A 72,089-nucleotide genomic window follows, 5' to 3' on the forward strand; every position below is an offset into this window, starting at 1 on the left:
TACTTGTACTAAAAAAGATTGTGAGGTGCTCAGATACTATGGTGATAGGGGTCATATAAGTACCAAAGATCGACTTTAGACCTAGGCAAATCCCCATTATCTCTGTGCCATCTATAAAATGGGAACACTCCCATCATTACTGGAATTATTTACATTGCAGTAGCACCCATAATAGGCCCTGATCAGAATCAGGGTCCCACTGGGCTAAGCCCTATACCAGGGGTAGGCAACCTATGGCACGTGTGCCAAAGGCGGCACGCGAGCTGATTTTCAGTGGCACTCACACTGCCTGGGTCCTGGCCACCGGTCCGGGGGGCTCTGCATTTTAATTTTAAATTAAGCTTCTTAAACATTTTAAAAACCTTATTTATTTTACATACAATAGTTTAGTTATATATTATAGACTTATAGAAAGAGACCTTCTAAAAACGTTAAAATGTATGACTGGCACGCGAAACTTTAAATTAGAGTGAATCAATGAAGACTCGGCACCCCACATCTGAAAGGCTCCCGACCCCTGCGCTATACAAAAGACAGCCCATGCCCCAATTACCTTATATTCTAAAAAGACAAAAAGTAAATAGAAGGTGGGGAAAACTGATACACTATCAAAACAAAGCTATGAGGGTGAAACCAAGTGTGTTTCTGATTCCACTTCTCTCTCTCTCTCTCTCTCACACTCTCACACACGCACACACACACACACACACTTTTTAATGTAATACAAAAACACTTTAAAGATTTTATGGGAAGGGATTGATGGAAAGAAGGAACAATCAGGCCTAACACACACTCCAAAACACTAATATCTTCAGCTGGGAGATGCTATATTAAAGCATTATATTTTTAGTTAAATATATCAGTGTAACAGAGCACCATCTACTGGTGCTTATCACACTTATCTGAACCACATCATTTTTAGTGTTAGTTTGTGCTTAATATCCAATTCTTACGTTATTTCAAAAGAGAGAACTATTACAAACACATAATAGAGCCGTAGGGTTACTTGATAAACAATCTTTCAGTGAAAGAACATTCTAAAAATAGCTACCAGGAATACTGACCATGTCTGAGCAACATGTAAACGTGTATAACTTATCATGGGCAACGACAATACTGTGTATGAATTCCTACAACTTAAACAGTTTTCCTAGGAAATTAACTTTTTATTTATTTGGGTTTTTTTAAGATATTGATGTACAAGTCAAGCACATGGTATAAATCCCTGTGAATAAATACTGCAAACAATTGGGTCTTTAAAACTTAAAACAGCCAACAAATACACATGTAAGTATATATGCACTCAGTGCACACACACAGCATTCATGGGAGTTACAACATATACAATGGATGAAGAGAACGTATCATTTTCATTTCTCAAAGGAGAGGTGTTTCGTAATATTGCAGTCAGCTCAGTTGATCACAGCATCAAGACAGATTCAATTTAAAGTACTTCGGTCAACTTGGCTTTAATTGTTGAGTATTTCAATTTAAATTGGGTCTTCTAAGATGCTGCTTACTATTTTCTTCTCTCTTCTGAGCAAGTTATCTTGGCAAAATATGATGTGTTATAAGAGATTAAATCGCACACTCTAGCACATTCATACTAAAAACATGGTCCTCGTCAGAAAAGCGTCTGGGTAAAAAATAGAGATTTCTTAGTAAAAAGAAATTATTCCCTGTGTGTGTTTAAAGTCATATTTGCTACTATAGTGAGAAAGGTAAGTTTTTACTATTTTTTTAAGTCATATTAGCACTGCATAGCTGACACAACACTAAGGAAGAGCGAGCTGGGTTCTTTTCTGGCTCATATACTGTCAATAGAACTGTTAACTATTATCACAAATGCTTCATTTATTACTTGTTTGCAGTGTTGCTGTAGCCTTGTGGTCCCAGGATATGATAGAGAGAAGATGGGCAAAATAATATCTTTTACTGGACCAATTACTGCTGGTGAAACAAAATACATTTATTACTGGCTATGACGCATGAACCAGAAAGAACACAGCTTGGATTTTAGATCCAGGATTAAGTTTGCAGCAATAGCAGTAACAACCATTTTTTCGACAAGTACACTGAGCAAATTTGGACCCTAATTCTACTTGTAAACTGAGTGAACAGGTCTCTGGGCAGGCACAAGAATCCACTCATCAGAATGGGATTGCAGGATCATAGTGTTGATGTGCAAGTCAGAGCGACTCAGATTCCACAATTTAAAACATCCTGTATCCAAAACTTCTTAGTTGATACTGTATATATGACACTTTTAAAATCAATTGCACATCATTATTAATGTTTTTGCTCACTTTAATCATTAAAAAGGGGGCAGACCAGCCAGCAAATTTAGTTTCCATTATTTTAGCAATACTGCCTCACTGTATTATTATTTTGTTTTAAATGACTCAAACATAACACCCAGAACAAAGACACTACATCTACCACATACTGCAGTTATACTTGAGGTTCAAGTCTTTTGACAAATGATTTTGTTTCTACAAATAACTATTTACAACATATTTTAGTACAGATATATACAATGTGACTTTTTTATAGAGTAACGTATAAAACCACTGAAAACTGCAACACAATACTTGATAAAGGAATACTCCAAAATTTAAACTGAGGGAGATGGGAAATCTGTTTTGTGAGCAAGATGTGTAGTCTACAGCTAGAAATACTGAGAGCCATGCAATACTTTCATTTAGGAAAGAGGAGAGAGATGGCATTTCACATTACATGCAATCTAGGGGAAATAAAAGGTCCAGAGAGAGAGAGAGAGAGAGAGAGCGCGAGCGAGTGTGTGTGTGTGTGTGTGTAAGGACTGCACTTCTTTTAAATTGATGGACTATACACATCACACTAGAATCTAAAGCCTCTTATCTGCAGATTAACACAGTGCAGAAGGTTCTCTAATATTATTAAGACAATAGGTCTTGAATACAGCCTGGAAAAAGTCTCTAGTTATGTATGTCCATGTTTTTTCTAAAATTAGGTTCTGCATCATCCACTTTGAAATGAAAAGGGACTAAACTCCATTTTAGAAAGCACAACAACAGCTGCTTTTACCTTCTTGGAAACAGGTATCTACTTGGGATGTGATCCCACAATATTAAAGTTTTGCAATCCTCACTTTTAATTGTTAACATATCTTTTTTTCCTAAGTGCACAGAGCAAGATGAAGTTAAGATGTAAATCTGAAATATTTTAAATTGCATTTTTATTATACAGGGCCAGATATAAAATTAAAATGTACATTTTATAGTATGACTGGATCCAAAAAACACAGGGATAATCTAAGTTCTTGGTTACTCTCTGTTTTCAAATACCTAAGACATTTTGGCCAAGATACTCTTCACATACAGTAGTAAGTGTACACTCATCAACAGTTTGCCCATGATTCAGGAAGAAATCCACCACTGATATTCTTCTACAAAAATTTACACACCGTGATACAGCTGATAAAATGTTTGGAAGTTACGATTTCTGATAACAGTATTTCTCTTGAGGTTCAATTACAAATCAATCTGCTTACCTGGCACTAATTTATCTGAATATATAATTGTATGAATGTATAATTGTATCAGAAGCTGATATGAACAGTGTAGTTACTTGTTAACCTGCTATTGTAAAGAGAAGGGAAGTGAATGTAACACATGTGCACTTCATTTTCTTTTCTGCTATGCAGCTGTGACAAACATTTTTTTGGCTGCCACAATACAGCGCTAGATTTTGCCATATGGCATTAACCTGTGATAACCAGGAAATGACAATAATGATGATCTGATAGAACAAGATAGCATTGTGTCTCTGTAATATGGAAGATAGGAAAGAGTACAACATGTAATAATCAGAACTTATTGTTTCCACTGGAAACTGTGGCAACAAGAAGCGACAAATAATTATGTCCTGCTAGCCTTATTTCCATGAATTATGGAAGATGGGGAAGGGTATGCCAGAAAAAAATTGTCTGTAGTGGCTCAGAAAGGAATAACAGAGTGGATTAAATTGAGCAGAGTAAAAGTTTAGAGTAGATACCAGGAAAATTAGTATCAGATGTACTATAATCTTTGCAGTGATAGAGTGGTATCAATCTCATCTGCAGAACTATGCAAATTTAGACGACACAATGCACTATGGGACAAATTCTTCCCTCTGATGTACACATCTAACTCTCAATACAATGTGCATCTGAGGACAGAAAGGTGGCCAAAATTCCATTTTCAAAGACTTAGAGGAGGGACCCTCTCCTTTAGGCACAGAAACAGTGTTCTGTATTTCAGCTTGTCCTTCTCAATGGTAGGTTGCTGGCCAAATGATAACCCAAAGCTTGTGATACTATTCGATAAATTTTCAGAATGTAAAAAATAAAAATTTCACATGTAATCAGAAAACATTTGTTAGAGGTTTTCTAAATGTCTTTTAGAACCATTACACTATCTGAGATACTGGATTATGTCCCTATTATTGTCAACTGAGACAATAACTTTGAAAGAGGAACAATGGATAGTAGTCCATGCAACTGAAATTTCATCACTGAAAAAGCCATCACATTGGCAATTCATTGGGACACACATTCTTATTTTCTTCAGCTGTATTATTCTGCTTCTCACTTTTGTAGCTAGAAAGGAATAAGTTTTCTATCTGAGTCAAGAATTCTTCAGCAATGAAGCAGTTCGTTACCTTGCCCAGAGTCTTCCTCATACACTCCAAAAGCTAGTTTAAAAGAAAATTAGTATTAAGTTCAGTAGAAAAAAACGAAAAACAGTTTGGTCTTTCTAGCTGATAAATGCTGTAAGAGTAAACCTTGATTTATTTGGCAGGTTTGCAGAAACCGTGCAATATAAAAACTGTATACAGGGATTACCATAAAGAAACAGATCAGTGATCCCTTTCAGTCTGGGGCCCTGACTCTGATAGTTCCCTATACCAACTGCTTTAGAGAAAAGCCAAGCACAGCTGGATCAATTGTGCTTAAGGGAACAATTATTTTTTACTTTAGCTGGTGATCAGTTTGTGTTCAATAATTGGCTATGAAATATAGGCTTGAAATAATAATCTTTGCAACACAGGACGTACATTATTCTATAGACAATTATACACAGGATTTTTTTTTACCATAAATCATACAATAGTTAAATTCAAAAGATCTTTCTGCCAGTTCAATTTTAGGTTTAAGTTGTTTATGAACAGTCATGTTGAAAGAAAAATAAATAAATGAGAGTAATTATTGCATGTCTTCTGTTTATATGACTTTTGCTTTGAGCAAATTTTCTGTGTTGTTTATACAATTAATGTTACAGATTCAATTATTCAGAACTTCATAAAATTCTCACTTATGCATGACAAATATGGAGTAACACCATTTTAAGAACAGGATAAAGGATTTAGGAGACTAATTCTCTCAATGTGCGACAACTCTTGCTGACGTAATAGAAGTCAAACATGCAGAGGAGAGGCAAAAATTTGCTTTTTTTCCCTTTTAACTAAGATTAAAACTTCAAATATTAATTTAACCGTTGGCCTCAACTCCAAAAATGAAGTCAACAGCAAATATGGAAACATAACCCAACCTTATTTTCATAGTTATGGTAAATAAAATTATGAGCTGCAATATAAAAGATATGTATTGCAACTGGCCTAAAATTGTGATTTTCATGGCTGAGATTATAGATGTTTCAGATTACTCTAAAAAAAGTGACATTTAAAAAATTTAAAGGCTTACTTTTTGCAAACAGGTCAGGTCAGAATCCCTGTGAAAGATTTTATCCATGGGGACACTGCTATTGGAAAAAATATAAAAAGTCTTGATTGGATGAAATGGACGAATCTGTTTTCTATTGAAATACTAAGAATAAATACACAAAAACTGTAATGTGGCTTATCTTAAAAACAAGTAAATTGCAAGCAAACACACACACACCTATGAGAAAGCCTGTATTTTTCGATTATCCATCTTGTTTTTTCAAACACTAATTCCCACTGAGGTTCTTCCAACATCTGATGTACTTCAAACTTGTAAGGCAGGCCTGTAAATCATTAAAACAGGATTACTCCCTGGTTCCCTTATACCTGCCACTCCTCTTCAAATCTCCCTCCTTCCTTGCAACTGTTCATACTTTACTTATGCCTGTTGCAGCAACAATAACTTGCAAACCTATTACTTACCAACACTAAGCAGGTTGAAGTGACACTGTCAGCTAATTTAAGGCTTCAAATTTAAGTTTGATAGAAAAAACAAAGTTTTTTTCATTAAATTATACCACATTTTTGTTTGGGGTTAAACTTTCAAAACAAAATAGCTCTGCAAAAGAATAGTAAAACAGCAAAACTAAACATTTTATAATTTATCACCACTTTCCTTTATTTTTAAAGTCACATTTCTCATCTCTTGGCTGGTGTCCCAGTGTTCCCTGTGGATTAAACCATATGGGTAATATGTATTCTTTTTTATTCACAAGTGAGGTGTGGTGGCTGATACTGTGGTGACTGATTGTTACCCTAAGTTTGGGGGGAGGGTAAGAGAGAGTAAGGAAAGTTAAGTTTCTAAGCAAGAACTTCAGTCTTAAAACTTCTAGTTACATTACTGAGAATGGGCATAGATGAACAAACCTTTAAGGAATCACTGAAGGACCATGAAAGACACTGAAAAATATACTATGTATCTAATATTGTAATTTATTTAACTAACAAGAACAATTGTATAGAAAGAAACAGATTTGTTTTTAAGACACGTGTATGAATTATGTTTCTATCTGCACTGACTGGGAAGGTGGCCACATGGTTAATATTCCACATAAGATACCAGAGTTTGGTTTCCAAAAGTGTAGAAGGTTATATTTAAGAAAAATGTATTTATTCCTTATAGTGCATCTATTTGCCACCTGAAAACAAGTCGTCTCCACAATCTACGTAACAAAAAAATGACAATGACTAAGGCCAGGTATTCACAAGCACTTTAGCTGTGAGTCATAGGAAAGTCAAGATGGCAGGAACAGGGTTACTCTATGTGATGCTGTCAGTATGGTAATCAAGGAGTACCACAAAAAGGTCATCTACACTCTGCCCACAGCATTGGGAAGCACATTTCCAGGTGGTTGGTCTCTCCTCAGTACAGGCCATTATAAAACATAATGAGGGAAGTGTCAGATCTATCTATCTTCCCCAACCCCGCAAGATTCAAGTCCCTGATGTTTGGAGGCAAAGGCTGAGTTAGGGGACAGCATTTATGAACTGTGGAAAAGGAAAAATTAATTCTAATAATGGACTGTTATCCTGTGACTTTTCCTCAGATCAGCAAGGGAGTAAACACAGGAAACAGATCAATTCTTATAGTCCTTGTAATTTTTATACAAAGTATCTCTAGGAATTTTTTTAAAAAGGGGAGGGGGAAAATATATAACACATGAGATGAGGCTAAATGAAAGGTGTGTCTACATGAAATGGGATTCGGAGTCTTCTGTGAGGTGTCAGGGTTTTTTTCCATCAACACTGTGCCCCCCACGTCGTATTTATTAGTTATCAAAATATCCAAGGACTGGTCTACACTGGGGGGGTGGGGGATCGATCTAAGATACGCTATTCGCGTAGCTGAAGTCAAAGTATCTTAGATCGAATTACCTGGGGTCCACACGGCGCGGGATCAACGGCCGCGGCTCCCCCGTCGACTGTGCTACCGCTGCTCGCTCTGGTGGAGTTTCGGAGTCGACGGTAAGCGCGTTCGGGGATCCATATATCGCATCTTAACGAGACGCGATATATCGATCCCAGATAAATCGATTGCTACCCGCCGATACGGCGGGTAGTAAAGACGTACCCCGAGTCAAGAATTGATAAATTTAAGAGATGCTCACTAGCCAAAAGAATAAACCTGCCAGCCAGAGTCGATATGTGAAACTGGGTGAAATGGAGCAAACCTGGAAGGTCTATGGGCAACATCCTTATAAGTAGCCCATTTTGTACTGCTGGAAAGGGGAAGAGAGCTGGGATTCCTGCCAAATTATCAATCCCGGAATCTGTTTGGGACTACATCTTTTCATATTAGCCTCTGGCTGATAGGTATGATTAGTGTGAACTCCCTCTGCACGCCAAATTCCCAACTACTAAAAAGTAGCCTGCAGTTATAGTACCCCTTCTATAGTACTCTCTTCTTTGCTTCTCCACCCCTCTTTCTAGGTCTCTGTGATAGCGTGGTCCTCCTCGCCTCCATGCCTGTGTCTGCTCATAGCTTTCTGAAGGAGCAGAGTGAAAGTGACATAATCCTTAAGGGTTTCACTGGTGTCCACAGAGTTCTGAATACCAACAGTGAAACTGACCAGTCTTGATAACTTCACTTGGCTGTGATCTGGGAAAGCCATGAGCAGCAGCAGAGACAATACATGTCTGTATGCAGCCAGGAAGACAACACTAGATCTTTGTATAGTTGGAAGTATTCCTTTTCACTCATGAGGTCACAAAATACTAATGGTTTTTTAAAGTAAAAGTTAAATTGTGCAGGAACTGATGGTTTAAGCCCCTCCATTTCAGGGAAAGCTGCCCAACTTCAGAGATGGGAGACTCCTTCAAGCCCTTGTTCAAATGTTAAGAATATAAATTTTCCATCTAAAATCCTGAAGGCTCAAGAGGAGTGGGGTAAAAGTAATTAGTTCAGATACTTACGGTATGAGCCATCAGAACTAATCTCATCACTAATAACCAGACAAGTAATCTGGGAATATGGAAGAGGATTATTTCGGTTATAAGGACTTATGATCATTCCAATGAACATTGCCCCGCCTCTGGAGAAATAACTCTAAATGAAGGAAAAAATAAAATTGGTAATATATTTTCTAAGTGCAATACAAACTCCTCTTCCAACTATCTTTTATATTAAAAAATTAGAAGATAGAGAGAGACATTAGTAAATCCTTACAAATCTGAGGTTACCCCACTCTAATGTAAATATAGAATATTATATTTATTATTCTTTCTTCCCTCAATTTCAATTAAACCATCTCTAAATTAATCATTGTAAGACTCTGTAAAGCTAAAAATCAATTTACAACCAAAAAGATTTTCAATTGTGCAAACCAGAACCACTATTGCATTAAGCATATTAAATTATAAATACTAGAAATGAAAGGTTTTTTTTAACATACACACAAAGAGTACCTGGTATTTAGCCTGAGTGTCAATATCTCGTATCGAAGGGTTGGGGTCAAATGCAGGGTGAGAGTGGTACCACCCAATAACACTGTACCCTCTAACAGCCAAGGTTTCTGAGGCCTGAGTTTGAGACACTGGATCCATCTCACACTGTAGTCCTGTACTGAGACTATTGCATGGTTCTGCTGCACAAATCTGTAAATAACATCCGCATATGGATAAATGGAAACATTGAGTGAACACATTTAAATCAATGGTAAATACTAGATTCTCTTATGCAAGTGTAGAAGAGATGACAGCCAGATATTTTTATGAGATCTTAAATTTTGTAATATCAAGATTACAATAATTAACTTTTCAAATTTCAACTTTTTAAGACTAAAGAACAACTAATTCAATAATCTGTAGGACACTAATTCTTGCATCAATTTTTTTTCAATATAAGGCATTTAACCGATACTTTTAGTGAAATGCAGAATGAACATTGAAACCCTCCCCCACCCAAAAACCCCACCAAGAACAAAAAAACAAAAAAACCCAAAACTTACTTCAACAATTCTATCAGCTTCAGAGTATCTTCCGCCTAACAGGCCTATTACTTCTGCCATGGAAACATGAGCATGCTAAAGATATATAATATATACACATTACTTAAAATATTTGTTAAAAATATCCATTTTCATAACTACTGCTAATCTTGGATTTACATTATAAAACACTATCTTCACAGGTTCTTTCACAGTAAGGTTTAGAAGGAAAACTGAGAATAATAAAGACTTTGAAATACTGAGTGTTTCAATTTAAAGTAACTGAATAAAGATGATCTTTGCCATACATCTAAGTATTAAGTATGTATGAGGTGCTGTTAGTTGGAGAAATTGTCACCATTTAACACCAGGAACCCTCTGTCACAACTGAGAAGACTTTGGCCTGGCATGGCATACTTTGTTATTATAAAGAGAATACGCAAATACTGAATCATCTTCTGGATTGCTGGGCAAATAGAGTAATGATCCCAATAGATTCCTAAGTGGCAACATGCACAATGAAGAGATGTTTCTTTTGGAGCAACTCCTATCACAGAAGATGGATATCCTGGGAGAAATGGAACTGAGTACGGATCTGTTACTGCTCTTATTTAAGTCAGTGACAACTCTCTAGTGACTTCATCTGGAACAAGAAGAGGCATTAACAGCCATTCATGCTGGTAGACAGCTTGCATAAACTATGGTTATTATTACAGTAAAATATATAGACACAACCGTAAGGACATGCAGTAGTTTGGGATTTCTCCTGTAGTAGACTCTTGCTTTTAGCTCTAAATGGGAAGGAAACTAATTGAGGAAAATGGGGATATACCAAAATATATACTTCAGTCCATTATAAAACAATGCTTAATCCTTACCAAGTCCATTATTAAAAGTGCTTCTGAAGCCACTTTCACCTGAAATGGTTCCTGAAATGACAAGCAATAATGAATACAAGAGACATCCTTTAAGTAAATAAATGAATGTTCTTGATTATTCATGAATATGTACCTACTCGTTTTTCTTCAGTGAAGAAACAGCAAGGTATCAGCTGAAAGGGATCAAAGGAACTACAAAATGAAAGAAAATTTCTCTAAAGATAAGGACAATCAATGAAAAAAAAGTTTTTAAATAAATCACATTTTCTCCCAACAGCTCCTTCTTTATTGGAGTTGCTCATTCCCCCGCTCCAGTGACTGCTCCCTAATTACTGGAATTTTGCAATATACACCCATGAATTTAAACGGTAACGTTTTGTAATTTACAATTGTGATGTCAGACTTTTTAAAAATCTAGATTGCAAAGCACATATGTCTACATAGTAATGATTCATAATATTTAGGTTTGAATCTATGCAAGCCAATTATCTATTTCCAAAAGAGATATTGCAGAGCAAACAGCACACAAAAAGAAAACCTTTTTATTTGTCTTGATCCTTTAGAAGGTTTTGTAGGTTTAAGTTTCTCCTCCTCTCTCCTTCTTGCTAGTTCCTCAGCCGAGAGATGCTAAAAAACAAATTTTATCAGTAATGATTGCCAGGTACTTAGATTCTGGACACTAATTTGCACCCTGCCATGCTAGTGGCTTTTGTCACTGAATCACTCATGCACTGAAACAGCCAGAATACACCACGCAGTGTGAAAATAGTGACAGAGCCATTAGCACATAGATCTGTTTTTGCAGGAAGATGGAAGAGACTCTTCCTATCATCCCCAAGGCTTGATCTAATCAGAGTTCAAGTACTGGCATCCACATCTCACATAAGACTTCACTGTCAAATATATGCATAAGTACAACTTCCATTATAATCAGCTGGTCAAAACTTTCTCAAAGCAGTTCCTCTTTGGTGCCGAAATTTTCCACATTGTCTCAACCTAAAGGTCATTCTTTGCAGAAAATGGTAGATGCGGCAGCCAAACATTTTAGTTATTAGATCCCATGCTTGCCTCAATCACGAAGCATGGCTGTCTTGTGAGTGACATTTTGTACATACATAAATCAATGGCAGAAAAGTGGATTTTGTTTAAACTGCATGTGTTCTCTAGATTTCAATGAGATCTAATAAACAAATTGAGTTTGAAAAAAAGTAGTTCAGCAATTTTGATGTCATTAATGTCACACATTTTTCCCCACACAGGAAGAGTAGGATTATCTGTTGAGTTTCTCTGCTCATTCTAAGGTTTAGAACACTAGGAGTGTTGGCACACAGTAGCCATCTGTCTGTTTAGTCTATATTGACTTTGAATGTTGATGGCACTGCGAAATACTTCAGTGTCATCTAAACTTGTAAACACTTCAGAACTCTGAAAAATCTTACAATGTTGGATATCAGACAATTTTGGGGAGGGGGATGGCATTGCTCACTTTCCTATACTCTATCCCTAGAGGAATAAGTACAGGGCTGGAAACCTAAAAGGCCTAAATTTTCTTTCCACCTCAGCTAGCCTTAATAAGGTCACAGTAAAGAGTGTAAGAATCAGGACTGAAACCCAGGTCTCCTGACTGCTAGATCTAGGTCTAGTCAACTAAAATAGTGCTTCCTAGGTATATCACAAATGCTCTATTTTTTCCCCATGATACCAATCACTGAACCTGCTATAAGGTCCCCACGGTCTTACAGCTAAAAACCCAAGTTAAAGGTGGGAACTGGTCAGTTACAAATCTATCACCGCTCTGACTGCCGGGGTCCTGGCCCCACTCAGCCCCCCCGCACACCGATTTCTCCTGCGGGGACAGGAGGCAGAAGCTTGGTCATGCCAGCAGCCAAGCTCCCTCCTCCCCTGCTTCTTCCCCCACCGTGGTGCTTTCCTGCCCCTCCCCTTCCCTCTCCCTGCCGCCGATCAGCTGATTGCCCTTGTGAGGCGGAGAGGGAGCCGAGCCACAGTGTGCTCGCTGCTCCGGTGAGGAGGCAGAGAAAAGGTGTGGATGGGGCCCTGGAGAAAGGGGTGGGAACGGGGCATATCCTCTCCAGGCCCCTGGCGTGAGCACCCCCACAAACTGAGCACCCTAGCCCTCTGCCCTGACCCCCGAACCCCCCCCACACACACCCAGCCCTCTGCCCTGACCCCCGAACCCCCTCACACACACCCAGCCCTCTGCCCTGACCCCTGAACCCCCCACACACATCCAGCCCTCTGCCCTGACCCTTGCATCCCCTCACACACACCCAGCCCTCTGCCCTGACCCCTGCACCCCCTCACACACTTCCAGCCCCCATTCTGACTCCTGCCCCCCCCCACATACCCTGCCCTCCCCACACCCCATGCCTTGACTCTTGCACCCCCCCCATATCCCCACCCCCACCCTGAGCACCAAACAGGAACTCCTGCACCCCCCCCCCCACATTCCCACCTGCACCCCTGGTCTCGGGTCCCAGCCAGCCCCTTGCCAGCCGGGGTCCCGCGGGCCCCGCTCAGCCCACTGCCGAATTAGGTGAATGGAACCCTAGGTCGGCAGCGGGCTGAATGGGCTGGCGGCATAAGATCAGCATTTTAATTTAATTTTAAATTAAGCTTCTTAAACATTTTGAAAACCTTGTTTACTTTACATACAATAGTTTAGTTATATAATATAGACTTATAGAGAGAGACCCTCTAAAAACGTTAATGTATGACTGGCTTGCGAAACCTTAAGTTAAAGTGAATAAGTGAAGACTCGGCACACCACTTCTGAAAGGTTGCTGACCCCTGACCTAGTGTATGCTTTATAAAGTATGGCTCATGCTTTATAGTATGACTTGACATGTTTGGGACATGCATACTCAAAGTACATTCACCATATTAGCACAATTGCCTAACAGTTGCTCCAATATTATTTTCAAATCATGGTTTCAAAAAGAACAAATGTAATTTTAATGCTTATTATGCAATCATTTTTTCTAATGCCTTTGATGAGATATCATCTGATAAATGGTTAGCAAGAGTCATATCTACCAGAACAGTTTAAAAATAGAAGAGTTACCTCAAATGTCTGTCCTTCCAAATCCTTGGCATCACACCAGTTTCCCCAGGGGTCTCGCACACGCCGTCTTCTTGTACGCTGTAGGAAGCAGATAAAATACTAGTCAAACATCATCAATCCATGCACATCAAAGCACTGACTTTTGCTGAATTTAATCAGCCATAAAATGACATCCAAATGGTCAGTGGCTCATAAGCATTAAGACTCCCAGAATAGTCTCACTGTATAACAGAGAACTCTTTACTTTCGTTTATATTCAACAGTTGGAAACTTTTCTAGAAATAAATCAGGAAAGGTTTTCCTTAAGCGGTACATTAAATACCTGAGTAAAATCCATAGATCCATCCATCTAGTACAGACAGCATGGTTTAGTATGTGGGCTTGGCAGATTTCTTTCTTTCTTTAATGTCAACAATTAATATTTATTTTTATTTTTAATTTTTCAATTTTTAACAGTTTTTATTTTTACAGTTGTGGGAAATTGGGCGGTGGGAGGTAGAGTTGGAGTTAGGCCAGCACTGACACTACGGGGCTCCTGGTGTGGCTGAGGGGCCCAAGACACTGAGGCGCTAGGTGCCAGGGAGGCCTGGCAAAACAAAGACCCTTAGCCAAGGCTCCAAGGACAATGACGAGCCCCTGGCTGCAGGGAAGGTCATCCCGCTGCCGCACAATTCCTGCCAGGACAGCCCCCGCACTCCTGACTGGTGAGTGAATGAGTGAGCAGGGCCGTGACAACAGAGCTGCAGAGGGCTCCCTGTGCTGCCGCAGTATGGGTGACACCCGTTCCCTGCAGCCGAATGGTGTGGGGAAGGCTGTGGTCATGGCAGGGCAGAGGAGAGACACCCAGCCAGGACCGCAAGGGAAGGTGGAAGATGAGCTGCCAGCTACAGGGAAATTATCCAGTTGCCAAACGGCTCTGTCCCCCAAGCAGGACTTGAGCCTTCCCTGCAGCTTGCACCTGCAGGGATCCAGCATCATCAGCCTTGCAGCCATGCAAGGAGTTCTTTGCAGCTTCGTCGTCAAAACCCACTCGCTCACTCCCATAATAGCATGGCTGCAGAAGGCTCAATCTGTGCTGCCACAGAACCAATACCACCCAGTCCCTGCAGGCACAAGGTGCAGGAGGGAGAGGCTGCACTTGCATCAACTGTTACTAATGGATATTTTTTTCATCAATTTCAGTGTGTCAGCTGAAATCAACATTTACGGACATCGATTTAAATCGAATACTGCCAAGACTAAATCTACTAGTAAACAACTGCAAACTGTGATGCAAACAGTATTGAGTATGGCTCATGCTTTCTGCATAACATTTTTTATTTCATAGATGGATTTTCTTTTCTGTCACTTCCTTTGTGGGGTTGATTTAGTTTTCTTGCACCAACAGATTTAAATACATAAGATATCTTTACAGCAAAATAAAAATTTGCTATGACATACACTTGTTACATAATTATCCTGCAAATCTTATTCTTTTAATGAAGCAATACATTATTTATAACGTCCCATATATGCTCGGTTATAAATGCTAAGCTCTAAATAAGTCACTCCAAAAACTTGGTAAATGTACACATTAAAATGTAGGCAGCCTCACTACATGCTGCCAGAACACGCCAATGCTTTCTCACAGATGCAAATTATGCTGGGTTTTCTAGCTCCAGACAGATAAGACTTAGCAAGTTGGAGTGGAAGCCAGAATTAGGACAGGTATGACAAAGAGTAACACTGGTGCTAAAGCAGACACTTGAATCAAAGGACACTCAGGAAAGTGATCGAAGCTGAATGGATTAAGAAGAAATTCAGACAGATGCCCTGTATCGAAAGTGAAAGTTGAAGAGGTCCTATTACTGACACACACAACTTTTTATTTTCATCTTACCATAGACTGCAAACGCTGAGCAAGCTGGTATGCTTCTATGGTGTCTTTGCCTTCTTTGGATCGTGTTTTATCAGCTGGTTGTGGTCTGTTATACACAGCCTGTTCTATAGGAATGCAAAGCACACACATTATTGTTCACGAATCCTGGTAAATAAAAAAATCCATATTTAATACAAATCTCAACTAGGAGGTATTACTCTATGATCAGGCAACAGTATAGTCATCTGGTCCTCACTCAGTAGCATACCAACTTTAGGAAAGGAAAACTTCGTTCTTATCTGTGAATTTTCTTTCTAGGACCCTCCATGTCCAGCAGTCTGTACGGTGGGGCATTTTCCCTCCCCGAAGGTTGGAGGCAGAACAAAGTTTCACACACAGCTAAGGGCCAAGATCACCACCTGTGGAGAATCCCAAAATGGTGGCTGCCAAAGCTGAAAATTACTAGCTGTGGGGACAATATGAGTCAATCAAGAGGATGGTGGCCGGTTCCTTTAGGATCTTTTTTCTCATCTTTGCCAGTAGAGGTACGTGAAGAAAGCTGTAAACTAAGCATTATGGCCACCTTTCAGACAGAACATTGATTCCTTCCCTTGAGGCAAAGAGATCTGTGATTGGAACCCTGAACTTTTTCTACACTTCCTGAAATAGAGAAGGATTCAAGCTCCAGGTCCTTCCTGCTGAGCCATTATGTGGATAGCTTAGGGGGAGAGATGATGCTCTAACAAAGTTAACAGATGTATCACTTCCTTGTGGATGGAGGAAGATTTCGTTCCCCCTTGTTGGCTGATGTAAGCAACTGTAGTCATGTCATCGGCTGAGAGATACATGATGCTGGTGGACTGGCTTTTGAAAGCAGAGTAGGGTTAGTCTGATCATTCTGAGCTCTAGCTCATTTATATGCCTCCTCTTCTTCAAACAGGACAAAGGCTCATTAGCCACTGTCCTGTTGAGGAGTGCTCCCCATGCATGAAAGTTTACAGTGATGGTGATCATGAATTTCACCAGTTTTGATACTGGACACACTGTTGGAATCTTAAAGGTGATTCAGTTCACCACTTGAAGTAGGAAGTGATTCACTTTGGAACAGTGATTCTCTGTTCTTGATTGGGTGCAATTTCTTCCTATGATAAGAAAAATATATCTAAGCATCCTTAGATGAAATCTGTTCTGTTGTAGAGTATTTACATATGAAACTAGCATACTGAGGAGTTGTATCAAGGACTTCTAGGGATGTCTGATGACCAGATGACACTTAGTGAATTAAAGAGAGGGTCTTCTGTTGTCTCTCCTCGGAAATGGTGTCTCTGATCACTTCTAAAAGCAAAAGTCACTGAGGCTAGGTCTATACTACCCGTCTGAATCGGCGGATAGAAATCGACCTCTCGGGGATCGATTTATCGCGTCCCATCGGGATGCGACAATCGATCCCCGAATCGGTGCTCTTACTCCACCAGCGGAGCTGGTAGTAAGCGCCGCCGACAGAAAGCCGCAGAAGTCGATTTTGCCGCCGTCCTCACAACGGGGTAAGTCGGCTGCGATACGTCGAATTCAGCTACGCTATTCACGTAGCTGAATTTGCGTATCTTAAATCGACTCCCCCCTGTAGTGTAGATGTACCCTGAGATGGCTAGAGAAGAGTCTTCTGCATGTTCAACAGAAACCCATTATCCCGGATGCAGGTTATAATCTCCTTTAGATGCTGAAGGGTGATCTGAGAGTCTCCTTTTCAGGTCTTAAGTAGGGATAAACATGTACCCCCTTTCTCTTAGAATGCAAGACCACCAGGATCTTTGTGAAGACTTGTGGGGCAGACACTAGTACAAATGGGGGAGCCCTGTACTGAAAATGCTTCCCATTATAACAGAAGGGCAGAAATTTTCAGTTACTCTCCTTGACTATCACATGAAGGTAAGCCTCCTTGAGATTTACTGAAGTCATTAAATACCGGGGTGATAAGAGTCGTAATGATAGACTTTAGTGTTTTCAATCAGAACTTCAGAGACCTGGTGGATTTGCTTAAGGATTTGAGATCTAAGATGGCTCGTGTCCCCATTTTTCTTTAGGATCACTAAAAATACCAAGTACACCCCACAAAATCTGTCTTGTTGATACCAGCTGTACCGCCCTAGTGCCAAGATGGCTTTTAGTTTTTGGTGTCTGGTTAAGTTGTTTGATCTGGGAAATACTATGAACTTATCTCTGGGGAACTGCTAAGTTTGATGGCATAACCCTGTAGAACTGCCCGTAGCATCCATTTGTCCAAAGTACACGTCACCTGTATTTGGGTAAATGTCTGAAGCCTCTTGCCAAGTTAAGAGGTCTTCTTGGAAGTGGGGCCCCAGACATAGTCTGAGGCAAACCTTGCTTAGAAACCCACAGTTCTAGGAGTCTCCAATTAGTCAAATTCAAGATGCTTTTGCTAGTCCAATCCTGGAGGCTTTGCTACAACAAGGAGATCCCATGTTTACCCAGGAGTGGAGGCAGAGAACTCAAGTTATCCACAAAGAAGCTGTCCTTGCCCCAGGCTGACTGTCAATCTTTGCTCTGCCATCAACCAACAGAGTGAGAGGGAACATTGCATAGTACAGACTGTAGGACATGAGGAGGGGCTGTGAGAATTATGTACGTTCACTCACAAGACAACTGTGGTTCCTTCAAACTATATACCAGATTAGCTAAAGAAACAGGTTAAATGCTAATTTTCAATAAGTTATGCTTCTCCCATCTTATGAGAAAGTGCAGTCAATAATCAGAATCCATACTTGAAGACACCAAGTATTTTGAAAATTTAAAAGCAAAACAAAAGCACAACTTATTTTCTTTCAGAAGGTCTATAATCTTAGAGCCATATTCTGCAACCTTTATACCTACTAATATCTATTCATACAAGTAGTCCATTAGGATTTATATGATGACAAGGGGTGGGAGGTCAAACAGATCAGGACGCCATCAGGCAAGGTACCTGCCCCAAAGAGCTTACATGAAATAAGGGTGACTGGACACTTCAGAGAAAAAGAGAGATGGAATGAAGATTACCCACATGGATAGTTTTGATTGGACTGAATGCAGAAGGTACTCAGGAATGAATTTAACTCAAAAAATTCTTTTGAAAATACAGATTTCTCTCTACCTTGATTTTTATACCTCATATAATGTACACAACTTATCAAAATGGTTTCTGACCAATAACAGATACTATTAACATTGTGGTTACAATCTGAATGGATGCAGATTAAAATGTTCTTTTTACCACAGCCAAAGTTAATTGCTCCTATTAACTCCAGGTACGTGTGTATCCGTCCAATACAGTTAACATCACCACAGTTCTTAAGGCCTGGCCGTACTGAAGTCTTATTCAGGTATTTAGGTTTACATCGCTCCCTAAAATAAATCATAGGACATTTTCAAACAAAAATAAAATGGATCAGTAAAAATTAAAACAAAACAAAAAAGAGAATAGTGTAACTGTTCTGTGAAGCCATTTGGATTTCCTTGTATTTTTTCTACAGGAATTATTGGGAGATTCTATTTAACATGTGTCACACTCAGACCTAGAATGCTAGTGGTAAACAAGCTTATATTCACCCCCAAAAAGCTACTCATGAAGTAGGATTGTACTGTTTGAGTGGCTGTTTTCTAAAGTACACTCTATGCAAAATAACATAAGGAATAGTCAGAGTACCTATACAGATATCCAAGCTTCAGAGAAAAGTGCTAATTTATGATGGCATTTGAGACTGTGCAGATTTATTCAAATACATGCATAGGGAAAAAGATATCCCCACACAGCATAAAATATAGGCCCTGGAAATGAATGGTGCCAGGGAGCAACAAGTTATTGAAATTAAATGACCTTGTTAAAATAAAATACTTGTTCCCACTCTGTATCACATGTTCTATTGTATTAAACAATTATTTTAAGTAATTGCATAAACAAGTTGTATGTTACTGTGTGATAATCCTGTTTTTTTATCCTTCATGCATATTTACTGCTTTGAAGTCTGTCAAAATTTCCCTAGAAATATGGCAGCTTACAACTACTCCAGAACTAGTGAGTAGTTTATCAATTTATAAGGCAATTAACCTAGAGCTGAGAGAATACTGTAACATTTTTAAAGTGAATACAGTTAGACTCAGAAAACAAAGCTACAGGAGAACCAATTGCATGGCGAATTAGCCTGTCACAGTAAAAACATGGGTTCCTTAAAATGGCTCCATGGAGACGAACTGTACAATATTCAAGTCTCTGAATACTGCTCCCTGTTGAGAAGGGCCCATTTAAAAAATGGTTTTACCACTTTTTGCTCTAACATAGCCACTCTTAATAGCTGACTTTCTATAAATTCAGTCTTTCAGTCTCCTACCTGTCCCAGACTGAAGAATGGACACACATTACAGACATCACTAGAGAACAACTTGAGTGGGAATTTTATGTAAGGTCTGAAGGACAGGACCCAGAATATAGAAGACATATACCAGACCCATGAATATATTGTAATATGCATCCCATCTACATACCATTACTGTGTGATAAAAATTAAACGTATTGCACTAACCAGTATTACTCTATTTTCTCTTCCCTGTTTGGTGGAATACACTAAATTGACAAAACTAGAGAAATAATTCTAGAATAAATTGTAGCCATGTGTTCTGAAGATCGACACCCATTTTCATAATGCTCCAAAACTTTTTCATTGTTGAAATGTAAAATGCTCCTTTATATTTAAGAAAAAAGTGAAGAGGGGAGGGATATCCCACCCATAGCCAATGCTGTTACTTTTCAATCTTGTGAAAACAGCTAAAATATCAGAAGTTTGGCAGCATTCTGAGCTAGGCCATTAATTCCATGTCTGTTCTAACTGCACCAAAACAGCACATCAGCTGTTGAAATGAATGAAATCACGAAGTGAAATCAATTGATCTTACCACTGATCCAAAATGTAATTTCTAATTTTCAGATAGCGCTCTGGTGTTTTGGCCTGACGTCCCTCAAAAAATTCTGGAATAGCTTGCTTTTCTTCTCCCAGAATGACATTTCTATCCATTTCCACTTCTTGATCAGGTGGTTTAAGCTCCTCTTCTTCTTCTTGATTTTCTTCATCCAATTGGCAAGACGGAGGGAAAAGCATTTCATTATTAACGAAGTCCTTCTGCTCTTCATTATGTTCTTGATCAGCGAATTGCTTGGTGTCATCAAAAGTCCCTTTTTTGTCTGGCTCACTTTTCTCTATAAATTCATTAAATTGCAGATAAACTGATTTCACAGATTCATCGCCATTCACGCTCTGTTTCTCAGAGCAGGTGGCTGCAATGTCTGGAAACTCCAGGGCTTCTACCTTGCCTTGCTCAGCCTTTTGAAAGTTGTCTTCTGCAAATTGGGGAATTGCAGAATTGTAGCCGGCAGACCAAAAAGTGTGTTCTCTTCCTCTGGTTTCTTGAATTGGACTCTTCGGAATATCAGTTAATTTAGATTTGCCAGGTTCCAGTGGGGGTGCATGAGAAAACAGCTCATCCATTTCATCCGTGATGTCTACTTCTTCATCATCAGATAACTTTTCAATTTTCACTGCGTTCAGGTTGGGGTCTGCACAGCCCCTCAGGTTTGCAGGTGTCCAGGCCGCCACCTTCTCTCCTTCATCCGCAACAGGAAGACTATTGCTGCTGTACTGACTTTGTTCCTCTTTTTCAGAGTCATCAGTTTTTGCCTTAAGAAAGTATAAATGGAGTATAAGAAAAATTAAGCATTCCCCAATAATGAAGTTTAAATGAAAAAGAACACTATTAAAATCAATGGCATAATCAATTTGGTTCAGACTAGAGGGATCATTAAGTTTTATGTATTAATTTACAAAGCTTGCCTTTTTTAAATTGGGTCCAATGTTCAGCTTTCATTATGTTCTCCTTCAAAGGGCAGTCCTATATTTCATTATTTTATACTTTTATATAAGTATACATAAAATAAAAGTTTTATATACTATATATATAAAAGGGATTAAGAAAAGACTGGCTGGCAAAGCTTCCAGACTTGTGGATATCTAGCATTAGAGTTAACATTCATCAGCTAATTTATATTCTCTCAGCTCATTTTACTTATAAGAAGAAACTATACATTAAGGCAGGGGTAGGCAACCTATGGCACGTGTGCCAAAGGCGGCACGCGAGCTGATTTTCAGTGGCACTCACACTGCCTGGGTCCCGGCCACCGGTCTGGGGGGCTCTGCATTTTAATTTAATTTTAAATGAAGCTTCTTAAACATTTAAAAAGCCTTATTTACTTTACATATAACAATAGTTTAGTTATATATTATAGACTTATAGAAAGAGACCTTCTAAAAACGTTAAAATGTATTACTGGCACGTGAAACTTTAAATTAGAGTGAATAAATGAAGACTCGGCACACCACTTCTGAAAGGTTGTCAACCCCTGCATTAAGGAAATCATCTTCAGGTTTTTCTTACTGATTTTTGTTTTAAAAAGTAAAACATCGAAAAAATGCAGACTTTAAGGAACTTATGCAGCATTATGGATGTGCGTGACACTTGATATTCAAAATAAGCCCAGTCCAGAGGATACTATAATGTATGTATTTATTAGTAGCTAAAGTATACACAATTGTCTTTTAAAAAAGGTCCCAGAAGAGTTCAGCTGCCAGTGGGAAATGACATTATATTGGACAGTTGCAACTTCTGAGTAGTCAGAGGCCAATCTGTTTTCAATCTAGTAATGTATCCCAAGTATGTGGGTGTCCTATAAAACACACCATATCGTTTATTGCTTGTTAGAGGATTTAAAATTCCCAACAAGATTAGAATAATTCCAAACCAGGTCAAATTTCAGATTTAAAAATCAGCAGATAAGCAATATTTCAACAATAATGTCCCATAAATGCATGTTTGCATTCAAAATATATGAGAGGAGCATACTTGCGCCCTACTGCTTTTTTTACTAACAGAAAATGGCATTTCATGTTTACCTTGTTCTTAAAGTACTGCCTGGCATAACTCTTTACTTGTAGAACAGTGCGACTTCCAACCAACTTGGCAATTTTTGTCCATCTTCGGCCAAATTTAGCCTGGTGTGACAAAATAAATTAAAATCAACGAATCTTTTCTACATCTAAGTATCATTCTTTATGCAAGGAGAAAAAGTTTTACAGAAGCAATTATTTATTAGAAATAAAAAATACTACTCAATCATTGCAAAAAGTCCTATTACCTAGACACTGGACAGCCAGAAATTATGTTTAAGCACCAAGTATTATGAATTCACTGCCCCTTTATTCGGAGACTCATCAATGGCCTGATCCTGAAAGCACTAAAAAACATACTGGTTATTACCTTGAGGAGTCCCATTGAAAGTAATTAAGTGTTTGCAGGACTGGATCATGCAGTTGTGTAATACTGTAGCACTCTGCATTCCACTCTTGCACACAAAAGAGCTCAACTTACTCAAAGTCTGAACCACAATCTAAATCTGCATCTAAATTGCTTAAATTAAAAGTTTACTCAGAGAGGAGCTAACAGCATATAGTATGTTGCTACAAAACGGACTGACCTCTTCCCTTTTAAGAGTTAAATACTGAATTATAGAAGTCTCATTAAATTAAAGCACTTCTAAATTTAAATAAGTCTCTTAGAACTCTGGTCCTGCTCTTTCCAAACAGGTCCATAGTTGTACATACCCACCTCATGCCATTTCTAAACTACACCGTATATAAAAAGTAAAAATCCAACAGTTCATATATGTGCACCTTCAGTCCAAGTACTCTGAATGAATAAAAGACCAGATTCAGACCCTGATCTCGCAAAGATTTATAAACATGCTTAATTTTATGCACTGAGAGTCCCACCAAAGTCAATGGAACTACTCACAGTATTAACAATATATGTTGAGTTTCTACAGGATTGGGGTCTTTAATTATGCACAAAAGGCAATGCTAACGCAACCTCAAGATTAAGATTTTTTTAAACTTTAAAATATGGTTCTAATTGAAAGTGATTAAAAGTTTCATTGGAGGAAATCAAAATTTATTGAGGGCCCATATCAAATGTGCTCATTTTAAAGTGAAAAGATTATTTTTCCTAACTGCCAGTCCTACATGCTTACCCTGGGTTCTAAAAGTCAAACTCGGTTCTTTTCTTTACACCCATTACCACTTGTAATAGATAGATACATTGGAGGCCAAATTCCTCCCATGCCAAATTCTTCCAGAGTGTCTAAATGCAAATTGACACACATGTATCTGTGCTAGACTGAGGGTGTTATATCATCAGATAAGTGAATCTAATCAGGAAGTTTGCATTGGTTCACCTTAAATGTGAATGTTTACTATGAAGCTATGTCCTCAACAATGTTCCCTCTAATTTTTTCCACCCATGTGCAGAATAAATTTTGTTATGTGCACCAAAGTAATGTGCGGATGTGTGCCACCAGTAGAAACAAAATACCTAGATATAATATATATTTTTTAAAAGTTACCAATAGGGATAATTACTCCAGCCAGGACAAGACAGGCATTTTAGAACTCACTATTCAAAGAATTAAATTTAAGTGTAAGAGAGAAATAAAAATTATGAAATGCATAGACCAGTCAAAAAACTAAAATAACACACTTTGAAAGAATAATTACAGAGAATATATGCGCATTGCAGGAAGTACCAAGAAGTAACAACAACAACAGTGTCGGGAGGTGTGTGACACAGACTGTGTGTGCTGACTGCTCGGGAAGTTTCTGAGAGATGCCCATCTGCTGTCTCTTTAAGGCACTCACTGAAAGCTCTCCTCCTCCTGAACCATGTTCCCTCCTCCCCCGCTCTGCAGAGATGGGGTACATGGGCCGGGGGGGCAGGAGGAGAGAAAGTGTGAGTGAGCTGGCTGCTGGGGAAGTCTCTGAGAAACCGTGTGCTGTCTCTTTAAGGCACTCACTCACCCAAAGACTTGCTCAGACCTCAGAGCTGCTGTGAGTCCTGAGCCCTGTCCCCTCTCCCCTGCTCTGTGGAGATGGGGTAGAGGGGCTGGGAGAGGGAGATACCCTGACATTAGCACCCTCCTTCCTACTGCTCTGCACAGCCAGCAGGAGGGTCCCAGGAGCAGCTGCAGGAGCAACGTGGCGGAAAAACAGTGGGGAGGGGGGGTGAGAGGGACACCTGAACACATGCTGCCAGCTGGATCTGTCTGGCTCTGCTAATCAACTGCGTGGCATCTGAATCTCTCCTGGGCAGCCGCCCAACCGCACAGCTTATAGGGAACACAGGGCCCCAATCATTCAAGAAGCTCTCTGCCAGAGGACCGATGTACCTTTGCAGGTCTGGGGTCTAAAGTTACCATGTAGGGAGGCACAATACTTTGCATCCTTCTAAATACTGTTTAAGCAGTATTACTTTCAATATTCTATAGCAATATGATTTTCAAAGTCAAAGTAGGCCCATTAAAAAGCAATGTCCACCACAACAGTCAAAGGCACTACTTGCAAAGGGCTATTTGCTTGACAAAATACAACTTTCTATACCCGGCTATTTCAGTTCAAGAGACGTCGAAAATAAAGTTACAAGAGTTAGAAATTTTTTAATGGCGAAAATGTATTTTTTACGTTGTCTTCATAATTAAAAAATGGATTAAATATTTTTGCTCAAACTTTCAAGACAATATTAATCTTTTGAAGAAACCAGGGCTGAAAAACTTTTACCTGCCAGGCCGACATTTGCTGAAGTTATGAACAACTCAAACATGGAATTAGAATAGAAATACTACAGCAGCCTTTACTTTAGCTGCTGTTAGTGCACCTTCTATAATATTATATATATATAAGCTTTAAAAAGAAAAGCATGCTTACAAAAATCATTAGACGTAATCATTGCAATGACACTACAAGAACACAACTTGCAATCATCCATCCAAGTAGTAATTAAGACTAATTCTGCTGTGTTTTACGTGTCAGATTAGATATATCGTCCAAAGAACAGCAAAGCCTTCTGTTTTCAAGCAAAGAACTAGCAAAGCCTTGCTAAAAATCAATGAGACTGGGAAGGTCCAGGGATTCACCCACCTGGATCTCCTTGCATTGTCAGGGGCCTGTGTCTGTTTATTGTCGTTTTTTCGCAGAGCAGTAGGTAAGAGAAAAATATTTTTAGAAAATCTGACTGGAAGTCACAAAAGTTAGCAGGATGATTCAGAAACTGGATCTGGGCAGGCAGACCCTTGTGAACAAACCAAGCTATGCTGACTTCGATGGAGATTCACAAACACAGATGTGACTGTGTGACCAGGGCCTAAGTGTGCCTGATTTACCATCCCATTGTTAACAATTGGAAATTATTTTTAACAAGTTAAAAATGAAAAATTAGCAACTTAGTGCACTGCAGTTATTTTTATTTTGCAATGAGAACTCCATTCTTTTTTTTATGAAAAAAGGTTAATATTGCATTTATTTTTTAAAATGAGCTCTTTTTTTTGTTTTGTTTACAGAAAATTGAACACTGAAAAATACAATATTTACCAGTCCTTGTTCAAATAGCTCTTTTTCTTCTATTGTCCACTTTACTGAGCCGCTTGCTGATTTTGTAGGTGAGCGAACCCTAAAAGAATAAGAAAATACAAGTGCCTTTTTCATGAATGCACATCTCCAAAAGATTACAACAATTTCTGAAATGTGGATTATTATACTTCTTTAACGGAAACTTAGGGGATTTGTTTTAAACTTTTATACTTTTGATGAGAGAACTAATTCTGGAAGGCTTTTGTATTACAGAAGTTAATTCAAAGCAGCACAACTTATTTTGCAGAGGGTTGTGTCTGGGGGGGGACAGGCAACAAGGAAACTGCAAGCAGTAGAAAGCCAACTGTAATTGTTCTTTTTTGTGATGTGGACATATCCTTCAGAAATCAAGTTAATTTAATACAGGCCATTTAACAGTCAAAAGGCAATGTCCCTTTAACAATCTTACACAACCAAAGAAACAAGACTAAAGGTTAAAGGGGAGGTACAACTGACTTTTTATGTTAGTGTTCTTTTTCATTTATGTTAAGTTAAAGAGCACTTAAAAATACAACTCAATTATTCAAAAAGTACATACATGACTTTTCCTGTTTTCTTATGTGGACTGTAAAACAAAAACAAAAAAAATGGTGACTGCTGATCTTAGCAAATATATACATTTCAAAGAAAGTCTCATTCCTGCCCCAAATTTCTACTATTCCATCATTTCTTTTCCCCTCAACAGCAATTTTACCTTTTCACAGACTTTTTGTCACCTTCCTTTTGATCAAGCCATATTTTTTCTGGAAGTGATTTATTAGATAAGTAATACCTGCAACCTTTACTAAGGAATTTTTGGATACAAAGAACAGAACTATATGCATGCAAAAATTCTGATAAAATTGCCACTGGTTTAAAATACTATTGCGTTAAACAAAGGAGGAAGTGACTGTTTGACTTTGTAAACCAAATACTCGCATTATTTCTAATAAACTAGCCATTCTGCTTCCTCCACAGCCTGTTTTCCCTTATGACTTTGACACAGTAGTAGGACATTTTCTTCTCATCAATATCAAACACTACAGCCTTTTTGCAATTCAAGTCTGAATAATTTATTCCCTTGGTAAAAATATTCTGTACTGACACTTTGTTGTTCCTCTGTAAAGTACTTTATTTCAAAGAAAAAAGGACAGGAAAACAGAGGAAACTCACATTTGTTAACATGGTCACCTAGCCAGCTAACTGGGATTAAGTATCTCAGCAATATTAGGAGCTCTCATATTGTCAAGAAGCATGAAGTGTTTCTCAGAAGTGGCATTAAAAGAGTTCTTGCAATGAATGGATTTTTTTTTAACCACCAAAGATATGAGTGAATGTTAAGTGGAAAAAAAACCAGGAGAATCATGAAGTTAGGGATGCATATATGAACTTTATGGATGTGTATATGAAAATTCCCTTGAAATAAAATACTTTGCAGTTATATAAACTCTGTCATCTGAGAAATGAAATGTGCTTTATATGCATTAATAATCATCACATCAGCCATCTGTGGTATTACTACTAAACTCATTTTAAAGATGGGAAACAGGCACAAAAAGGTTAAGGGTACATCTATGCTGCAAAGAAAAACCCGTGGCACCAACTCTCAGAACCCAATCAATTGACTCAGGCTTGTGGAACTAGGGCCGAGGGGCTAAAAATAGCAGTGTAGAAGATTCCCACCTGGGTTCTGAAACTCATGAGGGAGGGTCTCAGAGTCTAGGCTCCAGCCCGAGTAGAACCATCCACTGCTATTTTTATCTCTACAACCTGAGCTCCATGAGCCCAAGTCAATTGACCCAGGCTCTGAAACTTGGTGTAGCAGGTGTTTTATGGCAGTGTAGACATACCATATGAGACTCGCCAAAGCCTGAGGAAGCTGAGGGTTGCAGAGTGGCTGAGCAGGGTACTGAATTCAGGTGTATTATCTCATACTTCCATGCTCTAACTACTGGAGCACAGTGCTTCAAGTTCAGTAAACACTAATCTCTTTTAAAAGAATCCACTATATATCTGCTTCCTACTAGAACAGAGGATTTTATATTGCCCTAGGAAAGGAACAGACATATAAGCAATTTGATAAAAGGATACTCTTCTTCCAACAACATTTTCTCAATGACGGCCCTGTTCTCTTCACTAATGTTGCTATCCAGTGTCCATGGCTGGAAATGACAGACACATTTTTCAATTATTTTCTTTGACACACAAATATCTAACACTTCCTCTAAAGCAAAGCCAATCACAGGGGTGGTTTTTTGGTTGTTGTTTTTTTTTTAAAGATAAAAACATTAATTTATGTTCTCAAGTGGCTGGGGAAGAAATACAAAGTTTTGAAAATCTCGGTGAAAGATGTACCATTCATTTAAAACAGACAAACCAACCAAAAAGTCTTTATTGCCTATAAATTACTTACAAGGCCGTTATCCGTTCTCCAAGATGAATCAAGGTAGTGATCTTGCAATAAGCCAGAAGCTATATTTTCATAGTCTCTGTAATAAAATTTTCAATCATTTTAAAGGAAAAAAAAGATCTGAAAGCTCATATCATCAATAATGCAAACACTTGAAAAGAAAACAGGTAACCTTGTCAGAATTGACATAAAAATTGGGACTTTTATAGTGTTACTTGTATTCATTAACATAAGAATAACACAGAGATTCTAAAATTAAAAGAGGTCATTTATATTTTGTAGAAATATTATGTAGGCCTAGCCTTTCATAACATTTCCATTGAGCAAAGTGTAAATGAACCCCTCACAGAAAGGGACCTAACCTTTTCTTTAATATTTTTCAAACTGTTAGGGCTCTTACTAACAGTAGTATCTCTCTCTTCGTGTTGTAGAATCATGCATAAAGTATCAGCAAAATCAATTTCTGTTTTACTGAAAAGTTAAAAATTTTCTTCCAAAAGAGACTGAAAAGAAAGTGGGAGCAAAGCTGTGAAGTATAAATACATAACACAGGCACCAGAGTCTTGTAGTTGTTAGAAGACAGAAGTTTTATTTTCAGCTGTCACTGCCTTCTTGCTTGATCCTCATTTAACCTCTGTCCCTCAATTTCCCCAGGTGTAAAATAGAAACAACCCCCTTGGTAAAGGTCCAAGATCCCTGTAGGAAAGATACTATTTTAGAAAAATGTAATTCTTAAGGATAATCAAATATCAGTCTTTAATAAAACTGGCAACCAGGGCCGGCGCAACCAATTAGGTGACCTAGGCAGTCGCCTGGGATGCTACAATTTGGGGGGCGGCGACTGCGGCAGTATTTCGGCGGCGGGACCTTCCGCCACCTCTGTGGGGGGAGGCATTTCGGGGCGGGACCTTCTGCCGCCTCGGGCGGCAGAAAAGCTGGCGGCGCTCCTGCTGATAACCTTCACATTTACTAGTATTTAGGGCACAGCTGTACGATGTGATACTTCATGGCATTAATACTTTAAGAAACCCAGAAACAAGTCCTATGGTTATAGAAGCTCTCACTTTAGTATATTGCATATATTGTATATGCTAAGTAAGCTAGTGGAAGCTCAGGGAACACTTTGGACTACTAAGTTTTTTTTTTTGTTTAGCTGCATTAAGTAAGAAATTACTGTAATTGAGAGGAAAATGGACAATTCCTATGAGAACTGTTTTGGAAAATATTATGTATTCTTAAAATCTTTTATATTCCCCTTCAGAAAGGGACAAATATTCTGAAAGTATTCTGAGTTTAAGATGCTGCTGCTGTGTGAAGAATAAACACATCAGCATTTGATTCACTTAGAAGCCATCATTTGAGGTTGATGATGAGGGTAAAGTATCGTCACCTTCCGCTAAGCATAAAAAATTGCACTGAGATTACAAAAGGAGAAAGAGACTGAGGACTGTGGGGTCCAACTGCACATGCAAATCCTTTCAATAAAGGGAAAGCAAAATGCTAACGTGCCTGGACTTCCTTTGTGACCATAAAAAGTAACAACGAGTAAAGAGTTTTTTAAACTTCACAGAATCATTGAAAGAGATGGAGAAAAACTATTAGCTCATTTACCCCAACATCCTGTCACTGCAGGATTGTTATATCGGTCATTGCTTTGTCCAGTCTAATCTGGTCATTTTCAGGGCAAGTCTACAAATAAAAAGCGGCAGCGCTGTAGCTGCACCGATGTAGCATATTTTTGAGAATGCTATTATGTTTCTCCTGTTGGGGTATTTCACCTCCTTGAGAGGCGGTAGCTATGTTGACAGGAGAAACTCTCCTGTCAGCATAGTCCTGTCTACACCAGGGGTTAGGTCAGTACAACTGCGTCACTCAGAGGTGTGGATTTTTCACATCCTGAGCGACATAGTTATACTGATATAAGTTTGTCATCTAGACCCGGCCTAAGTGAGGCAATTACTATCGTCCTGGGGAAATTACCATACAAACTGACATTTTACGGTTGGAAAATGTTCCCTAATAATCAACATAAGATTTCCTTAGTTCAACTTCATCCAATTACTAGGAAACTCAACCTTCCCTGAAAACAGTTATTAGCCATGAGCCCCCCTGAGATGGTGCTGAAAACAGTTTAACTGATAAACAAGACTAAACTCTTTTCTCCCACCAGTTCCAGGTATCCCACTGGAGACAATATATCAGTTTCTTAGAGTGGAGAAAGCTCTAATTATAGGCCCCCCTTGGTACATACTAAAAAAAAAAAAAATTATCTTCCTACATAAAATACATTTGACCCAGAACACCATTTTCAGAAATATACAAAAAATGTGATTTTAGGCATCAGAAAATTTGAGAACCATGAAGATGGGCAGTGCATGCAATAAACACCCCAGGTTACACACATCCCACATGGGCTCCTTCTGCAAAACAGTTTTATTTTATAAAGCACCTGTCACACACACTATGGCTTGGCCTACACTGAAAAGTTATACTGGCATACATATGTCATTCAGAGGTGTGAAAAAACACACCTGACTGAGGTATCTATGCCAACAAAACCCCAATGGAGATGCACCATGTTGACAGAGGAGGGCTTCTATTGACATAGCTAACTTTGATCAGGGAGGTGGTGGTCTATGCAGACAGAAAAACTTGTGATAGCAAAGGCTGTCTTTATACTACAGGACTATGCCTCAATAGCTATGCAGGTGTAGTCTCCGTAGTGTAGACATAGTCTTCATCCCAAAGTTGCTTTGGAGAGTTCAGTATAGATGCAGAAGCTGATTATTAATGAGCAAGAGAAAAATTAAGAAGTCTGAAACAGGAAAGGTGAGACAAGTGAAGTAGAGCTACACATGGGCAGGTCATATTCAGTTTTGCCAACTCTCACGTCTTGCCATATTTTTCATAAAGCTCCAGCTTCTGGATTCAAGTCCTTAGCTCAGAATCTCCGTTTCCATTTGAAACCAGAAGGGAAGTTTCAAACCCTTATGGTTGCACCCAAGGCTCAAAAAACACGACCCGAGTGGCCCCATGAAGACTCAGAAACCAGGCGGTAAACAAAACTGGCCCAGAATTTATTGTTCTTTTTCAAAATCGTTTCTTTCACACCAATCTCATGGTGTTTGAGGCCTGACTCTGGCTTTTCACACGCCTGGGGCAGCCAATGGCGTTTCTATGGCACCTTCTGCCCCAAGCGCTCTCCACCGGGGTCCCTGACCCACCGAAGCGCAGGGCCGGTGGAGGGGAGGGGGGGCGATACCCTGGCCGCTCCCGCGCCCCCCGTCTGACGGGCTGTGCCATGGGAGGATGCCCTGGCCCTGCCGCCCCGGAGGAAAGGCCGGTTCCCACCCCGACATCCCCTCGCCCGTGCGCTGTCCAGCCAGGCCGCCTCCGCACGAGGGGCGCCCGCGGCCTGCAGCCGCGCCAGGCTCCCCGCCGCGGGGCCACGCTGCGAGGGGGCTGAAGAGAAGCGAGCCCCGATCTCCCCACAGGGGCCAGGGGGAGTCTCCCCGCGCGGGTGAGCGGCGTCTCAGGGGGAGGAGAGCTGAGCTCTCCCGGGGGCGGAGTCTCCCCAGCCCGCTCGCTCACCCCCGCAGCGCCCCGCCGGCCGCGGCTGCTGCCGCATCCCCTTCGACGTCCACATCCGCCTCCTCCGCAGCCGCCATGATTCCGCCCCGGCCGCCGTCTGATCGCGCGAGAGAGGCGGGGCCTCAGGACCACACCCCCTCCCGCAGACCCGCCCTCCCCATGCAACTGAGCAGGCGCAAAACTGTGAGCATGCGCAGGGCAACGTTTGAAGCCGCGCCCGACGTTCACGCTGCTGCTTCTATGATTCTATTTCTACCCTCTTCGCTTCATCAGTCAGTATCTGCCTCTGCCGCCTGGCGGAGGAGCGGGGCGGAGCGGGGCAAATACGGGGAGAAAGAGGAGCGACTCCCTAAGGGAAGGAGAAGAGAGGGGCAAATACCCAGGGGCAAATACCCAGGGGAGGGGGGAAGAAAGGGGGCAAATACCAGGGGAAGGGGGAAGAGAAGGGTAAATACCCAGGGGGAAGGGAAGCGAGGGGCAAATACCCAGGGGAGGGGAAGAAGAAGAAGGTGCAGGAGCTCAGGTTTGTTGCTGATTCCTCCTGCCACACACACAGCTCCAGCTCACCCTCTGATGTTCATCCCCAGATGTTCAAATCTAGCACCCTCCCTTCAGAATGGGTCTCCTCCCAATTCACCAGCCCAGTGTTTCCCCTACCTCTGCCACATCTTGCTAACTGCAGCAGGGTAGAAGTGCTGTGCAATTGAAACAGTGGCTGTGGAGCACACAGTTCAGTTCGCCTTTCTGCTCCACTTGGAGCTGTTTGAATCCTAAATCAGAGTCACTATGGCTGGAGTTGAAAGTGTCAAAGACTTGGAAAAAGCAACAGAGGGTCCTGTGGCACCTTTGAGACTAACAGAAGTACTGGGAGCATAAGCTTTCGTGGGTAAGAACCTCACTTCTTCAGATGCAAGTAATGGAAATCTCCAGAGGCAGGTATATATCAGTGTGGAGATAACGAGGTTAGTTCAATCAGGGAGGGTGAGGTGCTCTGCTAGCAGTTGAGGTGTGAACACCAAGGGAGGAGAAACTGTTTCTGTAGTTGGATAGCCATTCACAGTCTTTGTTTAATCCTGATCTGATGGTGTCAAATTTGCAAATGAACTGGAGCTCAGCAGTTTCTCTTTGGAGTCTGGTCCTGAAGTTTTTTTGCTGTAAGATGGCTACCTTTACATCTGCTATTGTGTGGCCAGGGAGGTTGAAGTGTTCTCCTACAGGTTTTTGTATATTGCCATTCCTGATATCTGACTTGTGTCCATTTATCCTCTTGCGTAGTGACTGTCCAGTTTGGCCAATGTACATAGCAGAGGGGCATTGCTGGCATATGATGGCATATATAACATTGGTGGACGTGCAGGTGAATGAGCCGGTGATGTTGTAGCTGATCTGGTTAGGTCCAGTGATGGTGTTGCTGGTGTAGATATGTGGGCAGAGTTGGCATCGAGGTTTGTTGCATGGGTTGGTTCCTGAGTTAGAGTTGTTATGGTGCGGTGCGTGGTTGCTGGTGAGAACATGCTTGAGGTTGGCAGGTTGTCTGTGGGCGAGGACTGGCCTGCCTCCCAAGGTCTGTGAAAGTGAGGGATCATTGTCCAGGATGGGTTGTAGATCACTGATGATGCGTTGGAGAGGTTTAAGCTGAGGACTGTAGGTGATGGCCAGTGGAGTTCTGTTGGTTTCTCTTCTGGGCCTGTCTTGTAGCAGGAGGCTTCTGGGTACACGTCTGGCTCTGTTGATTTGTTTCTTTATTTCCTTGTGTGGGTATCGTAGTTTTGAGAATGCTTGGTGAAGATCTTGTAGGTGTTGGTCTCTGTCTGAGGGGTTGGAGCAGATGCGATTGTACCTCAGTGCTTGGCTGTAGACGATGGATCGTGTGGTGTGACCGGGGTGGAAGCTGGAGGCATGAAGGTAGGCGTAGCGGTCGGTGGGTTTTCGGTATAGGGTGGTGTTAATGTGGCCATCGCTTATTAGTACGGTGGTGTCCAGGAAGTGGACCTCCCGTGTAGATTGGTCCAGGCTGAGGTTGATGGTGGGGTGGAAGCTGTTGAAAGCATGGTGGAATTCTTCCAGGGTCTCCTTCCCATGGGTCCAGATGATGAAGATGTCATCAATATAGCGTAGGTAGAGAAGGGGTATGAGTGGACGAGAGCTGAGGAAGCGTTGTTCCAGGTCAGCCATAAAAATGTTGGCATATTGTGGGGCCATGCGGGTGCCCATAGCGGTGCCACTGGTCTGGAGGTATATATTGTCACCAAATTTGAAATAATTGTGCGTGAGGATAAAGTCACAGAGCTCAGCAATAAGTTGTGCTGTGTCATCATCAGGGATACTGTTCCTGACAGCTTGTATTCCATCTGTATGTGGGATTTTTGTGTAGAGAGCCTCTACATCCATGGTGGCTAGGATGGTGTTTTCTGGGAGGTCACCAATGCATTGTAGTTTTCTCAGGAAATCTGTGGTGTCACGGAGATAGCTGGGAGTGCTGGTGGCGTAGGGTCTGAGTAGGGAGTCCACATATCCAGACAGTCCTTCAGTGAGAGTGCCAATGCCCGAGATGATGGGGCGTCCAGGATTTCCAGGTTTGTGGATCTTAGGTAGTAGATAGAATAATCCCGGTCGGGGCTCTAAGGGTATGTTGATTTGTTCCTGTGTTAGTGTAGGGAGTGTCCTGAGTAGATGGTGCAGTTTCTTGGTGTATTCCTCAGTGGGATCTGAGGAAAGCGGCCTGTAGAATTTGGTATTGGAGAGTTGTCTGGCAGCCTCCTTCTGGTAGTCAGACCTGTTCATGATGACAACAGCACCTCCTTTATCAGCCTCAAGAAAGAGCTCTCCAACCTGGAGACTTTCATAAATAACCAACCCTCCACACAAATGGACTTTACTAAAATAAGACAAGAGATCTACATTACACACTTCACCTCTCTACAAAGGAAAAAGGACCGTAAGCTGTCTAAAATCCTTCCTGCCACATGGGGCCACAACAGGGGCACCCCTAACTCACCCAGCAATATCGTCAATTTATCCAGCTACACACTCAACCCAGCAGAAGAGTCTGTCCTATCTCGGGGACTCTCCTTTTGCCCCAGCACCCCCACGAACATGATACAGTTCTGTGGTGATCTGGAAGCCTACTTTCGCCGCCTCCGACTCAAAGAATACTTTCATGATAACACTGAACAGCGCACTGATACACAGATACCCTCCCACCAACAACACAGGAAGAAGAACTCCACATGGACTCCTCCTGAGGGTCGAAATGACAGTCTGGACCTATACATAGAATGCTTCCGCCGACGTGCACAGGCAGAAATTGTGGAAAAACAACATCGCTTGCCTCATAACCTAAGTCGTGCAGAACGCAATGCCATCCACAGCCTCAGAAACCACCCTGACATTATCATCAAAGAGGCTGATAAAGGAGGTGCTGTTGTCATCATGAACAGGTCTGACTACCAGAAGGAGGCTGCCAGACAACTCTCCAATACCAAATTCTACAGGCCGCTTTCCTCAGATCCCACTGAGGAATACACCAAGAAACTGCACCATCTACTCAGGACACTCCCTACACTAACACAGGAACAAATCAACATACCCTTAGAGCCCCGACCGGGATTATTCTATCTACTACCTAAGATCCACAAACCTGGAAATCCTGGACGCCCCATCATCTCGGGCATTGGCACTCTCACTGAAGGACTGTCTGGATATGTGGACTCCCTACTCAGACCCTACGCCACCAGCACTCCCAGCTATCTCCGTGACACCACAGATTTCCTGAGAAAACTACAATGCATTGGTGACCTCCCAGAAAACACCATCCTAGCCACCATGGATGTAGAGGCTCTCTACACAAAAATCCCACATACAGATGGAATACAAGCTGTCAGGAACAGTATCCCTGATGATGACACAGCACAACTTATTGCTGAGCTCTGTGACTTTATCCTCACGCACAATTATTTCAAATTTGGTGACAATATATACCTCCAGACCAGTGGCACCGCTATGGGCACCCGCATGGCCCCACAATATGCCAACATTTTTATGGCTGACCTGGAACAACGCTTCCTCAGCTCTCGTCCACTCATACCCCTTCTCTACCTACGCTATATTGATGACATCTTCATCATCTGGACCCATGGGAAGGAGACCCTGGAAGAATTCCACCATGCTTTCAACAGCTTCCACCCCACCATCAACCTCAGCCTGGACCAATCTACACGGGAGGTCCACTTCCTGGACACCACCGTACTAATAAGCGATGGCCACATTAACACCACCCTATACCGAAAACCCACCGACCGCTACGCCTACCTTCATGCCTCCAGCTTCCACCCCGGTCACACCACACGATCCATCGTCTACAGCCAAGCACTGAGGTACAATCGCATCTGCTCCAACCCCTCAGACAGAGACCAACACCTACAAGATCTTCACCAAGCATTCTCAAAACTACGATACCCACACAAGGAAATAAAGAAACAAATCAACAGAGCCAGACGTGTACCCAGAAGCCTCCTGCTACAAGACAGGCCCAGAAGAGAAACCAACAGAACTCCACTGGCCATCACCTACAGTCCTCAGCTTAAACCTCTCCAACGCATCATCAGTGATCTACAACCCATCCTGGACAATGATCCCTCACTTTCACAGACCTTGGGAGGCAGGCCAGTCCTCGCCCACAGACAACCTGCCAACCTCAAGCATGTTCTCACCAGCAACCACGCACCGCACCATAACAACTCTAACTCAGGAACCAACCCATGCAACAAACCTCGATGCCAACTCTGCCCACATATCTACACCAGCAACACCATCACTGGACCTAACCAGATCAGCTACAACATCACCGGCTCATTCACCTGCACGTCCACCAATGTTATATATGCCATCATATGCCAGCAATGCCCCTCTGCTATGTACATTGGCCAAACTGGACAGTCACTACGCAAGAGGATAAATGGACACAAGTCAGATATCAGGAATGGCAATATACAAAAACCTGTAGGAGGACACTTCAACCTCCCTGGCCACACAATAGCAGATGTAAAGGTAGCCATCTTACAGCAAAAAAACTTCAGGACCAGACTCCAAAGAGAAACTGCTGAGCTCCAGTTCATTTGCAAATTTGACACCATCAGATCAGGATTAAACAAAGACTGTGAATGGCTATCCAACTACAGAAACAGTTTCTCCTCCCTTGGTGTTCGCACCTCACCCTCCCTGATTGAACTAACCTCGTTATCTCCACACTGATATATACCTGCCTCTGGAGATTTCCATTACTTGCATCTGAAGAAGTGAGGTTCTTACCCACGAAAGCTCATGCTCCCAGTACTTCTGTTAGTCTCAAAGGTGCCACAGGACCCTCTGTTGCTTTTTACAGATTCAGACTAACACGGCTACCCCTCTGATAAAAGACTTGGAAGTAGATTAGGCTTTTGGCAGGTTTAGGAACTGGTCTGGTCTAAGTCATTTCCTACTGATGTAGTTAGAATAGTGCGAACTTCTAAAGTAGGCATTGTAAGGTGCCAACCACAAGGGGGACCTGCTTCTACTGCAATATGAATAGTACTGCAACAATATAAAGCAGAGCTTATATCAATGCAGTTTATTCCACTAGTTATCTACATTAGTGTCTACATCAATATTGTTACAGTGGTGCAAATTATTCCAATGTAGGCAAGACCCTGGTCTTCCTTTCACTATCCAACAGTGCACAAAAGGGGGTTGGAAATCTGAATCCACTGCTTCTCAGTCATATGCTTCCCAGAACTAAGGGACAGGTACCCAGAGAGCACTCTAACTGAAACAGTTTAGGAGAGTGCTAATGTGGATATGAGGCAAAGGTTCTGATTCAGCCTGGCTAGTGTAGATTGCTGAATTGTTTGTGCTTTAACTGGTTCAATAATGAATGATGCAAGTCAGTAGTGTATATACAGCATAAGTGAATGATCATGGGCATAGAGGACATTAGAAACAGAATTGGAGGTCAGGAATTCCTGTCCAAAGCGAGTCTTGCTAACATAGCTACTCCCAAGCACGACCTTACTGTAGTAAGCCATACCAGTGCGCGTAACTTTTTACATCAGTGCAGCACATCTACAGTAAGGGTTTCCATCTGTGCAGCTATATCAATGTATCCTGCAAAAAAAAAAAAAAAAAAAGCATCTGGACAGGTGCACTTTCTAGCCTTTTTATAAATTTAACCTAAATAAATAAATGAAATAGAGAATACTTGGTTAAAATGTGCTCCATTCCATTAGGTTCATCTTTCGATTTGTGAAGGCATCAGCTTGTAATACAATGGGAGTTCCTGACCAGCGAAGGGATATTTAGCATTGTCTTCTCTGAATGGAAAATGAAAAACCACTCCAGCTGTCTGCCGTCATTGTAGGGACTGCCAGTGAGCCCAGCCAAGAGGGGAATGTGGGCTGGCTTGGCTAGAGTGAATTACTACATCCCAAGAAGAGTGAGCTCTAAGAAGTCTTATGCTCTAGGATGATCAAAGACTCCACTCACCCTGGGCTGAGACTATGAACCTTGGCTATGAAATGCTCCTGTTGTCTTGGAATAAAACTCTGGCACAAGGAGTCCTTTCACTTTCATTGGAAGTGAGGCTGTGAGAAGCTTTTTGTTTTAATTTAGGGAGCTCTGGCTGAAGCCTCTTTCCTCTGGTTATTTGAGTTTCAAACCCTGGATGAATTGTTTTTTTCAGATGGCCTTGGCTTTCCAGATCTGTTTTTCAGTTCCATAAGAGACCTTTTACCCTTTGCGCTAAATTAGATCAACAGTGATAATGATGGGGATGGCAAAATACAGCAAGGGTAAGGATCATTATCAGGTAAAACATGACTTCAGATTTGGTTCTATTAGAAAGCTTTTATACAATTACCAACCAATAAAAATATGTCCAATTTAAAGAAAAATCCACAGGAAATACTAAAATTAACGAACACTTCACTGCAGCATATGCAGTCTAAACATTGCAGCTTTGTGCTAGAACATGTGAGCTTGAAAGAAACTCATTACAAACAACTGTGAAACTGACTAGTGTGTTTTCATTGTCCATGCTGAGAAAAGCAAAAAGTAAACAAACAGCATAGATCAGGGGTAGGCAACCTATGGCACGTGAGCTGATTTTCAGTGGCACTCACACTGGCCGGGTCCTGGCCACCGGTCCAGGGGGGCTCTGCATTTTAATTTAATTTTAAATGAAGCTTCTTAAACATTTTAAAAGCCTTATTTACTTTACATACACCAATAGTTTAGTTATATATTATAGACTTATAGAAAGAGACCTTCTGAAAATGTTAAAATGTATTACCGGCACACGAAACTTTAAATCAGAGTGAATAAATGAAGACTCGGCACACCACTTCTGAAAGGTTGCCGACTCCTGGCATAGATAGTGACATGTAAAATGAAAATGTATTTTTATAATCTTAGTTGCTGTTTGTAACATAGAAAAGGAAATTTCTGTAACAAACATGATTTTAACCAAACACTAACATTTTAATTAAACTTAAATATACTGGTTAATATTGTATTTGAATATTTAGCACTTTTTGACTAACCTCAACCGTAACTAGACAACCGCAACCATTCAAAAATCTTGAGTCAGGCCCCAGAAAATCTTGATAGATCATCTTAAAAGTCCTGATTTTAAAAAATAATAAATCTAGGATTCTTATTTTCATTCTGATTTTTGAGCCTGTCATGTTCACTTTTTCAAGCTTTACTTTTCAACAGCAAGGGGCTAGAAACTTAACTTATTTTTTTAACATAAAAGATGAGATTTGTTCATGCTCATTTGACTCTTAAAGCTGGGTCTCTAAGAAAGACACCAAATATCATGAGATTCATAATAAAATCAAGAGAGTTGGCAACACATAGTAGATCAACAATGGGCTTTATATCTTTATGTGTATATATATTTACCACCTCTGATCATTAGCTTATTTTTACCAGCCCCAGCTTCATTCTTAGTTATCCTTATATCAATCGTTATCAACCGTGCCCAGGTACATATGATTTTAATGTCTGAACTAAATCCTATATATCCAGATTGTGTGAAATTATAATCTTGCACTTAAAATGTATTCCTCATCACAAATTCATCTTATTAACATTTTCTTTTTCAAAAGTGTTACAATCTGAGCTTGGTTGTCACTTGTGCTAAATTCTGCTACTTGCAGCGGAGTCTTTTTGAGGCTATTAGTAGCTTGTAAGTTTGCTTTCTCTCCCTGAGCCCAGCTGACAAGTGAGTTTACGGAGTTAAAATGACCAGCCTTGCAAGCACAATGCAATGGGGTATCCTTGTTGTTGTCTAAAGCATTAATGGCTGACCCATTGCTCAACAACAAATTTATCAAGTCACCGTGTCCATGTTCTGCTGCAAGATGCAGTGGAGTCTTTCTCCAGATATTTTTATCATCAATATTTTTATTCTTCCCTGCTGTCAAAAGGATCCGTACTATCTCTGCATTGCCTTTGATGGTCGCATAGTGCATTGGTGTGCAGCCATCCATGTCCTTAATTCCAAATCTGGCCTTCTGGGCTAACAGAACTTTAACTGTATTGAGATGGCCTCCCATAGCTGCAGTGTGAAGTGGGGTCTTTTTCTCCTTGTCCATTGCATTGGGATCAGCATTAAAACTAAGAAGCAGCTCCACCATTGCATGATCTCCCTTTTCAGCAGCAAGATGTAAGGGTGTCTCTGACTGCTTATCCTTTACATTAACGTTGGCTTTGTGATTCAGCAGCTGTTGAGCAACATCAACATTACCTCTTTGGCTTGCGACATGCAAGGGAGTGACTAATTCCTTAGTGACAGCATTAATTTTGGCCCCAGCATTGATTAAAATGTCAACTATTGATCCCTTATTATGAAATGCAGCAACATGGAGCGGGGTTTGCTCTCCCTGGCTTGTGATGTTAGCATTCATCCCTTTGCGGAGAAGCAGATTTGTTATGGAGACTGCCCCGGCTTGAACTGCCAAGTGTAAAACCGTGTTTGAGTTGGGCATCTTCTCCTCCAAACTAGCCCCCTTTGCGATGAGAACTTCAGCAGTCTCTGTTTTACCCATTTCACATGCCATGAGTAAAGGTGTGTACTGCATTTCATTGTGGGCGTTGATATCTGTGCCTCTGTCAACTAAAGCTGCTACAATGCCATGCAGGTTCTTCTGGACAGCTTTAAAAAGAGCTGACACCATCATGTCAGGGGACAATCCTTTAGAATATTCCAGCAGTATTCTGAATATGGATTGTCTGTTATTATTGAAGGCTACATCAATGATGTTAGAGTCAATGCTGGCACCAGCTTCTAGCAACACCTTTGCAGTTTTCTCAAATCCCTGGGAAATGGCATAACCCAAAGCAGTCTGTCCCTTCTCTTCCTTTGCATCAACTGGGGCACCATTCTTTAAAAGCATTTGTGCCAGGTTGCTCTCATCTTTGAGAGCTGCCATGTGTAAGAAGTTTTGCTGGTTCTTGTAGCATCTTGCTTCTTCTTTCAGGATCCTCTTCAGTATGTGAGTGTGGTGGTTCTGAGCAGCCAAATGAAGTGGGGTCTTGGCTTCTTTATCCAAACTGTATATGTAGGCACCAGCTTGGAGAAGCACTTTCACTGCATCATCCTGGCCTTTTTCAGCGGCCCTGTGCAGTGGTGTTCTTCCTTTTTTATCCTTTACATTTAGTTTAGCACCTTTGTTAATTAAATATTCAATTATTGCGAGATGTCCATTAGCAGCTGCAATATGCAGAAGTGTTTCATTTGAGGCGTTTACTGCATTAATATCATTCTCCTTCAATACTTTCGCTAGATCGGAAAGATCACCTTTAGCAGCTGCATCAAAGATACTAACAGCATTAGAATGGTCTTTCTTAGGTTTTGCTGCAGGTAAATTTTGTGTTTGTTTAACTTTCTCTTTAGTTGCTCTTTCTTGCTTTGATAAAATCTGTCTAGGAATATCCTTCTTCTCTTGGTTTTGTTCACTGGTCGTTTCAATCCATTCCTTGTCCTTTTCAAGTAGATATCCTACCAGTTGTCTTCTAGCATCTCCAATACTTTCATTCACATCACTGACATATTTTTTTATTCTATTATATAGATTTGGCTCCACTTGTTTTAGACATGGATAAAAAAACAGCCTGCAAGCTCGCTCACCTTGAGAAACCAGGATATCCAAAACCCGGGAGTTCTTTGCTCTTCGTGTTCTGTAGTAGGACATAACCATTTTTTTCTCTGGTGTAAAAATACCATTGTCTATCAGCCAATTAAGAAGATGGTCTGGGTTGTTTAAGCCTTCTACCAGTTCTTCCTTTTTTGTCTTTAGGACTTCTATGGCATATGGATTTGTAAACAAGCTGTTTAAATACATGATGATATGAGTAACTTCTCAAAAATGAATTAAATTATCATTTGAAATTGAGCTTGACAGTGGAACAGCAGAGCAGGATCACATTATTTCACAAATTCTTTCATAAAGAACTGTTGTACCAACAACTGTAGTTCAATTAGAAATCATTGAAGAATACTGGGAAAGAAATCCCAAACTCCTCACCTTTAGTTTTCCATCTTTGTTAGAAGTTCTCTGATCCTCTTTGCTATTCCTTAGCAACAAGTAGAGTTGAGTAACATAACAAACCAAAACACAAATCAAAATAATAAATGTATTCTGTCCAATATGGCTATTTTGCAAAAGATGGCTAATAAAATTAAAGAGGAAAAACTGCTTTTCTGAAGTTGGTAGTTAAGCTGCAGATCTTTGTTTACCAGGTTCCTCTTGAGGTATAAACTTTTCTGTTTGCTTCTTGTAGGCGGCAATGTGACCAATTGTCAAATGTGACAAAACAAAATCAACAGCGTAGTTACTGTTGCTATAATTACATTAGCCTTTGTGTAACGTTAGATAAAATTGTACACACTGATAGCTATGTAGGGGAAAACCCCCAAACATACAAGAATTCAAATAATAACAAAACACTAAACGAAAAAGTGCGCGATTAAAAAAATAGAGCCATTCCAAATTTGTTTAATAATTTCAAGATCATAAAACATTTAACATATCTTACATTTATCACATAATGATGGACATTTAATATAACTTTATGTTTAACTCATGACTAAACTTCAAGTCTTCCCAACTTATTTCTTAGGACTTTATTCATCAGTAAATTTGGGTCCATATGTAGTGCTGACTTCATCAGTTCCTTAGACTTCTGCACCTTGGCATTCTGAAAGGACACTAAATTTGTGTGTCAGATTTTTCAGGGAAGGAGATTACCTTCTGCATCCCATCCTGGTATAGACCTTTTAGCTCTACCTTCTTTGAAGCATCAATTAATGACCCTGCAGTACTCAACAGTTAATTTTCTAGCAATGTATTTGACAAACAGTGGTGGATCAAGGTGTGATTCATTGTGTTATGTCTAGAATAAAAGTAAATAAGGCCCCAAACCTGAAAACACTTAAGGTGCTTAATTTAAGGAATAGTCCCATTGATTTTAGCTCTTATTTAATACTTTTTATCAATAGATTTCAAAGTACTTTACAGAGGAAGGTGGGTATCATGATCCCAATTTGAAGATTGGGAAACTGAGGCTGAGAGATGACATGACATGCCCAAAGTCACACACCATGTCAAAAGCATAGCTGGAAACAGAATCTGAGGATGAAATCCTGACTCTGTTAAAGCCAATGAGAGTTTTGTTATTGACTTCAGTGACAGCAGGATTTCACTCCATGTCGCCTGTCTTTCAGTCCAGTGCCCTATCCTCTGGATTATGCTGCCTGTAAAAGAAATGTTTTGAGTATGTGTTCAGAAAGTGACCATGACCTGTTACTAATTTTTAACTCTATGACTTTTAATTTTCAGAATTGAGTTTGTAAAGGTTATTTTAGTAGGAAAATGGTTTATGGAAGAAATATTCATTAAAAGGTAAAAGTTTTTTTAATATATATATTTTGACAACAAGCCAGGCAGCTATTCAGCAGATATAGCAGCCAGTTCCAGAACTCAATAATACCCCGAATTACAAAAAATGCTGATACACTACAGATAGTAAAAGCTGTACCATTTACAGTAGTTAAGCGTTGTATTACCACATAATAGGAATAGCTCTCGTTTAGTGAATTAATCACAGGCTTAGGATTCCAGCGACCTGAATTCTGCTCCTAAATCAACCAATGACTCCCTTTGTAATCTGCAAATTACTTAACCTCTGGCTCCGATTTAGCAAGGTGCCGCTTTTTAAGCATGTGAATAGTCCCACTGATTTCCACCTTGTTTAATTATCAGAGGGGTAGCCGTGTTAGTCTGAATCTGTAAAAAGCAACAGAGGGTCCTATGGCACCTTTAAGACTAACAAAAGTATTGGGAGCATAAGCTTTCGTGGGTAAGAACCTCACTTCTTCAGATGCAAGGCTTGCATCTGAAGAAGTGAGGTTCTTACCCACGAAAGCTTATGCTCCCAATACTTCTGTTAGTCTTAAAGGTGCCACAGGACCCTCTGTTACCTTGTTTAATTGGGATCTCTGTGCCTTAGTTATCCCATCTGTAAAATAGGGTAATAATACTTACACACATTTGTAACGCCCTGTGAGAGTCAGAGATGGGAAAAGTGTGGTGCAAATGCCAAGTATTATCATTATAAAATACTCTACAAAATTACTTGGAAGGAACCCATGAAAAAAATCCAAAGAGAGAAATTACAAAAATCTTTAGTAGTTTGATTAATGTGATGATACTTTTCAAATCTGCTGTAAGTACAGTAATTAAACCTCCAACTGTGAATATTAAGTGAATCTATAGTGAAATACACCTAGCTGGCCTCTGGGTGGAACATTTGAACAATTTATGCCCTGCTTCCGTTGGGAGAAAGGCTATTAAACGTAATTTAGAAAAAAATAATATGCAACAATTTACCGGATGCAAATCATAATCTGTTACATATTACCGAATACCTTTCAATTACTTCTGTATCATGCATGTGAATCTGTGGCCATACTAGCTACCATCATATTAGCATTCACCATCAGGACAAGAACCACAGATTTGCTAAGAAAAGTAAGAAAATAACTGGAAATGCGCATATTATTTTATGGATTACATTTTAGGGTTGCATTTTTTTTAAATAATCCTGTATTATAATCAGTTGTCTTCCCAGTTATCTCTGGCTGGGATTGGATATATTGTTTTCTACTCATCAGATATCAGGAAGGTTAATCCCTTTAAAAGTTTACTTGTACCCTTTTTTGTTGTTGTTTTTATAGTGATGTATGAAAAGGACTTGAAATATGTCCCCTCATTATTTTTTCCTGTTTGCTTTTTCTACTGGAAATTAAGTCTTTGTTTGTCCTGAAAGCCTCAGTGAAATGACGACATCACAAAAGATCATAAAAACTGAGATATTGAGAAACTGAGAGGGACAGGGATTCCTAGACTATTTAAATGGATATTACTAAAAAAGAATTTTAACTTATAGAGCTATATCTATTTAACTTATGGATATTTGGAGAATGGAGATCTATGTTAAAAATTCAGTATCCTTGTCCTTTCAGTTAAACATGAAACCACGTGCTTAAAGACATCCGCGAGGCTCTTCAGGAAGATCAGGCTGAGGGTTAGATAACATAAAGCTTAAAATGTGAGGAGCCCACATGTGCTACGAGTAGCTCTCAGTGGATCTAACACCACTGGCATTAGCTACAGTGTGAAATTTTTGCAAAATTTTCCTAGTGGAGACATGGCTATGAAGTATCTGTAACATCTGAATGTAGGATGTGGGCACTCTGTGTGGGCAGTCGGTGGGGGTCAACCTTGTAGAACTTAATGAGCAGGCCCTAAAAAGGGGCGGAGACTCCATGAACGGCAAAGGTCTTTAGTTGTAGCCTGAGCTAAATTAATTTCCCTTTTTAGAGCTTTTGATCACCACATTAAACCATCTTGTCTGTTTAACCAAGTATATATGGTCCTAGAGCAAGTAACTTCTGAATTCTAATCTCAACTCTGCTATTAACTTGAAACAATTTGGGTAAATTGCTTAATCTCTGTGCCTTATTTACCTCTTCTGTTATAAGAGAAAAATATTTATCTACCTCACAAGCATGGTTATAAGTAATTATTTAATATTGACACTGTGCTTCAAAGTTGTGCTTTGAAGTATTATTGTTTTCTGAATTTTTAAAAGATGAAGTTTTATTTCTTCAGAGAACACTAGGACCCATTGTCCAGGCAGAATATACCATGTCATCATAAAACATTTCATGTTATTCTTAATGTTTTTAATGAAAGCAAATAAATCTACACCTTGCAATGTGTTAAATCAACATTGTGGCAAATGCTGTTTCACTTAGAAGTGACCAGCAGAGGACACTGTGTCTCTATTGATCATGTTTAGTGGGCAGAACCTGGCTGGGTGCTCTACAATTAATCATCCAAGGCCCAGAACCTCCAGCTGTGGTTACTGTCTTCTGTTAAAACTAAATGTAATGTAACCAAATGACTTCCAAAAACATCTTACGTTCTCTAGGGCATTTTCCAGATAAAACTGATGGAAACACCAAACATAAAAATATCAACAGTGAGTGAAATTGTGTTATTAATGTTTCCCAATGTGCATTTTAATTTCAGTTAAACAAAACAAATGCCAACTGTTTATTAAAAACGTATCTTTTGTAGAATAACCAGTGCATAATAGATACAGCACCCACACCATTATCTCAACATCACAAGGGACATGGAATACAGTTAGATAATCAAGGGGATTAATTCATAGACATAAATCAGGGATATAACATTGTTTTGAATAACTAGGGGTTTAACCAAGGCTTGGCTAGTTGAGGTTGGTATAAGTCTAGATATAGAAAATGCACAGCCTCAGTGTTAGAAGTGTTAATTAGGATTAGAATTTATTTGGCTCCATCACTGTAGTATCCGAAGAGGACTTATTCACTACTTACTAAGAGAGACCAGGCTCCCCTTTTGTATACTGATTTATGACTCAGGTAGGAAATCAGAATTTAATCAGTTGGAAAAGTCAGGGCAAAGAGGGATGTTTTCCAGTGTCCGGTGTTGGACTTAGTCATATCTCCACAAAGAAAGAATTCCAGAGGTGGGGGCCTGTAACAGGGTGCTGGCCAAAAGGCACTGACTCAGCCCCTGTTAGCTCAGAGCCTACTAGCTCCGCTCCCAGTAAGGGGAAGAGATTGGAGCTGACAGGCTGTGGCTGATTAAAGCCCTAAAGGAGAGACACCTGTGAGCTTGATGGGGGAAGGCCTATAAAGCTAGCAGGAAGGAAGTAGGAGAGGAAGAAGAGGAAAGTGAGGACCTGTTGCTCCCAGCTAGCTGTAAGAGCAAGCTGTTCCCCAAGGGGCTACCTGCCTGATAGCGAACTGTATAAAGCTGTATATAAGTGGTGGTGGGAAAATACAAGGAAATAAAAGGGCACTGGTGTTTGAAAGAGTGATCTCCTGTGAATTTGTGCCATGAGCAACCAAGGGCATGTCTACAGGGCCTATTACTGAGAAAGCTGCACCACCAGTTGGTATTTGAATAAGCAGTGTCCATTACTACAGTGCCACATCAACTGGTACTCTAAGTGCTCTAGTGGCATCACGAACATACACCGTACCAGGGGTCAGGCCCAAAGCCCACTGAAGCCACTGGAAGGTCTGTACTGGCATGGCTATTGCTGTAATTCTTTTCTTTCTTCACCCAACCCCATTTTCTGCTATCGGTCACCCTTTCTGTGTCATGTCTTAATTTAAGTCCTGTTCCTGCAATGGGATCCGATATCCCAGACCTGCAATGTAGATTGCTGTGTTGCAAGGGTATGGACTAGCAAATCCTGGCACAGGAGTGGGGCTGTATATTGCAAGCTCACTGCAGCAGGGACAGTTTGTGTTTATTCTATAAAATGCATACACACTCTTGAGTATTAATGATAAAAAATAATGTTACAACTGGTATCCTTTTTTCTATCTGTTCTGATTTAAATAGCTAATGATAATATCCAAATACAGTAAAAGCTGTGTTATCTGGCACTTTACCAACCGGAAAGCACTAGGACAGGGGTCAGCAATGTATGGCACGCGTGCCAAAGACAGCATGCGAGCCGATTTTTAATGGCACGCTGCTGCCTGCTGGAGTCCTGGCAGGCAGCAGCGTGCCATTAAAAATCCTGCCCAGCCCGACCCGCTCTTCTCTGCCCTCCGCTCCCCCTCCCGCAGGGGCAGGGGGCAGAAGCATAGGCGTGCGCACGGGGTGTGCCCAGGCACAACCCTGATGCAGGGGTGGGCAAATGGCCCCACTCTCTCGGCGCGGCAAGCCGCGGGGTCCGCGCTCCCAAGCCGGAGCACCAGGCTGAGCGCAGCAAGCCGTCGCCCCCCCCACCCGCCTTTCCCCCTCCCCTGGAGCCATGCCGCCGTGTGCGCAGCGCTCTGCTCCTGCGGGGCAGTGTTTGGCTCCGTGGGGAAGCAGACATGCTCCCCGCTCATCCGGAGCCATGCCGCCACGCGCGCAGCATTCTGAGGGGCGGGGCTGCCTGCTCCCGCGGGGCAGCATGTCTGGCTCTGCGCGGAGCAGAACATGCTGCTAGGAGCCTCATGGTAAGGGGTCCAGGTCCGGGGGAGTTGGATAAGGGGTGGGGGCAGACAGGGGACAGGAAGCAGGGTGGGTTGGATAGGGGGTGGGATCCCGGGCGGGGTGGTTAGGGGCGGGGGGGTCTCTGGAGGGGGCAGTCAGGGAGCAGGGGGGGTTGGATGGGGCATGGGAGTCCCAGGGTCTGTCAGGGGGCGAGGGGTGGATAGGGGTCAGGGCAGTCAGGGGACAGGGAGCAAGGAGGGTCCTGGGGGAGGCAGTTAGGGTGGGGGGGTCTCTGGAGGGGGTGGTCAGGGGACAAGGAACTGGGGGGGGGTTGGATGAGTTGGGAGTTCTGGGGCGGGGACCTGTCAGGAGTCAGGGGTGTGGAGAGGGGTTGGGGCAGGCAATGAGCAGGGGGTGGTTGTATGGGTCGGGAGTTCTGGGGGTCCTGTCAGGGGGTGGGGAGCGGTTGAATAGGCATGGGAGTCCCAGGGGTCTGTCGGGGGTGGGGATAAGGGTCAGGGCAGTCAGGGGACAGGTAGGGTCCTATGGCGGCAGTCAGGGGACAAGGAGCAGGGAGGCTTAGATAGGTGGGATCCTGGGGGGCAGTTAGGGGCAGGGGTCCCAGGAGCGGTTAGTTAGGGGATAAGGAGCGGGGGGTTGGGAGTTCTGAGGGGGGAGGTCGGAGGGAGTGGATGGGGGCAGGGCTAGGGCAGGGCTCCCTGGTTGCACACCCTAATGAAATTGCTGCACACGCCTATGGGCAGAAGCTTGGTCCTGCCGGCTCCCCTGCCTCTTCCCATAGTGTGCTGGGTTCCTGCCCCTTCTCCGCCTCTCCGTACCTCCCTCTCTCCTGGCCAATCAGCTGATGGCCCTTGCGAGGGAGGGGGTCGGGAAGGAGCAGAGTCAGCGTGCTCGCTGCTCCCGGCAGAGAAGAAGCGGGGGCAGGGCCTTGGGGAAGGGGAGGTGGGTAGAATAGGGGCATATCCCTTCCAGCCCTCTGCCCTGACCCCCCCCACACACACACACCTAGCCCTCTGCCCTGACCCCCCCGCACACACACCTAGCCCTCTGCCCTGAGCCCCGCAGCCCCGCACATCCCCCAGGCCCGTGCCCTGAGCCCTGTGCCCCGCACACACCCCAGACCTGTGCCCTGACACCTGCACCCCCTCACATGCCCCCAGCCCTCTGTCCTGACTCTTGCACCCCCCACATACCCATGCACCCCCCATATCCTGACTCTTGCACACCCTACATCCACACCCCCACCCTGAGCACCCCCATATCCTGACTCTTGCACACCCTACATCCACACCCCCACCCTGAGCACCAAACGGGAGATCCTGCACACACACACACACCCCCACCTGCACCCCTCGAACCAAATGGGAGCTGCCCAGGTAAGTGCCCCACACCCAAACCTCCTGCCCCAACCCTGAGCCCCCTCCCTCATTCTAGCTCCTGGCCAGACCCTTCACCCCCAGCCCTGTGCTCAGTGCACTCCCACCCTCAGCTCAGAGAGAGGAAGAGAATGGGCCAGAACCAGGGAGAAGGTAGGCACCCACTGTATGTGGGCAGGGCAGGGCCGGGACCCCAGACCGGCAGCGGGCTGAGCGAGTCTGGCAGCCGGGATCCCGGCTGGCAGGAGCCGGCGGATGGAACTCCTGAGCGGCAGTCGGCTGAGTGGCTCAGCCCACTGCCGATCTGGGGTCCCGGCTGCCGGCCCTGCACAGCCCGCTGCCGGTCTGGGGTTCTGGCTGCCGGACCCTTGCCAGCCGGGGTCCCGACTGCAGGCCCCGCTCAGCCTGCTGCCGGCCTAGATGAACAAAACCTCAGACCAGCAGCGGGCTGAGCAGGCCGGCGGTGTAAGATCAACATTTTAATTTAATTTTAAATGAAGCTTCTTAAACATTTTGAAAACCTTGTTTAATTTACAATACAACACTAGTTTAGTTATATAATATAGAGATTTATAGAGAGAGACCTTCTAAAAAACATTAAAATGTATTACCGGCACACGCAACCTTAAATTAAAGTGAATAAATGAAGACTCGGCACACCACTTCTGAAAGGTTGCCGACCCCTGCACTAGAAACTAGCATTTCTGATATCTCCCAGCGCAAATCTTCAATCTAGTAACCGGGACCGATGCCGAAGCTATTTGGGACCCGAGTATTTCCAAGAGCAGTCGGACTATGCGCCAGTTAGCTGAGAAGAGCCAAACGCTGTTCTTTCTGTTTGTACCCGCCATTGTGATCAGTTAGTTTATTATTTGGGGTATTGTCCTGTGTTTATCAATCATAAAATATCAACACCACTCTATCACTATGGCATCCAAAATACCAGCGAAAAGCAAAGGAGACAGTAGCGTAGCTAGGGGTGGAGCGGCCGCTCCCCACTGAGCACATTCCCCAAAAGTGGCGCCTTTTTAATTTTTACACTCACCCCAGCAGTCTGGGTCTTCGGCGGCAATTCAGCGGCGGATCCTTCAGCCGCTCTGGGTCTTTGGTGGCAAGTCCTTCAGCCTCTCCGGGTCTTCGGAGGCAAGTCCTTCAGTCTTTGGCAGTTTTTCTTTTTTTCTTCTTTTTATTTTTTCTTTGCTGCTTCAGCACCTTTTTTTAAGGTGTTTTCTCCCCCTGCTGGTAGAACCTGGCTACGCCACTGAAAGGAGAGAAGTGTAAGAGAGTTGTGTTGACATTAAAACAGAAAATAGATAGTAGTACACATCTTGAAAAGGGCAAGAATAGGAACGTTTATTCATTTTATTGTAATCTAATTCTTTGAAAATTGGTAATCCATTGGTAAGTATAGCTCTTAGTTAACTGGAATTTTTGACTAACCGGCACCCCCCATTCTGCCAATATGCCAGATAACAAAGCTTTTACTTTACTATCCAATTTATTTAATTATAAATAAATGGAGATCAGGGCCCCATCGTACGAGGCACTGCACATACATATAGTGAAAAAATGGTTCCCATCCCAAATTAACTCAACGGTTCTGATCCTGCACAGTGTTCCTCACAGACAGACTGCGGTTTCCATGCAGAGTCCCACTGAAGACTGTTATGGGGCTCTGTGCAGTTACAACAGTCTGTCTGCACATACGATAATGCAGGACCAAGGTTAAATATCAATAGAATACTCAATAAATGTGTATTTGAAAAACAATATATTATCATTTGAATTTCCAGTTGAACTGATTAAGAAAATTTATCAAACTACTATGAAACCATTTTTCGCAGTTGTGTTTCTTAAAAAGTGAGGACTATGCATGAAAGATTTTACTATTTTGGAAATTCTCTTTTCAAGTTTTCTGTGAGATTGTGTCACCAAATGGTTTGCTGAGAAGCTAAATAATAAATGTTTAAAAAAAAAAGGTATCTAGTTGAGTTTTGCAGCCTTGAGTTAAGAAGGCAACATTCGTTATATTGGAAACATTTTAACTGGAATGGAAACTTGTACTAAAATGCTTTTAAAAAACATTATTTATAACTGTCAAAAATGAAATTGATGAATAATTTGCATACTACAAAAAATTCAGAAAATATAATCACCAAAAACGGGTAATTCATTATGATTTTCAGTTACTTTATGCATATATGTTGCTTACAATTTGTTTTTCATATTTATTTACTAGCTAAGGACTTGTATACACCCAGAAGCTGCACTGGTTTAACATAAATTGGTTTAAAAAATGATTTAGTTAAACTAGTACAAACCTATATGTGGACACTAATATTGATTTAAAACTGGTTCAATTGGTTCAGCTTGCACCTGTAAATTTATGAATAAAAGCTAAACAGATACAAATCAGGATTAAATTGATGATTAAAACTCTACTCGTAGCGTTTAAGCTTGTTTAAAATCACAACTTTAATTAAACCAATGCAACTTTGTGATTAGATCAGGCCTAAATTTGTAAATTACAGTTGCCTTCTTCAGTCTAAATGTGTCCTTTTAGGCAAATCTTAATATAAAGCAGTTAGAGCAAAATGTTTTCATTGAGCTATTAACATAAAATTTAAATGATGCAAAAGTATTAGTTTACTAAATGCTGAGGCGGCTTCAAGGATCAGCAGAACCAAATGGAGAGAGCACCAATTTTTTTCAAAAGGGGCAGATATTTTTTCTCTTTAAAACCAAATAAACTCTTGTGATTTTGTGTAAGAAATATACACTTTGTTAGTGAAATTTTACAGAAGGAAATATTTTATAAGAGTTCCCTGTTTTAACCCTGTAAGACCAGGTTCCTTCTGCAATTTCTTGAGTTCTTAAGGATGACTTTTCTATAAGTATTCATTCCCAGAAGAGGCGCAAAATGAAGCAAGACAACCTGCATAAAAGTTTTTTGGTCACATTTTGCTCTGTAAACCAGAGCAATTTCATCAAAACGAATGGAGGTGTTCTGGGTTTACCCCAGTTTGCAAGCAGAATTTGATCCTTTGTTCTTATAAAATGCCCATAGCTATTTTACAAACCTAAACCAATCTAATGTAACTTTAAAAGGAAATAATGTTTTGTCACACTGTAAACCAGTTTTAATTAATATTATTTATTAAATTATTACAGTTAGATGTCAAACATTGGATACAATGCAGGCATTCACCTAAACAAAGCCCTGCCACTACAGTAGAACTACATCAAGTTCCCCCACACCCCCCTTGCTGATTTTGCCTCTCTCTGGAGGAAATCCATTTACAGTAAATTGTATGAGAGTTTTATTTATTCTGTCAGAAGAATTTGAAAGCATTTTTATAGTTCCACAGCTGGGTTTTCTTTTCAGAAGCTGAAGAAATACAGTTGCAAGACTTTCTGAACTAAATGTAGACAACCACAACATCATTATTCATTCTGGTAAGAAATATGGTTTCATAATTAGTCTAAAAAAAAGTCACTGACTCTTCAATTATAATGCTAGCATTAGGTTCCAGTAACACCACCAAGGCAGAAAGATGCTTCAGTTACATAATTGGTGAATAGACATTAAAGACAGAATCAACTGTTTCTTACTAGCTAACAGCCTATTAGTAGGGTGGAAGGAGCAACTGGAACTGACTGACTTCTGTAATTGTTTTCCTCTAGCTCTCAAAATGGTGACTACACTTCTACCTCGATATAACACTGTCCTCGGGAGCCAAAAAATCTTACCGCGGTATAGGTGAAATCGCGTTATATCGAACTTGCTTTGATCCACCGGAGTGCGCAGCCCTGCTCCCCTGGAGCACTGCTTTACCGCGTTATATCCGAATTCGTGTTATATCAAGTCGCGTTATATCGGGGTAGAGGTGTATATGCCCTTAGGCCTCATAAAAAAACAATTAATTTTTTCTTGCCATTTCTGTTAATCCCTCCCCTGTTCAGGCCCCTACAAGTTTTATGAATAGCTTCTAATATTCCAGCTTCATGTCATGCCTCTATTTGTTTACCTTATAAAGTCCAAAGTTCTTTCCCTCCCTCTGAGCCCTGACTGATTGCTAATACATATTGTAGATTCTTAATTTGTTACTCATTGCCTTAATTTGACAGGTGCTTTTCGGAGAGTAGTTATTATAAAAAAGAACTCTCTGTAAGAATATTTGTAGTCCTCTGATCAGGATAATTCAGGCATTAGTTTTTTAACCCAATTTATAATATCAGTGGGTAATATAATATCATTGGGTACTCAATTTTACTCCAATATGGAGAAACAAGGAAATTCAATAATGAGAGACTGCTCAACAGTGGCAACTGTGCTTGTAGCTTGACTTATATTTTTGTCTAAACTCCCATTCTTAGAGAAGTCTGTATATTTGCACCATCCTTTCAAGTTAAATGGATATAATAATATTTAAAGGTGTCCCACTTATCTTCAATTAATAGCTTCTTTATATTCAAATATCCATCAACATAAAATCTCCAAAACCATTCTATGTAAGTCTCCTTATCTGTAACACATTCTGGTTGCATACGTAATTCAGATTCCCCTGGGAGCTAGTTTAATATAATTTATTTCTATAATTCTGGGTCACTTAAAATCATAATATTTTCCCTTCCTTTTTCTGGAGAAAAACAATTGTAAAATGTTTCATTTCCCTGTTCTCTCATCCATTTAGGCTAGTTGTCTCCCCACCCTGGCCTATGTCCATTTTTGGTCTAATGGTTATCACTTTTTACTTTTAAATTGCATTCAGCTTATGATTGTTATACAACAAAATTGAATATGTTTCTACTGTAGCAATGTTAGAAAACTCAGCTCTGCAAAATGGTTTGTCTGATTGTTATTTAGTCCATTAACACTGTGTATAACCTGAATATACAGTGAGTAGATTTCATTCCATTTCAAAAAATTGCTTCAACATGAGAGCACTTGCTCATGCCACAGAGAACTGGTTCTTTCACATGTTGGTCCCTCTGTCTGTCTTTAGGTTGCTTCCTATCTTTCTGGTTAAATCCTTTGACTCTGACTAACTAGCTATCAGTTTGACTCAGTGAAAAATACTTTGGTGGATTGGATGACCTCCCTGAAGCACTAAATCTTGACAGCTCCTCCAAAATCATGGTGTTTACTGTCATTGGCACATCCCAAAACATTCTTCTCTGTTCATCTGCACCTGTGACACTGCAGCAGCTCTGTTTGTTCCCAAGCCACTCTGGCTTCCTATTCCAATTTCCATTCAAACTGTGATTCACACAGCAAGAGAAAGGCAAGACCCAGCTGCCCGCTCTGTTTCCATCCCTTTGTAATCCACATGCGCACTCATCTAATGATATAACTTTCATTTCAGACCCCTCCATTCCACCCCCACCCTTCTCAGAGCCCACTCATACAGACATTTAACCAACTTTTCAGTGGAGTTGATTGAAGCTCAAAGGGCGGTGAGAGAATGCACTTGCACTATTGTAGAAAAGACAGTTTTGGGGAGTGGGTGGGACTGATGAGAAGTGGTAGTAATCTGATTGGGGAGAAATGTGTCTGTAATTAAGGAGGGAGGGGCACATTGCGTAGCTGGACACATAAAAATGTTTGAAACCCTCTGGCCATTATCCGTGGTTGCTATCATCTTGAATGCTCTCACTTCTGGAAGCATCAGCCATGACAGTGATATTTGTGGGAGCTAAATCACTGTGTGGGACGATTCTATGATATATATTGCACAAAGTACTGGCTGTCGGCAGTGGTACTCCTGGGAATGATGTAATAAAAAAAGAACACAGTCTCTATCGTTTCAGAACACGTTTGAGGAATTGGATATTTGCAGGACTCCCCCCGTGCCCATGTAGATTGAGAATTCCCATTTCATCTCGCTATATGTTAGTATGTGGTGCAGATCATTGTTCTGAAAACCAGACCTATGTAAAAATAGAGATTAAAATCCCTCACTAGTTACACTACACATTTGAGATGCAATGTACATTATATTGACAAACCTTCAGCTATTTATAGATATTATGCCACGTTTTAAATCTTATAAGCATCATATTTCAAAACAAAAGATCTCTTATGAGCAAAACTGTGGGTGACCATTTTAGTCATAAGTGAAACGTAGACATTTTACTTTCAAGTTATCTACTTCTGTGGTTTTCATAAATTCATTTCCCTACCAATAAATAATTATGTGAAATGAGTTGGAGGGCCACATCGTAAAACATACCATCACAACTATCCCCTTTGTTATCAGTCTCATCTGAGGACTATGGCTCTGATTCTGTAAAGTACTTAAGCACGTGTATAACTCAGCATGCAAGTAGTCCTGTGGAAGTCAGTGGAACTGAGACTACATGTATGATAACAGTTACATATGTGCTTAAGTGCTTTGTTGGATCTGGAACCTAAATGGGCATGAAGTCTGAACTAATTTCCTACCCTGTAGAAGTGGCTCTTCCCAGAGCAAACCTCTGCACTACTGCTGCCTGTGCTGTATCTGCTCTGTGGACAAAGGAGGGACTTCAGTTTCCAGGCTGTTAATATGGCACATTTCACTAGCAATAAATTCTCTTTACATTTAAAAAAATAAGAGTTTTCTTGTTCTGAATCCTTTGGCCCTGATCCCCAGCTGGCCTAAATTGGCATTTTTCCATGAACTTCCACAGAGCTGAGGATTCAGCCCTTTGTCTGTCAGTGTACCCATGAACTTTTCACTCTGTCACTGGATTCTGAAGACACCTTCAAACCTGGAATCACACACTCAATCTTTCTGCCATTCCTGAGGGTCCTGTAGCCAAAGTAACTGTCCTGGCAGTAACAGGCTTTGCAAGGGCTCCATAGTCTCCCCAGCACTCTTCAGTCTTCCTTTTCTAATGCTCCCAATATCCTCAATCCTCCTTTGTACCAGTTCCCTCTGTTCCCCTTGAACATTACAGTCTCACATCCTTTTGAGCAGGGCTGCCTCTACCATTTTTGCCGCCCCAAGCAAAAAAAAAAGCCACTCAGACTGCTGAAGCAAAAAAAAAAAGGCCGCTTGGACTCTGCTGCCCCAAGAATGGACAGAATGCCGCCCCTTAGCATGTCCCGCCCCAGCCACGTGCTTCCTCCGCTGGTGCCTGGAGCCGGCCCTGCTTTTGAGTCTTCTCTTCAACCTCTCCAAGGTAGGGCTACCATATGTCCGGATTTCCCCGGACATGTCCGGCTTTTCGTTCTATAAATAGCCGTCCGGGGGGGATTTTTAAAAATCTAAAAATGTCCGGGATTTCCCCCGTTGGCTATTTATAGATCGAAAAGTGGCGGCCAAGCGCCGCTGGGCAGCCAAAGCCCCTTCCCGGCTCCCCCCATCCCCTGCAGCCTTACCACTCCGTCGGCCCCGCAGCTGTCTTCCCCCTCCTCCCCTCCCCTGAACGCTCCGCCCCCTGCTCCTCCCCCTCCCCTGCTTCCCGCGAATCAGAGCTTCGCGGGAAGTGTGAAATGAAGCAGGGGCAGGCCGGCGGCGGCAGCAGCAGGTAAGCTGGGGCGGGGGGGGGGGGGCGCGAGGAGGAGAGCTCCGGGGAGGCAGCGCCGGCCCGGACCCCAGCACCCCCAGCCCGAACCCGGCCCGGGCGCCAGCACCCCCTGCCCCAGTAACCCCAGCTCGGGCCCAGCACCCCCGGCCCGGCTCGGGCCCCAGCAGCGCCGGCCCGGACCCGGCCCGGGCCCCAGCACCCCCGGCCTGGCCCGGGCCCCAGCATCCCCGGCCCGGACCCGGCCCGGCTCAGGCCCCAGCAGCGCCGGCCCGGACCTGGCCCAGCTCAGGCCCCAGCAGCACTGGCCCGGACCCGGCCCAGCCCGGGCCCCAGTAGCGCCGGCCCCAGCACCCCCGGCCCGGCTCGGGCCCCAGCAGCGCCAGCCGAGCACCTCCGGCCCGGCCCCAAGCCCTGCAACCCCGGCCGGAGCGCAGCCCGATTCCTGGGCTCTTTAAAGCTGGCCCTGGTCAGGGGACAGGGAGGGGGGGTTGGATGGGTCGGGAGTTTTGGGGGGGGCTGCCAGGGGGGCAAGGGTGTGGAGAGGGGTTGCGACAGTCATGGACAGGGAGTGGGGGGGGGTTAGATGGGTCTGGAGGGGCTGTCAGGGGGCCAGGGGAGTGGAGAGGGGTTGGGACAGTCAGGGACAGGGAGCAGGGGGGGTTAGATGGGTCTGGGGTTCTGGGAGGGCTGTCAGGAGGCAGGGGTGTGGAGAGTGGTCGAGGCAGGCAGGTAGCAGAGGGGGTTGGATGGGTCAGGAGTTCTGGGGGTCCTGTCGGGGGCAGGGAGCAGTTGGATAGGGCATGGGAGTCACCGGGGGTCTGTCTGGGGGCAGGGGTGTGAATATGGGGTGGGAGTGTGGATAAGAGTCGGGGCAGTCAGGGGACAGGTAGGGTTGTAGGGCATTCTCAGGAGGGGGCAGTCAGGGGACAAGAAGCAGGGGGGCTTAGATAAGCGGTGGGGTCCTAGGGGGCAGTTAGTGGCAGGGGTCCCAGGAGGGGGCAGTCAGGGGACAAGGAGCGGGGGGTTGGGGGTTCTGAGGGGGGCAATCAGGGGGTGGGAAGTGGGAGGGAGTGGATGGGGGTGGAGCAGGGGCGGGGCTAGAGTGGGGCTCCTCCCCCCCCCTGTGTCCTCTTTTTTGCTTGTAGAAATATGGTAACCCTACTCCAAGGTTTTCTGACTTTTCCTCCCAAAACCCAGGTGCTCCTAACCCAGGTCTGCTTAACAGTTCTGATATCCCATTGCCCTATTCAGGAAGTTTTGTTTCTCTTCCTCATGTAGCCACTCCAATCTTCTATATAACACATACATGATACACACAGGTTCAAATTCTGTTCTTTGTTATTTTGGGGGCTTCAAGCAGATGGTTATTGGTAGCCTCCATCTAGGTGGATTTCTTGCTGCTCGGGTCCCTGTGCCCTTGGATGAATAATGCCCTTTGTCTCCAAGTCTATAGCATATCAGTATACCCTATGTTAATATCTCCATCAGGGACTTTTAGGAGTTCCAAATTAAGTGTAAGCAGAGTCAGGATGAGCTCTACCCTGACATCTGGTGGTGAATTATGGCGAGGGTGGAAAAGAACTCCAGGGGCTGATCTTGTTTGCATAGGCACACCCACTCGCCTGGCATGAAACCACAGCAACTCAAAGTGGTTACTTTGGCTGGTGTGGGATCCCCAGTTTCTCTGTTATTGGGGCAGGAAGAATAAAGTTTTGTTACCCTGATTCTGTGAATCAAGGCCAGTGGAACTGTTGTATGACAGAAGGACTGAGTGAGTCATTCACCATTACCTAAGTAGCATTTGCTTGTCAAGGGGCATGGGTTACAAAACCCAGTGAATTGAGAGAGGATGGGGACAGGTATTTGTACCTGATGGTGTGGCCCCTCCCAGAGGGGGGGTTGAAACACCAATTGCACTACCTCCTCTCTCCACTGTTGAATGTCAGAGCTAACTTTGATTCCCTTAGGAGTCTAGTTACAGACTGCTGAGCTGAGTTCACTTTGGGCCAATAGTGCACCAGCACTGGGGCTCCCCTACTACTAGCTGAAATCACTAAGAGCTGAAATCACAAAAGAGCTAAAGCTATTTGAGAGCTGAGATCACTGAGGCTGTGTTAACTAGTGGGGGAGCCTGAAGCTAACTTAGCTTAGCGGGGGTGAGTGGAGCGGAGCGGAGCGGCTCACAGGTCGGTGAGCGGAGCGGCTGGAGGAGCAGCTAGCAGAGCAGAGCCTTGTGGGAGCGGCCCAAGGGACGGCTGGAGCGGAGCGGAGCGGAGCGGCGCAGCTCACAGGTCGGTGAGCGGAGCGGAGCGGAGCGGAGCGGAGTGGAGCAGCTGCCAGAGCAGTTCGTGGGACTGCGGGTGGAGTGGAGCAGTTCGTGGTGAAGGCTGCAGTGGAACCCCACGGAGAAGCAGCCGGTTGGCCTCGGATCACGTAAGGTGCCCCTTAACACCCTGCTCACCCCCCCCTTTGAACTCTGGGGCTGCACTGATCATGGACAGAGACTTTGGGGGGTTGTCGGACTTTTGGGACTTTTGTGATTCTTGGGTTGCTGGACCCAAGAGACTTTGGGATTGGTGGACTTTTGGGACTTTGGTGATTCTTGGGTCGCTGGTTTCAAGAACCAACGGGAGAGGACACGGCCCAATTTGCTGGGGTGGGTCTTCGCTCATGGTTTGGTCTAAAAACTCTAGTTGTGGTGTTTTTTCCATTTAATGCTGATGTTGTTTACCTCATGTTATTAAACATTTTCTGTTACACTCAGACTTCGTGCTTGCGAGAGGGGAAGTATTGCCTCTTAGAGGTGCCCAGGGGGTGGTATGTAATTGTCCCAGGTCACTGGGTGGGGGCTCGAGCCGGTTTTGCATTGCGTTATTGAAACGGAACCCCTAGATACAGAACCCGGCCCTTGTTGCTGCCACGGGCAGGGCCGTCCTTAGGATTTATGGGGCCTTATGCAGTATTATTAAACTGGTGCCCCTATGCTCCACTGAAGTTAATCCCCAACAGGTACCGCTGACCCCATGTGTTGAGGGGGCACAGCCACCACCCCTGCCTGCAGACCCCCAGACACTCCCCGACCCATTGCTGACACACACCGTGTTTCGTCCACAGTAGATTCTGTGGCAGTGGCTCAAAGCCGGTTTTGTGCTGTCACATGGGGACTGCATCTTGCCATAGCCCACAACCCTCCTGCAGCCCCTCGCCACTCCTGGCTCACCACAAGCATTTTGACAGGAAGTACCAAGCACCTGCACGTCCACCAATGTTATATATGCCATCATGTGCCAGCAATGCCCCTCTGCTATGTACATTGGCCAAACTGGACAGTCACTACGCAAGAGGATAAATGGACACAAGTCAGATATCAGGAATGGCAATCTACAAAAACCTGTAGGAGAACACTTCAACCTCCCTGGCCACACAATAGCAGATGTAAAGGTAGCCATCTTACAGCAAAAAAACTTCAGGACCAGACTCCAAAGAGAAACTGCTGAGCTCCAGTTCATTTGCAAATTTGACACAATCAGATCAGGATTAAACAAAGACTGTGAATGGCTATCCAACTACAGAAGCAGTTTCTCCTCCCTTGGTGTTCACACCTCAACTGCTAGCAGAGCAGCTCACCCTCCCTGATTGAACTAACCTCGTTATCTCCATACTGATTTATACCTGCCTCTGGAAATTTCCATTACTTGCGTCTGATGAAGTGGGCATTCACCCACGAAAGCTTATACTCCAACACTTCTGTTAGTCTTAAAGGTGCCACAGGACCCTCTGTTGAATAATACGTGTATGTGTGTGACAGAGAGAGCCAGTGTGTGATGGGGGACTGTGTGTGTGACACAATCTGTATTGGGGGGCTGTGACTCGTGAGAGGCAGTGTGTATGTGGGTGAAAGAGACTGTGTGTGTGTGTGTTAGGGAAGTGTGAGAGACAGCGCACTGTCACTTTAAGTCCCCCCTCCCTCCCTCCCTCCCCAGTGCAGCTCCTCCCCCCCCCCCCCACTGACTCACATGGAAGTTTCACTCCTCCAGTCCTGGCCCGGCCTAGCCCCCACCAGAGACTGAGCAGCACAGGCAGGCAGGGTCCAGGGAGGGACTCTGCTCCGGGCGGCAGTGAACCAGTCCGCCAGTGACTGGCCACGCCGTTCTGGGCTCCAGGGGCTGGGGCAGCAGAGCCGGACGCTGGAGCCGACTGAGGAGTGAGTGAGTGGGGAGAAGCCCGCCCCCCAGCCCACGAAAGGGGCCGGAGAAGAGAAGATTCCAGCGAGGGGAATGGTGCCCCAAATCACAAGAAAGCGAGTTCCTTCTTGAACTACTAGGGCTTCCACCTTCATAGGCCCCCATCTCTGTGTTTCTTCAGTTAACTATCAGGGTTACTTTCACCCTCCTAGGCTTAATATAACATTAAGTAATGGGAGGTGATATCATAGTGACTGTATTATTCACTTTTATGATTAACTCAATAAGACCTCAATATTTTAATTTGAAGCTGCCAAAGAATGCACAGATCTTGCAGCAGAAGTTAGATTAAACTCACTACAGGGTACATATATCTTTAGCAGGGTCAGAGATGGGCAACAGAAATATTATCTGAATCTTATCAGATTAGATCTTAGAGACTTATACTTGTCAGACCTACTGCTTTATCAGTGAGTTTTTACCTGGTTTTTGTGTTTTAAATCTTTCTAATCCTAAATTATAAAGTGTTCTTTATCACATGCACCATCTTAGATTTGTATCCTGTTGCATTCTCTTTTGCTAACTACTAAATTGGAGTTTACCATTTGAATACAGAAGTCCACGTATATTTTTTCACAACAGACTCAGTCAACATTATATGCATTCCACACATATTCCCAGTGCCAGTAGTAGAGTGTTGTCCCTTCCTCTTCTCCTCCCCCGCCCCATACTGGCATAATTTCCATCCAACAAAACCTTCATAATTAAGAAAGGAAAAGGCTTTCCTGAACAAGCTTCCTGTGAATCCCATCCAAATATGGAAGAGTTGTGTAAAGAATCTGGCAGGTATTACCAACATACGCCACTTAGACAGTTAATCTATTACTTGTTTTAAGATGTCATACCATGGATAGCAAATGAATTTGTAAATCAGAATGGTTTGTACTCATTTTCAAATAAGAAATCTTAAATGGTAAAGTTCCTATCTATCAATAACACCCACAGTTTAAATTAAAAGTTTTGAATATTACTACCATTAGTCATAGGAAATCCTGCATGAATGGCCAGTGCTTAAGTTTAGACCTTCCCCGTGATCATGCCATGCCATACAAGGCATTTTCAGGAAAATGTTTAATCACAATTAAATACTCTACTTACTTGTTAACCCTTCACATGCATTTGTATGCAAGTACAATATTTTTTTTCTGCACAGCACTCCCCATTTTCTTGTGGTCAAAATTAAATGGAAAATTTATGTATACTGATTTTTAAGGCTCTCTGTATTTACATAACATAAGAATGCACATAGATGCCGCCTACCATTAACTCTACCACAGCTAGAAGAAAATCAAATTCAGTGAGGAAGTGCCCCCTGCTGAAGGCCCTCTGGTCCTACCACACCCCACCCTCAGGAAAAGGAGCAGGGAAGGCCTGCCGAGAAAGGCTCTAGGGAAGCAGCCAATCAGAGCTGAGCAGGCTCAGTTAAAACGCGTGACAGGGTCTGATTAGGGCAATTATTGGGTGGGACTAGAAGAGTGAAGGAGGTGTGGAAGGCTGTGAGAGGCCATAGGTAATGAGATTGGGAGAGAGAGACCCTTCTCAAGCAAGGAGAGACCTGTAAAGCTTTCCAGATGAAGAGGCCTAGGAGAGAGAACCCTGACTAAAAAGGGGCAGAGACTGTTTCAGGCCTCTTTGCCTAGAGAGCTTGTGAGAAGATCCTGAGAAATCAGGCTACAGACTGAGAAACTCTCCAGGTAAGGAGGCCTGAGAGAGACCCTGCTTAAAGAGAGAACAGACAGAGAACCCAAGAAGGTGGTGGGACAGAGCAGGAAGCAGCCCAGGAAATGCACCAATAGCAACTAGTAAAGAAAATGGTATGTGGCTGCTATTTGTAGGCTCCCTGGGTTGGGACCCAGAACAGTGGGTTGGCCTCAGTGAAGGGGCCAAAGCCTTGAGAAGGGGACAAGGTTTGTTCTGGAGCCTGAGAAAGGTACTAGAGGTTAAACAGGCCTGGCAGTGGGCTGAAGTTAGCTAGAAAGGACCAACCATTTGTTGGACTGTGTTACCCTGGAGGGGGTTCCTTCATGTGTCTTTAGACTGTGTGACTTAGCTGTAGGGCTGAGCCACTGAAGAAACACTTGATGAAGGCAACTGCCAAAAAGGGGGTGCTAGGAACAGAAAAAAGGAGAAAGTGCAGGATTGCACCAGCTGACAGGAGGTGCTCACAAGAGGTGAGTGAGCCTCATCACAAGGATTATTTTAGCTGACTTCTACTGTTTTACACTAGAAACCATTAACTCACACTATTCTAGGGTTGTTTTAAATACATGTATCTGACTAAGTGGGTATTCAACCACGAAAGCTTATGCTCCAATACGTCTATTAGTCTTTAAGGTCTTTGTCCTTAAATACTAGGACATTCATAGAATCTCCATTATAAACAGAAGTTATTCACATCTTAATTTATTTTCTAATACTGCTCAGCACAAAATGGCTTACTGTTTGCTGTAAAAAGAACTGTCACTACCACTAATACCACATTGATACTTGTGATGGAATCCCCAGGGTCCAGACTGGGACTGTCCAGTCTGGGCTCTCACAATGCTTTGCTAGTGACAAGCAGCCAGGGCCGGCTCCAGACACCAGCCCACCAAGCTTGTGCTTGGGGCGGCACCTGGAGGGGGGGCGGCTCGCCGCCCTCCCCCCGGCGCTCCAGCCGTCGGGGACAGCGGGGCCCCGGCCGGGGCTCGCCGCCCTCCCCTGCCGCACTGGGGGGGGGGAGGGGGCGGCCGGAGGCTTTTTTGCCTGGGGCGGCAAAAAAGCCAGAGCCAGCCCTGCAAGCAGCAAACCCCTCCAGGTGCTGTTACCACTCAGTACAACCACATGTGGAGCCCCACACCCAGTTAGATTCATGAGTGGCTCTGGGAGCATTCAAGCAATCTTAGAGAAAGGCACCAGCCAAATCTCCCAGCCTTGTACCCTAGGAATATACCATCTTGCACTGCTAACAACCCTTTCTTGAGCAATGCAAGTTTATTCATTGGTTCACCACTCCGTCAATGGAAAGTGGATATACACCAGCCTTTATAAACCTGAGCAGATTTACCAAGTACTTCAGGCAAACTCACTGGTAAAGATAAACAGTAAAACAAGTTTGATTACACAAGATAGTTACCAATCACTTAACTTAAAAACCATCTGACTTTTTGCTTAAGGAAAAAAAAATAAGCACACTGTCTAAACTCTCAACCCTATTAGACTGGGCAACATCTAGATTAAGCATTTTTTCTTTCACCCCCCTGGATATTGTAGTTCATAGTACACAGGTTTCACCCTTGAAACATGTGCCAGTCTCCTCTGTTGGAATCTTCAGTCTTCTGAGTGTCTTTGTTGCTTGCAGCATAGGTGGTGGGGAGAAGAAAAGGCCAAGCAGTGGGCCCTGGTGTTCTGACTTATACCTTTAGTCTATGTGCTTGGAGAACATAAGTCCAGGCATGTCTAGCAGGCATTGCCGAGTCCCCAGCAATTCCCCTGCTGTGGCCTTGTACAAGTGAGTCATTGCATTGTAGTTCCCTTGCTGGACAATGACTGTTGATGGTTGTTTGATCTCAGCCTGGGTTTTGGTTACTTTCTTTGCTGTTGTCTCCGGGGAAGGTAATATCTGGCCGATTTCCCCAACGTACAGCATGTTTTAGTGACAACCATACAACACAGTTTCATAACTTCATATGCACTACTGATATACATATTTAGCTAGAACAATGACTTTTAGCAGATCATTATCTTCCCCTGATACCTCACATGGAATGCTTTATATGCAATATCACAATTGTATATAAATGAGGAATAATGGGGATTATAGGGAGCTCCCCCAAGGTACAGAATGTCACAGCAGCCTAGTGGACAGTCTCAGCAGAGAGCCCAAAAGAAAGAATGGCCCATGGACAAGGACCTGCTCTCTCACTCCTAGAGATGGTTCTTTCAAGCAAGAGGTAAGGCACAATAGCTGGGGGCAGAGAGGAGCTAGCTAGCACTGCCACTTCTGTACTTATCTATAGAAGAAGTATCTGTTTTCAGGGCTGCTCACTTGACACCTCCCATGAGCACCAAATACACATGGGGGTGGGGGGGGGGAAACAATGCCACTCTGAAACCAGCGTAAAAAGACTTATTCTATGATCCCAACATCAAGATAGCCCAGGGATCAGATGAGACTGGTACAGGAGCAAGCACAGACTCGAGTAGTCTGTCAGAACTACCAGGTAGCTGGGAATTCTCCTAACAAGCTAACACCAATGAGCAGCTTAGAGTAGCTGCTGCCATGAGGAGCCTATATATCTGTCTTAGCATCACCTGGTTAGGCCCTTGCTTGTTGATTGGCTGGGCCCTGTTTGATTGGCATGGACCTAACATGTGACTTTCAGGTAATTATCTTTGATGGCTCAACAGCTCAGGGAGGACTCATCAAAGCAATGAAGCACATGCTTAACTTTAACTATGTGAGTTGTCCCATGGACTTCTTTGGGATTTTTCATGTGCCTAAAGTAAAATTTGTGCTTAATTGGTTTGCTAAATCAGGGCCATATTGCTAATGGTGTGTTGTTACTCAAATAAATCCTTTCCAAGAAGTTGAGGGCTAAGCTCTTAAGAGGTTTGAGTTATTTATCATATATAATTCAGTGAGACAGTACTATTTTCAAAGTGGAAAGGTAAAAAAGGCAAAATAACTTTATTTAGAGATGTAGCTACAGCTATTGCAAGGGAATGATTTGAAAGAAAGAGATACTGGCTTTGTTGCTCAGAGACATTGTCATATTATGTGGGTAAAACAGCCTTGGGAGTGTCTGTTTCACTAGTTGAAAAGAAGCACCCAACAGCTGAAATCAATTTCTAGTTTTCATCTTCATGGGGCGGGGGGAACCCACACAGGTTGAATTCATATGTTACAAATTGCTCGAATTAAGGTCTGAGTATAAGTGAAGGAAACCCAGAGTCTGAAGTGCCAATTAATATTTAGGTTCAAGATTAGTATTACATCTTTGGCCGTGGGCAGTAGACATACAACAGACACAATATATGAATAATCTTTCAGAATTTTACTTTTAATTAAGGCAGTGAATTCTTTCACATTGATCCAGTCTTAGGTCAAAATGTGGTTTAATATTAGCACTTTTCATATGAAAGGTATCTCAGGGTATGTAAAGATTGATGTATGACAATGAATAGAATTGTGAGATGAGGTTAAATACTTTCATCACTTGAGAACTGTAGTTATAGCCTAACTCTTCTCATATGTTTATACAGCACCTAGCACATTTAGGGAATTAATGCGGTACAAATAATAAATACTCATCAGTTGTACATGCTAGAGTGTGTTTTTTCCAGTGGAAACACTGAATTTTTTTGTTTAGTTTGAAGCTTATTTTGAACTATTAAAGACTTCATGGAGAGTAGCTGATAGAATAATTTAGGTTAGCCTGTAGATTGAAGGGAGGCCAGACACCGCTTTGGAAATTCAAACCTGCCTTAACAAGGGAGAGGATTTTGTCCAGAATATTATTCCCTGAACAGTGCTATGGAATTTTGAAGCACCACCTGGACAGGAATCAGTGATGAGCAGAAGGGAATTCAGTCTCTCATCTGAATGCTGTCCATGGGCTGTTCCCTCAATCTTGCCCTGCTCTATCAGCAATTTATAGGATCTGAAGTCCTGGCATAGAGCTGAAACATGAACCCATTACTTTCTAGCCAGAGGCAAGAGAAGTGCCAGTTGGACCCTACAATTCTACTTTTAGGAATTGAAATATGTTTTAGAACACTAAAACTTTGGGCTCAATTGTGCCTGGTTCTGCACAGGTGTGCAAGGCAAGGAGAGGATGGAAGGATAGGGTTGCCAGGCATCTGTTTTTTGACTGGAATGCGCGATCGAAAAGGGATCCTAGCAGCTCCAGTCAGCACTGCTGACCAGGCCGTGAAAAGTCCGGTCAGTGGTGCAGCGGGTCTAAGGCAGGCAGGGAGCCTGCACAGCTCCTGCAAGTGGCCATGTCCCTGTGGCCCCTAGGTGGAGGGGCGATCAGGGAAGCTCCTTGCATGCCTCTGCCCCCAGCACTGTCTCTGCAGCTCCCATTGGTTGAGAGCTGCGGGGGCCACGCTTGTGGGCATCGCGCAGAATCCCTGGCCCCTCCACCTAGGGGCCGCAAGGACATGACGGCCACTTGCCTGCCCTGGCTCTGCACAGCTCCTGCAGGGAGCCTGTCTTAGCCCTGCTGCGCTGCTGACCGGGAGCTGCCTAAGGTAAGTGCTGCCTGGCTGGAGCCCATGCCCCGATCCTCCTCCCATACCCCAACCCCCTGCCTCAGCCCTGCACCCTCTCCCACACCCTAACTCCCTCCCAGAGCCCGCACCCCAGCCCAGAGCTCCCTCATAGAGCCTGCACCCCACACCCTCTCCTGTACCCCAACTCCCTGCCTCAGCCTGGAGCCCCTTCCTGCACCCTGAACCCCTTGTTTCTGGCCCCACCCCAGAGCCTGCATCCCCAGATGAAGCTCTCACCTACTTCTGCATCCCAACTCTCTGTCCCAGCCCAATGCAAGTGAGTGAGGGTGAGGGAGAGCAAGTGATGGCAGGAGGGGGGATAGAGTGAGTGGGGGTGGGGCCTCTGAGAAGGGGTGGGGCAGGGCCTCAAGGAAGGAGCGGGGCACAGGTGTTCGGTTTTGTGCAATTAGAAAGTTGGCAACCCTATGCAAGGAGCCCTCTTCCTCCTCATGCCCTTGTGTGACAAGGGCCAGTATACATGCTAGTCCCCTCCCTGAAAGATGGAGAGAAGATGAGATTGTCAGTACAATGCTTTCCACACAGACCATGGGGCTGGCCCCACTTGGTGGGAGGGCATACTGCACACTCTGAAATGGTGGTACAGTGGCTCTGCTCCCCTGTTCCTGAAGGCATTAACTTCTGCAGCTCCTCCTGTGGTATCTTATTCCCCCTACTCCCCAGGCCAGACTGTGACCTAAGAACTGACAATTTAGCCCTTGAGATGTAGTATATGATGAAGCTGCCAAAACACACAATCCTCAGTCTCGGGAGACAGGAATACCATAGTAGATAGAAATCAGGTAATGCCTTTCTCCAGCTTAAGTGTTGGTGTTGCTAGTGTGCGATAGGATTGTAAGTGCAATTGTGTATAACACAGAAAGGGTAGCTTCAAATGATCTTGCCTTCCTTGAGCTATAAAGTCCCCTTATAATACACCTCAATTTGATCTGAAAAATAACTAGTCTGTTAATAGTAAATAATTGCTATTTATGTGAACACTTTATCCAACCAAAATAATAGCTAATAGCCATAGCAGAAATAAAAAGTAACAAACATTAAAACAGTCCCTTATGACACCGTCACTCTGGTATCTCAAAAAGAAATTACACTATTTTGTTTCAAGAACTTAGCAAGGAGGAGGTTGATGGCTAAAGAGAATCAAAATGAATCCAAGCAAGTAGCGCTGTGAAAACAGCTTTTAAACTGGATTTCTAATGAGATTACTCTAATGGACCCTACCTGTTCATTCACGTATTTAATGAGAATTACAGCACAATATACTGACAAAAATATCTGGTTGAGCTAGGCTGTTTGCTTTGGTTCCTGATTATCAGTTCAGTGTTGGTGCTGGGAAATAAAACACAAGGAGAAACAGGATTTTGTTTTTACTAGGCTTTCCTCCCTTAAAGGATGTCAGTGCCTGTTTCAGTTTCGTTGGAGAGAGCTCTGAATCAACGTCCTTTGGTTGAGAAATTCTACTGAAGTTAGCTGGAGTATTATCATCTACCATTTGTATGCATTAAGGGCCCGATCCTGTTTGCAGATTTGGGCCCTAAGCCATCTAGAGCCTGATTCAAAGCCCACTGAAATCAATAAGCGTTGGATCAGACCTCAATTCACTGTGGTATTTTTAGGGTTAACATGGTGATATTTGAGTTCCTGTGAGTTCAACATTCTAACAGACTCTTGATTTTCAAAATCTAGACAAAGTAGTCACCTCTTTTGTATTTTGGTATGAACATTTAAGAAATCATTTATAAATTGTATTTTGTGCTTCATGTGCCAAAGAGGCTGTTTCTATTGCACCTTTTTTAAACACACATCCCAGACATAGCTGCATGTGACGTGCAGCGGCCTTCTGATCTTTTGCACACATTTTATCAGATAGGCACACACGAAGGAAGTGCTTCAGAACCAGGGAGTGGAAAGGCTGGATGAAACACATCTCTGCAGTTCTGCACGTAGGAATGAAAGCACGCTTAACAGAAAACACCAAGGAAAGTTCTTGAAGATAATGTTCTGTTTGCTGGTATATTTTGGAAGTAAATTCAAAACAGCCATAAATCAGGAGTATGCACAGGAATTTCCATGTGGCAGATTTTGAATAATAAAACCCTCTCTTCCATACTGATGCTGGAACTGGGGGTGCTGCTGCAACCCCTGTCTTGAAGTAGTAGTAACAGACAGACACCAAATACATGGTTTCCATTGACCCGGGCGGTGCCTGGGGCAGTCCTCACTGAAAATGCCACAGTCAGGGCAGGCTGCAAAAGGGAAAGCAGATACTCCTCAAGCTGGTGGTTAACACAGAAGTTAAACTCACCAATCAATTACAAACTGTGCTTCTAATCCCCCACATTGGTTATTAAGAAGCTGAAAAAAGAAATCACACAGCCCCCTTTATTGCATTCCAGTTCTCTGGCTCCCAGTCAGCACATAGGTCCAGTCCAGTAAGAAGTTATTTAATAACTCTGCAAAATGTTCTTCTGACCCCAAAAGGTCAGCCATGTTACCAAGTCAGTATTGGTCTGGATCTTACCCAAAATACCATGCTGCCAGCCAATTCTTTAGTGTCTAAAACTAAAGGTGTATTATAAAGAAAAAAGAACAAGAAGAGAGTTGTTAAATAGTAAAGCAATCAGACACATACAGAGACTTCAAAGTCCAGATATCAGGTTCTTAGTAGTATTGGTGAGTTTGCTGGCTTGAAAGTCCTTCTGGAACACATCCACAGCTTGGATAGGTCATTCAGTCCTTTGTTCAGCGCTTCAGTTTGTAGAAAAGTTGCTCCAGAAGTAAGAAGCAGGCACGAAGGCACAATGAAGATGCAGCCCCTTTTATATTCTTTTGCCATGTGGCCTGTACTTCCTTTGTCCCAGACACAAGCTTCACAGCACCTGGCATGGAAAAGCCTCAGTTTTGTCTACAGGCATGCCCCTACATGTCTTGCTGACTCGGAAGGTGTATCCCCTGGCTCCTTTCCATGGCTTCATTGTACCGCTGATGACCCTTGATGGACCATCGAACAGGCTAGGCAATGCTGATGCCAATCTGTCTGTGGGGTATCACCCAGAAACACAGCACAAGTTTGGAAATACAAATATACCTTACCTATCTATAACTCATAGTTAGGGAGACCAGATGTCCCAATTTTATAGGGACAGTCCCGATTTTTGGGGTCTTTTTCTTATATAGGCTCCTATTACCCCCCCCCCCATCCCCTGTCCCGATTTTTCACACTTGCTGTCTGGTCACCCTACTCATAATACAAAGGTTATGCAAACATATAAACAAGATTATCATACTTGGCAAATCATAACATGTTTACTGACCCCTTACATGGCATATCTGGCACGATTCATTGTAATTTTATAATTGTAGTATTAATAATAATATAAAATGTCTCACAATTCTACACAGCTTCACATCCATCATCAGCACCTCACTATAAAAATTGTTCCGGCACCCCTGCTCTTGCAAGAAATACTTTCAAAGTTAGGTGCCAAAAGTTGTCACCCAAATAAAACAGCCTCTTTAACATAGACTGAGTGCCATAATTCCACTGAAGTTAATAGGAGTTGAGGGTGCTCAGTATCTGAACAATCAGACCACGGTTTTGTAGACCTCTACTTGGGAAAGTTTCACAGGTTTAACCTACGGCCTGAATTTAAACGGATTTATTTAAACTGATACACACCAATGTGTGGACACTCACTTCATTTTCAGAGTGACTTTTGTTCGGTTTAGCTGAAGTCAATTGGGATCAAGTTTAAGTTAAATTGAAATAAGCCATTCTAAAAGCAAAATAGTAGTGTCCACACAGCAGCTTTAACCGGTTTAAATAAATCAGTTTAAAAAATCATTTAAAATGGTTAAACTGGTGTAACTTTCTTGTGGCGGAAAAAAAGACCTTCATGTGAGGCTATCCAAATTCCTGTTAAGAGACAAAAATACACTCGGCAAAATATTTTGTTGTTGTTTGCATCCTTCTCCCTGCTCTTAAAATGATGTGCTCTTTGCTTCTTGACACAATCAGATGAAAGTATTTTTAAACATGTTTTCTTTCT

General features: G+C 42.6%; 2 protein-coding genes across 10 annotated transcripts; both read right to left on the reverse strand.

The window, feature by feature from the left end:
- Positions 1-1,145: 1,145 nt before the first annotated feature.
- Positions 1,146-32,199, reverse strand: MYSM1 (Myb like, SWIRM and MPN domains 1). Of its 9 annotated transcripts, none has more exons than XM_005284792.4 (20): positions 32,023-32,178; positions 28,435-28,510; positions 28,113-28,183; positions 26,737-26,814; positions 26,581-26,607; positions 26,004-26,082; positions 22,482-22,580; positions 20,434-21,212; positions 18,758-18,888; positions 15,508-15,611; positions 13,629-13,706; positions 11,085-11,173; positions 10,684-10,738; positions 10,547-10,597; positions 9,690-9,764; positions 9,148-9,336; positions 8,656-8,788; positions 5,921-6,026; positions 5,723-5,780; positions 1,146-4,713 (listed from the first exon to the last, which is right to left on the reverse strand). In XM_005284792.4, the coding sequence occupies exons 1-20, from the start codon at positions 32,097-32,099 to the stop codon at positions 4,546-4,548; spliced, it is 2,523 nt and encodes an 840-aa protein (XP_005284849.2). In that variant the 5' UTR covers positions 32,100-32,178; the 3' UTR covers positions 1,146-4,545. The 9 variants fall into 9 exon arrangements, with proteins under 9 accessions (XP_005284849.2, XP_023960656.2, XP_042707343.2 ...); XM_024104888.3 differs by lacking the exon at positions 32,023-32,178 and adding an exon at positions 28,988-29,128; XM_024104887.3 differs by having other exon boundaries at positions 3,201-4,713; positions 5,723-5,777.
- A 6,682-nt stretch (positions 32,200-38,881) lies between these two features.
- LOC101953964 (CARD- and ANK-domain containing inflammasome adapter protein-like) lies at positions 38,882-42,821 on the reverse strand. Its single transcript, XM_005284796.4, has one exon. It carries the CDS (start codon positions 42,402-42,404, stop codon positions 40,137-40,139), a length of 2,268 nt encoding a protein of 755 aa, XP_005284853.2. The 5' UTR covers positions 42,405-42,821; the 3' UTR covers positions 38,882-40,136.
- Positions 42,822-72,089: the final 29,268 nt, after the last annotated feature.

The sequence above is a fragment of the Chrysemys picta genome, chromosome 8 (genome assembly GCF_011386835.1).
Source record: "Chrysemys picta bellii isolate R12L10 chromosome 8, ASM1138683v2, whole genome shotgun sequence".
Taxonomy (NCBI): Eukaryota; Metazoa; Chordata; order Testudines; family Emydidae; genus Chrysemys; species Chrysemys picta.

Excerpts from the sequence above, each read along its gene's own strand:
- MYSM1 (XM_005284792.4), bottom strand. The coding sequence starts at position 32,099 with ATGGCGGCTGCGGAGGAGGCGGATGTGGACGTCGAAGGGGATGCGGCA. Across the intron at positions 13,707-15,507 it reads CTCAGCGTTTGCAGTCTATG|CGTACAAGAAGACGGCGTGT; the intron begins GTAAGATGAAAA and ends TGCTTCCTACAG. Across the intron at positions 5,781-5,920 it reads AAATACAGGCTTTCTCATAG|CAGTGTCCCCATGGATAAAA; the intron begins GTGTGTGTGTGT and ends TTTTTCCAATAG.
- LOC101953964 (XM_005284796.4), bottom strand. The coding sequence starts at position 42,404 with ATGTATTTAAACAGCTTGTTTACAAATCCATATGCCATAGAAGTCCTA.